We start from the raw sequence: 72089 nt of genomic DNA, 5'->3' as shown, positions 1-72089 counted from the left end.
CTCATACACAGCTGTCAGTGGTACACACACAAAACAGTGATCTGACTCATACGCAGTTGTCAGTGGTACACACAGAACAGTGATCTGACTCATACACAGCTGTCAGTGGTACACACAGAACAGTGATCTGACTCATACACAGCTGCTAGTGGTACACACAAAACAGTGAAATGACTCATACACAGCTGTCAGTAGTACACACAGAACAGTGATCTGACTCATACACAGCTGCTAGTGGTACACACAGAACAGTGATCTGACTCATACACAGCTTCCAGTGGTACACACAGAACAGTGATCTGACTCATATACAGCTGTCAGTGGTACACACAGAACAGTGATCTGACGCATACACAGCTGTCAGTAGTACACACAGAACAGTGATCTGACTCATACACAGCTGTCAGTAGTACACACAGAACAGTGATCTGACTCATACACAGCTTCCAGTGGTACACACAGAACAGTGATCTGACTCATATACAGCTGTCAGTGGTACACACAGAACAGTGATCTGACTCATACACAGCTGTCAGTAGTACACACAGAACAGTGATCTGACTCATACACAGCTTCCAGTGGTACACACAGAACAGTAATCTGACTCATACACAGCTGCTAGTGGTACACACAGAACAGTGATCTGACTCATACACAGCTGTCAGCTGTCAACTCTCACATCAGCGACTGCTTATCTGGCATTTTCTCCTGGATGGCCTCTCACCACCTAAAAATAAATATGTCCAAGAACAAACTACTTCTAATTACCCCCTCTAGCTCCACTCTAGTCTCTAATTTTTCTATCACTGTTGGCGGCACCACTATCTCCCCATCACCCCAAGTCCGCTGCCTCGGAGTCACGCTTGACTCAAATCTGTCCTTCATTCCCCACATCCAACTGCTCTCTTCATCCTGCCGCAACCACCTACGCAATATCTCCAAAATTCGCCCATTTCTGAGTGCTGAAACTACCAAACAGCTCATCCACTCCCTGGTAATTTCCCGACTTGACTACTGTAACAACGTACTAACTGGCCTCCCTCTCTCCCGCCTCTCTCCCCTCCAATCCGTCCTAAATGCATCTGCCAGACTAATCCACCTTTCTCGACGCTCTGTTTCTGCTGCGCCTCTCTGTGAGTCCCTTCACTGGCTCCCCATTCACAACAGAGTTAAATTCAAAATTCTCACCCTGACCTACAAAGCCCTCACCAATGCTGCCCCACCCTACCTGTCCTCACTCATCAACAAATATACTCCTGCCCGTCCCCTAAGATCCAACAACGACCTGCTTCTTGCATCCTCTACCATCACCTCCTCTTATTCTAGACTACAGGATTTCTCTCGTGTGGCACCAACCCTCTGGAACGCACTTCCTCGAGATGTCAGACTTGCCCCTAACCTCTCCTCCTTTAAACGTTCCCTAAAGACCTTTCTGTTTAGGGAAGCTTATCACCTGACTTATTAACAAACTAACCAATTAACTAACAGTTGCCCTCTATCTCCTCACTAATATAATTCTCAACTCTGCAGTCCCCACCTCCTGTTTCCAATCCTCCTACCCATCTAGAATGTAAGATCCCACAGGAACAGGGCCCTCAATTCCCCCTGTATTTGTCTGTAAAATGTTGTGTCTTATCGTATTGTTTCTCCACTGTACTGTTATCCTTGTACCCATGGGCAGCGCTGCGGAATCTGTTGGCGCTTTATAAATAAAGAATAATAATAATAACAGTGATCTGACTCATACACAGCTGTCAGTAGTGCACACAGAACAGTGATCTGACTCATACACAGCTGTCAGTAGTACACACAGAACAGTGATCAGACTCATACACAGCTGTCAGTAGTACACACAGAACAGTGATCTGACTCATACACAGCTGTCAGTGGTACACACAGAACAGTGATCAGACTCATACACAGCTGCCAGTAGTACACACAGAACAGTGATCTGACTCATACACAGCTGCCAGTAGTACACACAGAACAGTGATCAGACTCATACACAGCTGTCAGTAGTACACACAGAACAGTGATCTGACTCATACACAGCTGTCAGTGGTACACACAGAACAGTGATCAGACTCATACACAGCTGTCAGTAGTACACACAGAACAGTGATCAGACTCATACACAGCTGTCAGTAGTACACACAGAACAGTGATCTGACTCATACACAGCTGTCAGTGGTACACACAGAACAGTGATCAGACTCATACACAGCTGTCAGTAGTACACACAGAACAGGGATCTGACTCATACACAGCTGTCAGTAGTACACACAGAACAGTGATCTGACTCATACACAGCTGTCAGTGGTACACACACAAAACAGTGATCTGACTCATACGCAGTTGTCAGTGGTACACACAGAACAGTGATCTGACTCATACACAGCTGTCAGTGGTACACACAGAACAGTGATCTGACTCATACACAGTTGTCAGTGGTACACACAGAACAGTGATCTGACTCATACACAGTTGTCAGTGGTACACACAGAACAGTGATCTGACTCATACACAGTTGTCAGTGGTACACACAGAACAGTGATCTGACTCATACACAGTTGTCAGTGGTACACACAGAACAGTGATCTGACTCATACACAGTTGTCAGTGGTACACAAAGAACAGTGATCAGACTCATACACAGCTGCCAGTGGTACACACAGAACAGTGATCAGACTCATACACAGCTGTCAGTGGTACACACAGAACAGTGATCTGACTCATACACAGCTGCTAGTGGTACACACAAAACAGTGAAATGACTCATACACAGCTGTCAGTAGTACACACAGAACAGTGATCTGACTCATACACAGTTGTCAGTGGTACACACAGAACAGTGATCTGACTCATACACAGCTGTCAGTGGTACACACAGAACAGTGATCTGACTCATACACAGTTGTCAGTGGTACACACAGAACAGTGATCTGACTCATACACAGCTGTCAGTAGTACACACAGAACAGTGATCTGACTCATACACAGCTGTCAGTGGTACACACAGAACAGTGATCAGACTCATACACAGCTGTCAGTAGTACACACAGAACAGTGATCTGACTCATACACAGCTGTCAGTAGTACACACAGAACAGTGATTGGACTCATACACAGCTGTCAGTAGTACACACAGAACAGTGATCTGACTCATACACAGCTGTCAGTGGTACACACGGAACAGTGATCAGACTCATACACAGCTGTCAGTAGTACACACAGAACAGTGATCAGACTCATACACAGCTGTCAGTAGTACACACAGAACAGTGATCTGACTCATACACAGCTGTCAGTAGTACACACAGAACAGTGATCAGACTCATACACAGCTGTCAGTAGTACACACAGAACAGTGATCTGACTCATACACAGCTGTCAGTGGTACACACAGAACAGTGATCAGACTCATACACAGCTGTCAGTAGTACACACAGAACAGTGATCAGACTCATACACAACTGTCAGTAGTACACACAGAACAGTGATCTGACTCATACACAGCTGTCAGTGGTACACACAGAACAGTGATCAGACTCATACACAGCTGTCAGTAGTACACACAGAACAGGGATCTGACTCATACACAGCTGTCAGTGGTACACAAAGAACAGTGATCTAACTCATACACAGCTGTCAGTGGCACACACAGAACAGTGATCTGACTCATACACAGCTGTCAGTAGTACACACAGAACAGTGATCTGACTCATACACAGCTGTCAGTGGTACACACAAAACAGTGATCTGACTCATACGCAGTTGTCAGTGGTACACACAGAACAGTGATCTGACTCATACACAGCTGTCAGTGGTACACACAGAACAGTGATCTGACTCATACACAGTTGTCAGTGGTACACACAGAACAGTGATCTGACTCATACACAGTTGTCAGTGGTACACACAGAACAGTGATCTGACTCATACACAGTTGTCAGTGGTACACACAGAACAGTGATCTGACTCATACACAGTTGTCAGTGGTACACACAGAACAGTGATTTGACTCATACACAGTTGTCAGTGGTACACACAGAACAGTGATCAGACTCATACACAGCTGCCATTGGTACACACAGAACAGTGATCAGACTCATACACAGCTGTCAGTGGTACACACAGAACAGTGATCTGACTCATACACAGTTGTCAGTGGTACACACAGAACAGTGATCTGACTCATACACAGTTGTCAGTGGTACACACAGAACAGTGATCTGACTCATACACAGTTGTCAGTGGTACACACAGAACAGTGATCTGACTCATACACAGTTGTCAGTGGTACACACAGAACAGTGATCAGACTCATATACAGCTGCCAGTGGTACACACAGAACAGTGATCAGACTCATACACAGCTGTCAGTGGTGCACACAGAACAGTGATCTGACTCATACACAGTTGTCAGTGGTACACACAGAACAGTGATCTGACTCATACACAGTTGTCAGTGGTACACACAGAACAGTGATCAGACTCATACACAGCTGTCAGTGGTACACACAGGACAGTGATCTGACTCATACACAGCTGTGAGTGGTACACACAGAAGAGTGATCTGACTCACACACAGCTGTTAGTGGTACACACAGAACAGTGATCTGACTCATACACAGACAGCTGTCAGTGGTACACACAGAACAGTGATCTGACTCATACACAGCTGTCAGTAGTACACACAGAAAACTGATCTGACTCATACACAGCTGTCAGTAGTACACACAGAACAGTGATCCGACTCATACACAGTTGCTAGTGGTACACACAGAAGAGGGATCTGACTCACACACAGCTGCTAATGGTACACACAGAACAGTGATCTGACTCATACAAAGCTGTCAGTGGTACAGACAGAACAGTAATCTGACTCATACACAGCTGTCAGTGGTACACACCGAACAGTGATCTAACTCATACACAGCTGTCAGTGGTACACACAGAACAGTGATCTGACTCATACACAGTTGTCAGTGGTACACACAGAACAGTGATCAGACTCATACACAGCTGCTAGTGGTACACACAAAACAGTGAAATGACTCATACACAGCTGTCAGTAGTACACACAGAACAGTGATCTGACTCATACACAGCTGCTAGTGGTACACACAGAACAGTGATCTGACTCATACACAGTTGTCAGTGGTACACACAGAACAGTGATCTGACACATACACAGTTGTCAGTGGTACACACAGAACAGTGATCTGACACATACACAGCTGTCAGTGGTACACACAGAACAGTGATCTGACTCATACACAGCTGTCAGTAGTACACACAGAACAGTGATCTGACTCATACACAGCTGTCAGTAGTACACACAGAACAGTGATCGGACTCATACACAGCTGTCAGTGGTACACACAGAACAGTGATCTGACTCATACACAGTTGTCAGTGGTACACACAGAACAGTGATCTGACTCATACACAGTTGTCAGTGGTACACACAGAACAGTGATCAGACTCATACACAGCTGCCAGTGGTACACACAGAACAGTGATCAGACTCATACACAGCTGTCAGTGGTACACACAGAACAGTGATCTGACTCATACACAGCTGCTAGTGGTACACACAGAACAGTGATCTGACTCATACACAGTTGTCAGTGGTACACACAGAACAGTGATCTGACTCATACACAGTTGTCAGTGGTACACACAGAACAGTGATCTGACTCATACACAGCTGTCAGTGGTGCACACAGAACAGTGATCTGACTCATACACAGTTGTCAGTGGTACACACAGAACAGTGATCTGACTCATACACAGTTGTCAGTGGTACACACAGAACAGTGATCAGACTCATACACAGCTGTCAGTGGTACACACAGGACAGTGATCTGACTCATACACAGCTGTGAGTGGTACACACAGAAGAGTGATCTGACTCACACACAGCTGTTAGTGGTACACACAGAACAGTGATCTGACTCATACACAGACAGCTGTCAGTGGTACACACAGAACAGTGATCTGACTCATACACAGCTGTCAGTAGTACACACAGAAAACTGATCTGACTCATACACAGCTGTCAGTAGTACACACAGAACAGTGATCCGACTCATACACAGCTGCTAGTGGTACACACAGAAGAGTGATCTGACTCACACACAGCTGCTAATGGTACACAGAGAACAGTGATCTGACTCATACAAAGCTGTCAGTGGTACAGACAGAACAGTAATCTGACTCATACACAGCTGTCAGTGGTACACACCGAACAGTGATCTAACTCATACACAGCTGTCAGTGGTACACACAGAACAGTGATCTGACTCATACACAGTTGTCAGTGGTACACACAGAACAGTGATCAGACTCATACACAGCTGCTAGTGGTACACACAAAACAGTGAAATGACTCATACACAGCTGTCAGTAGTACACACAGAACAGTGATCTGACTCATACACAGCTGCTAGTGGTACACACAGAACAGTGATCTGACTCATACACAGTTGTCAGTGGTACACACAGAACAGTGATCTGACACATACACAGTTGTCAGTGGTACACACAGAACAGTGATATGACTCATACACAGCTGTCAGTGGTACACACAGAACAGTGATCTGACTCATACACAGTTGTCAGTGGTACACACAGAACAGTGATCTGACTCATACACAGTTGTCAGTGGTACACACAGAACAGTGATCAGACTCATACACAGCTGTCAGTGGTACACACAGGACAGTGATCTGACTCATACACAGCTGTGAGTGGTACACACAGAAGAGTGATCTGACTCACACACAGCTGTTAGTGGTACACACAGAACAGTGATCTGACTCATACACAGACAGCTGTCAGTGGCACACACAGAACAGTGATCTGACTCATACACAGCTGTCAGTGGTACACACAGAACAGTGATCAGACTCATACACAGCTGTCAGTAGTACACACAGAACAGGGATCTGACTCATACACAGCTGTCAGTGGTACACAAAGAACAGTGATCAAACTCATACACAGCTGTCAGTGGCACACACAGAACAGTGATCTGACTCATACACAGCTGTCAGTAGTACACACAGAACAGTGATCTGACTCATACACAGCTGTCAGTGGTACACAAAAAACAGTGATCTGACTCATACGCAGTTGTCAGTGGTACACACAGAACAGTGATCTGACTCATACACAGCTGTCAGTGGTACACACAGAACAGTGATCTGACTCATACACAGTTGTCAGTGGTACACACAGAACAGTGATCTGACTCATACACAGTTGTCAGTGGTACACACAGAACAGTGATCTGACTCATACACAGTTGTCAGTGGTACACACAGAACAGTGATCTGACTCATACACAGTTGTCAGTGGTACACACAGAACAGTGATCTGACTCATACACAGTTGTCAGTGGTACACACAGAACAGTGATCAGACTCATACACAGCTGTCAGTGGTACACACAGAACAGTGATCTGACTCATACACAGTTGTCAGTGGTACACACAGAACAGTGATCTGACTCATACACAGTTGTCAGTGGTACACACAGAACAGTGATCTGACTCATACACAGTTGTCAGTGGTACACACAGAACAGTGATCTGACTCATACACAGTTGTCAGTGGTACACACAGAACAGTGATCAGACTCATACACAGCTGCCAGTGGTACACACAGAACAGTGATCAGACTCATACACAGCTGTCAGTGGTACACACAGAACAGTGATCTGACTCATACACAGCTGCTAGTGGTACACACAGAACAGTTATCTGACTCATACACAGTTGTCAGTAGTACACACAGAACAGTGATCTGACTCATACACAGTTGTCAGTGGTACACACAGAACAGTGATCTGACTCATACACAGTTGTCAGTGGTACACACAGAACAGTGATCAGACTCATACACAGCTGTCAGTGGTACACACAGGACAGTGATCTGACTCATACACAGCTGTGAGTGGTACACACAGAAGAGTGATCTGACTCACACACAGCTGTTAGTGGTACACACAGAACAGTGATCTGACTCATACACAGACAGCTGTCAGTGGTACACACAGAACAGTGATCTGACTCATACACAGCTGTCAGTAGTACACACAGAAAACTGATCTGACTCATACACAGCTGTCAGTAGTACACACAGAACAGTGATCCGACTCATACACAGCTGCTAGTGGTACACACAGAAGAGTGATCTGACTCACACACAGCTGCTAATGGTACACACAGAACAGTGATCTGACTCATACAAAGCTGTCAGTGGTACAGACAGAACAGTAATCTGACTCATACACAGCTGTCAGTGGTACACACCGAACAGTGATCTAACTCATACACAGCTGTCAGTGGTACACACAGAACAGTGATCTGACTCATACACAGTTGTCAGTGGTACACACAGAACAGTGATCAGACTCATACACAGCTGCTAGTGGTACACACAAAACAGTGAAATGACTCATACACAGCTGTCAGTAGTACACACAGAACAGTGATCTGACTCATACACAGCTGCTAGTGGTACACACAGAACAGTGATCTGACTCATACACAGTTGTCAGTGGTACACACAGAACAGTGATCTGACACATACACAGTTGTCAGTGGTACACACAGAACAGTGATATGACTCATACACAGCTGTCAGTGGTACACACAGAACAGTGATCTGACTCATACACAGTTGTCAGTGGTACACACAGAACAGTGATCTGACTCATACACAGTTGTCAGTGGTACACACAGAACAGTGATTAGACTCATACACAGCTGTCAGTGGTACACACAGGACAGTGATCTGACTCATACACAGCTGTGAGTGGTACACACAGAAGAGTGATCTGACTCACACACAGCTGTTAGTGGTACACACAGAACAGTGATCTGACTCATACACAGACAGCTGTCAGTGGTACACACAGAACAGTGATCTGACTCATACACAGCTGTCAGTGGTACACACAGAACAGTGATCTGACTCATACACAGTTGTCAGTGGTACACACAGAACAGTGATCAGACTCATACACAGCTGTCAGTAGTACACACAGAACAGTGATCAGACTCATACACAGCTGTCAGTAGTACACACAGAACAGTGATCTGACTCATACACAGCTGTCAGTGGTACACACAGAACAATGATCAGACTCATACACAACTGTCAGTAGTACACACAGAACAGTGATCTGACTCATACACAGCTGTCAGTGGTACACACAGAACAGTGATCAGACTCATACACAGCTGTCAGTAGTACACACAGAACAGGGATCTGACTCATACACAGCTGTCAGTGATACACAAAGAACAGTGATCAAACTCATACACAGCTGTCAGTGGCACACACAGAACAGTGATCTGACTCATACACAGCTGTCAGTAGTACACACAGAACAGTGATCTGACTCATACACAGCTGTCAGTGGTACACAAAAAACAGTGATCTGACTCATACGCAGTTGTCAGTGGTACACACAGAACAGTGATCTGACTCATACACAGCTGTCAGTGGTACACACAGAACAGTGATCTGACTCATACACAGTTGTCAGTGGTACACACAGAACAGTGATCTGACTCATACACAGTTGTCAGTGGTACACACAGAACAGTGATCTGACTCATACACAGTTGTCAGTGGTACACACAGAACAGTGATCTGACTCATACACAGTTGTCAGTGGTACACACAGAACAGTGATCTGACTCATACACAGTTGTCAGTGGTACACACAGAACAGTGATCAGACTCATACACAGCTGCCAGTGGTACACACAGAACAGTGATCAGACTCATACACAGCTGTCAGTGGTACACACAGAACAGTGATCTGACTCATACACAGTTGTCAGTGGTACACACAGAACAGTGATCTGACTCATACACAGTTGTCAGTGGTACACACAGAACAGTGATCTGACTCATACACAGGTGTCAGTGGTACACACAGAACAGTGATCTGACTCATACACAGTTGTCAGTGGTACACACAGAACAGTGATCAGACTCATACACAGCTGCCAGTGGTACACACAGAACAGTGATCAGACTCATACACAGCTGTCAGTGGTACACACAGAACAGTGATCTGACTCATACACAGCTGCTAGTGGTACACACAGAACAGTGATCTGACTCATACACAGTTGTCAGTAGTACACACAGAACAGTGATATGACTCATACACAGCTGCTAGTGGTACACACAGAAGAGTGATCTGACTCACACACAGCTGCTAATGGTACACACAGAACAGTGATCTGACTCATACAAAGCTGTCAGTGGTACAGACAGAACAGTAATCTGACTCATACACAGCTGTCAGTGGTACACACCGAACAGTGATCTAACTCATGCACAGCTGTCAGTGGTACACACAGAACAGTGATCTGACTCATACACAGTTGTCAGTGGTACACACAGAACAGTGATCAGACTCATACACAGCTGCTAGTGGTACACACAAAACAGTGAAATGACTCATACACAGCTGTCAGTAGTACACACAGAACAGTGATCTGACTCATACACAGCTGTCAGTGGTACACACAGAACAGTGATCTGACTCATACACAGTTGTCAGTGGTACACACAGAACAGTGATCTGACTCATACACAGTTGTCAGTGGTACACACAGAACAGTGATCTGACTCATACACAGTTGTCAGTGGTACACACAGAACAGTGATCTGACTCATACACAGTTGTCAGTGGTACACACAGAACAGTGATCTGACTCATACACAGTTGTCAGTGGTACACACAGAACAGTGATCAGACTCATACACAGCTGCCAGTGGTACACACAGAACAGTGATCAGACTCATACACAGCTGTCAGTGGTACACACAGAACAGTGATCTGACTCATACACAGTTGTCAGTGGTACACACAGAACAGTGATCTGACTCATACACAGTTGTCAGTGGTACACACAGAACAGTGATCTGACTCATACACAGTTGTCAGTGGTACACACAGAACAGTGATCTGACTCATACACAGTTGTCAGTGGTACACACAGAACAGTGATCAGACTCATACACAGCTGCCAGTGGTACACACAGAACAGTGATCAGACTCATACACAGCTGTCAGTGGTACACACAGAACAGTGATCTGACTCATACACAGCTGCTAGTGGTACACACAGAACAGTGATCTGACTCATACACAGTTGTCAGTAGTACACACAGAACAGTGATATGACTCATACACAGCTGCTAGTGGTACACACAGAAGAGTGATCTGACTCACACACAGCTGCTAATGGTACACACAGAACAGTGATCTGACTCATACAAAGCTGTCAGTGGTACAGACAGAACAGTAATCTGACTCATACACAGCTGTCAGTGGTACACACCGAACAGTGATCTAACTCATACACAGCTGTCAGTGGTACACACAGAACAGTGATCTGACTCATACACAGTTGTCAGTGGTACACACAGAACAGTGATCAGACTCATACACAGCTGCTAGTGGTACACACAAAACAGTGAAATGACTCATACACAGCTGTCAGTAGTACACACAGAACAGTGATCTGACTCATACACAGCTGCTAGTGGTACACACAGAACAGTGATCTGACTCATACACAGTTGTCAGTGGTACACACAGAACAGTGATCTGACACATACACAGTTGTCAGTGGTACACACAGAACAGTGATATGACTCATACACAGCTGTCAGTGGTACACACAGAACAGTGATCTGACTCATACACAGTTGTCAGTGGTACACACAGAACAGTGATCTGACTCATACACAGTTGTCAGTGGTACACACAGAACAGTGATCAGACTCATACACAGCTGTCAGTGGTACACACAGGACAGTGATCTGACTCATACACAGCTGTGAGTGGTACACACAGAAGAGTGATCTGACTCACACACAGCTGTTAGTGGTACACACAGAACAGTGATCTGACTCATACACAGACAGCTGTCAGTGGTACACACAGAACAGTGATCTGACTCATACACAGCTGTCAGTAGTACACACAGAACAGTGATCAGACTCATACACAGCTGTCAGTAGTACACACAGAACAGTGATCTGACTCATACACAGCTGTCAGTAGTACACACAGAACAGTGATCAGACTCATACACAGCTGTCAGTAGTACACACAGAACAGTGATCTGACTCATACACAGCTGTCAGTGGTACACACAGAACAATGATCAGACTCATACACAACTGTCAGTAGTACACACAGAACAGTGATCTGACTCATACACAGCTGTCAGTGGTACACACAGAACAGTGATCAGACTCATACACAGCTGTCAGTAGTACACACAGAACAGGGATCTGACTCATACACAGCTGTCAGTGATACACAAAGAACAGTGATCAAACTCATACACAGCTGTCAGTGGCACACACAGAACAGTGATCTGACTCATACACAGCTGTCAGTAGTACACACAGAACAGTGATCTGACTCATACACAGCTGTCAGTGGTACACAAAAAACAGTGATCTGACTCATACGCAGTTGTCAGTGGTACACACAGAACAGTGATCTGACTCATACACAGCTGTCAGTGGTACACACAGAACAGTGATCTGACTCATACACAGTTGTCAGTGGTACACACAGAACAGTGATCTGACTCATACACAGTTGTCAGTGGTACACACAGAACAGTGATCTGACTCATACACAGTTGTCAGTGGTACACACAGAACAGTGATCTGACTCATACACAGTTGTCAGTGGTACACACAGAACAGTGATCTGACTCATACACAGTTGTCAGTGGTACACACAGAACAGTGATCAGACTCATACACAGCTGCCAGTGGTACACACAGAACAGTGATCAGACTCATACACAGCTGTCAGTGGTACACACAGAACAGTGATCTGACTCATACACAGGTGTCAGTGGTACACACAGAACAGTGATCTGACTCATACACAGTTGTCAGTGGTACACACAGAACAGTGATCTGACTCATACACAGTTGTCAGTGGTACACACAGAACAGTGATCTGACTCATACACAGTTGTCAGTGGTACACACAGAACAGTGATCAGACTCATACACAGCTGCCAGTGGTACACACAGAACAGTGATCAGACTCATACACAGCTGTCAGTGGTACACACAGAACAGTGATCTGACTCATACACAGCTGCTAGTGGTACACACAGAACAGTGATCTGACTCATACACAGTTGTCAGTAGTACACACAGAACAGTGATCTGACTCATACACAGTTGTCAGTGGTACACACAGAACAGTGATCTGACTCATACACAGCTGTCAGTGGTACACACAGAACAGTGATCTGACTCATACACAGTTGTCAGTGGTACACACAGAACAGTGATCTGACTCATACACAGTTGTCAGTGGTACACACAGAACAGTGATCAGACTCATACACAGCTGTCAGTGGTACACACAGAAGAGTGATCTGACTCATACACAGCTGTCAGTGGTACACACAGGACAGTGATCTGACTCATACACAGCTGTTAGTGGTACACAAAGAACAGTGATCTGACTCATACACAGCTGTCAGTGGTACACACAGAACAGTGATCTGACTCATACACAGTTGTCAGTGGTACACACAGAACAGTGATCTGACTCATACACAGTTGTCAGTGGTACACACAGAACAGTGATCAGACTCATACACAGCTGTCAGTGGTACACACAGAAGAGTGATCTGACTCATACACAGTTGTCAGTGGTACACACAGAAGAGTGATCTGACTCACACACAGCTGCTAATGGTACACACAGAACAGTGATCTGACTCATACAAAGCTGTCAGTGGTACAGACAGAACAGTGATCTGACTCATACACAGCTGTCAGTGGTACACACCGAACAGTGATCTAACTCATACACAGCTGTCAGTGGTACACACAGAACAGTGATCTGACTCATACACAGTTGTCAGTGGTACACACAGAACAGTGATCAGACTCATACACAGCTGCTAGTGGTACACACAAAACAGTGAAATGACTCATACACAGCTGTCAGTAGTACACACAGAACAGTGATCTGACTCATACACAGCTGCTAGTGGTACACACAGAACAGTGATCTGACTCATACACAGTTGTCAGTGGTACACACAGAACAGTGATCTGACACATACACAGTTGTCAGTGGTACACACAGAACAGTGATCTGACACATACACAGCTGTCAGTGGTACACACAGAACAGTGATCTGACTCATACACAGCTGTCAGTAGTACACACAGAACAGTGATCTGACTCATACACAGCTGTCAGTAGTACACACAGAACAGTGATCGGACTCATACACAGCTGTCAGTGGTACACACAGAACAGTGATCTGACTCATACACAGTTGTCAGTGGTACACACAGAACAGTGATCTGACTCATACACAGTTGTCAGTGGTACACACAGAACAGTGATCAGACTCATACACAGCTGCCAGTGGTACACACAGAACAGTGATCAGACTCATACACAGCTGTCAGTGGTACACACAGAACAGTGATCTGACTCATACACAGCTGCTAGTGGTACACACAGAACAGTGATCTGACTCATACACAGTTGTCAGTGGTACACACAGAACAGTGATCTGACTCATACACAGTTGTCAGTGGTACACACAGAACAGTGATCTGACTCATACACAGCTGTCAGGGGTACACACAGGACAGTGATCTGACTCATACACAGCTGTGAGTGGTACACACAGAAGAGTGATCTGACTCACACACAGCTGTTAGTGGTACACACAGAACAGTGATCTGACTCATACACAGACAGCTGTCAGTGGTACACACAGAACAGTGATCTGACTCATACACAGCTGTCAGTAGTACACACAGAAAACTGATCTGACTCATACACAGCTGTCAGTAGTACACACAGAACAGTGATCCGACTCATACACAGCTGCTAGTGGTACACACAGAAGAGTGATCTGACTCACACACAGCTGCTAATGGTACACACAGAACAGTGATCTGACTCATACAAAGCTGTCAGTGGTACAGACAGAACAGTAATCTGACTCATACACAGCTGTCAGTGGTACACACCGAACAGTGATCTAACTCATACACAGCTGTCAGTGGTACACACAGAACAGTGATCTGACTCATACACAGTTGTCAGTGGTACACACAGAACAGTGATCAGACTCATACACAGCTGCTAGTGGTACACACAAAACAGTGAAATGACTCATACACAGCTGTCAATAGTACACACAGAACAGTGATCTGACTCATACACAGCTGCTAGTGGTACACACAGAACAGTGATCTGACACATACACAGTTGTCAGTGGTACACACAGAACAGTGATCTGACTCATACACAGCTGTCAGTGGTACACACAGAACAGTGATCTGACTCATACACAGTTGTCAGTGGTACACACAGAACAGTGATCTGACTCATACACAGTTGTCAGTGGTACACACAGAACAGTGATCAGACTCATACACAGCTGTCAGTGGTACACACAGGACAGTGATCTGACTCATACACAGCTGTTAGTGGTACACACAGAAGAGTGATCTGACTCACACACAGCTGTTAGTGGTACACACAGAACAGTGATCTGACTCATACACAACTGTCAGTAGTACACACAGAACAGTGATCTGACTCATACACAGCTGTCAGTAGTACACACAGAACAGTGATCTGACTCATACACAGCTGTCAGTGGTACGCACAGAACAGTGATCAGACTCATACACAGCTGTCAGTAGTACACACAGAACAGGGATCTGACTCATACACAGCTGTCAGTGGTACACACAAAACAGTGATCTGACTCATACGCAGTTGTCAGTGGTACACACAGAACAGTGATCTGACTCATACACAGCTGTCAGTGGTACACACAGAACAGTGATCTGACTCATACACAGTTGTCAGTGATACACATAGAACAGTGATCTGACTCATACACAGTTGTCAGTGGTACACACAGAACAGTGATCTGACTCATACACATTTGTCAGTGGTACACACAGAACAGTGATCTGACTCATACACAGTTGTCAGTGGTACACACAGAACAGTGATCTGACTCATACACAGTTGTCAGTGGTACACACAGAACAGTGATCAGACTCATACACAGCTGCCAGTGGTACACACAGAACAGTGATCAGACTCATACACAGCTGTCAGTGGTACACACAGAACAGTGATCTGACTCATACACAGTTGTCAGTGGTACACACAGAACAGTGATCTGACTCATACACAGTTGTCAGTGGTACACACAGAACAGTGATCTGACTCATACACAGTTGTCAATGGTACACACAGAACAGTGATCAGACTCATACACAGCTGCCAGTGGTACACACAGAACAGTGATCAGACTCATACACAGCTGTCAGTGGTACACACAGAACAGTGATCTGACTCATACACAGCTGCTAGTGGTACACACAGAACAGTGATCTGACTCATACACAGTTGTCAGTAGTACACACAGAACAGTGATCTGACTCATACACAGTTGTCAGTGGTACACACAGAACAGTGATCTGACTCATACACAGCTGTCAGTGGTACACACAGAACAGTGATCTGACTCATACACAGTTGTCAGTGGTACACACAGAACAGTGATCTGACTCATACACAGTTGTCAGTGGTACACACAGAACAGTGATCAGACTCATACACAGCTGTCAGTGGTACACACAGGACAGTGATCTGACTCATAAACAGCTGTGAGTGGTACACACAGAAGAGTGATCTGACTCACACACAGCTGTTAGTGGTACACACAGAACAGTGATCTGACTCATACACAGACAGCTGTCAGTGGTACACACAGAACAGTGATCTGACTCATACACAGCTGTCAGTAGTACACACAGAAAACTGATCTGACTCATACACAGCTGTCAGTAGTACACACAGAACAGTGATCCGACTCATACACAGCTGCTAGTGGTACACACAGAAGAGTGATCTGACTCACACACAGCTGCTAATGGTACACACAGAACAGTGATCTGACTCATACAAAGCTGTCAGTGGTACAGACAGAACAGTAATCTGACTCATACACAGCTGTCAGTGGTACACACCGAACAGTGATCTAACTCATACACAGCTGTCAGTGGTACACACAGAACAGTGATCTGACTCATACACAGTTGTCAGTGGTACACACAAAACAGTGATCAGACTCATACACAGCTGCTAGTGGTACACACAAAACAGTGAAATGACTCATACACAGCTGTCAGTAGTACACACAGAACAGTGATCTGACTCATACACAGCTGCTTGTGGTACACACAGAACAGTGATCTGACTCATACACAGTTGTCAGTGGTACACACAGAACAGTGATCTGACTCATACACAGTTGTCAGTGGTACACACAGAACAGTGATCTGACTCATACACAGCTGTCAGTGGTACACACAGAACAGTGATCTGACTCATACACAGTTGTCAGTGGTACACACAGAACAGTGATCTGACTCATACTCAGTTGTCAGTGGTACACACAGAACAGTGATCAGACTCATACACAGCTGTCAGTGGTACACACAGGACAGTGATCTGACTCATACACAGCTGTGAGTGGTACACACAGAACAGTGATCAGACTCACACACAGCTGTTAGTGGTACACACAGAACAGTGATCTGACTCATACACAGACAGCTGTCAGTGGTACACACCGAACAGTGATCTGACTCACACACAGCTGCTAATGGTACACACAGAACAGTGATCTGACTCATACAAAGCTGTCAGTGATACAGACAGAACAGTAATCTGACTCATACACAGCTGTCAGTGGTACACACCGAACAGTGATCTAACTCATACACAGCTGTCAGTGGTACACACAGAACAGTGATCTGACTCATACAAAGTTGTCAGTGGTACACACAGAACAGTGATCAGACTCATACACAGCTGCTAGTGGTACACACAAAACAGTGAAATGACTCATACACAGCTGTCAGTAGTACACACAGAAAACTGATCTGACTCATACACAGCTGTCAGTAGTACACACAGAACAGTGATCCGACTCATACACAGCTGCTAGTGGTACACACAGAAGAGTGATCTGACTCACACACAGCTGCTAATGGTACACACAGAACAGTGATCTGACTCATACAAAGCTGTCAGTGGTACAGACAGAACAGTAATCTGACTCATACACAGCTGCTAGTGGTACACACCGAACAGTGATCTAACTCATACACAGCTGTCAGTAGTACACACAGAACAGTGATCTGACTCATACACAGCTGTCAGTGGTACACACAGAACAGTGTTCTGACTCATACACAGCTGCTAGTGGTACACACCGAACAGTGATCTAACTCATACACAGCTGTCAGTGGTACACACAGAACAGTGATCTGACTCATACACAGCTGTCAGTGGTACACACAGAACAGTGATCTAACTCATACACAGTTGTCAGTGGTACACACAGAACAGTGATCTGACTCATACACAGTTGTCAGTGGTACACACAGAACAGTGATCTGACTCATACACAGTTGTCAGTGGTACACACAGAACAGTGATCAGACTCATACACAGCTGCCAGTGGTACACACAGAACAGTGATCAGACTCATACACAGCTGTCAGTGGTACACACAGAACAGTGATCTGACTCATACACAGTTGTCAGTGGTACACACAGAACAGTGATCAGACTCATACACAGCTGCCAGTGGTACACACAGAACAGTGATCAGACTCATACACAGCTGTCAGTGGTACACACAGAACAGTGATCTGACTCATACACAGCTGCTAGTGGTACACACAAAACAGTGAAATGACTCATACACAGCTGTCAGTAGTACACACAGAACAGTGATCTGACTCATACACAGCTGCTAGTGGTACACACAGAACAGTGATCTGACTCATACACAGTTGTCAGTGGTACACACAGAACAGTGATCTGACTCATACACAGTTGTCAGTGGTACACACAGAACAGTATTCTGACTCATACACAGCTGTCAGTGGTACACACAGAACAGTGATCTGACTCATACACAGTTGTCAGTGGTACACACAGAACAGTGATCTGACTCATACACAGTTGTCAGTGGTACACACAGAACAGTGATCAGACTCATACACAGCTGTCAGTGGTACACACAGGACAGTGATCTGACTCATACACAGCTGTGAGTGGTACACACAGAAGAGTGATCTGACTCACACACAGCTGTTAGTGGTACACACAGAACAGTGATCTGACTCATACACAGACAGCTGTCAGTGGTACACACAGAACAGTGATCTGACTCATACACAGCTGTCAGTAGTACACACAGAAAACTGATCTGACTCATACACAGCTGTCAGTAGTACACACAGAACAGTGATCAGACTCATACACAGCTGCTAGTGGTACACACAGAAGAGTGATCTGACTCACACACAGCTGCTAATGGTACACACAGAACAGTGATCTGACTCATACAAAGCTGTCAGTGGTACAGACAGAACAGTAATCTGACTCATACACAGCTGTCAGTGGTACACACAGAACAGTGATCTGACTCATACACAGCTGTCAGTGGTACACACAGAACAGTGTTCTGACTCATACACAGCTGCTAGTGGTACACACCGAACAGTGATCTAACTCATACACAGCTGTCAGTGGTACACACAGAACAGTGATCTGACTCATACACAGCTGTCAGTGGTACACACAGAACAGTGATCTAACTCATACACAGCTGTCAGTGGTACACACAGAACAGTGATCTGACTCATACAAAGCTGTCAGTGGTACACAAAGAACAGTGATCTAACTCATACACAGCTGTCAGTGGTACACACAGAACAGTGATCTGACTCATACAAAGCTGTCAGTGGTACAGACAGAACAGTGATCTGACTCATACACAGCTGTCAGTGGTACACACCGAACAGTGATTTAACTCATACACAGCTGTCAGTGGTACACACAGAACAGTGATCTAACTCATACACAGCTGTCAGTGGTACACACAGAACAGTGATCTGACTCATACAAAGCTGTCAGTGGTACACACCGAACAGTGATCTAACACATACACAGCTGTCAGTGGTACACACAGAACAGTGATCTGACTCATACACAGCTGTCAGTGGTACAGACAGAACAGTGATCTGACTCATACACAGCTGTCAGTGGTACACACCGAACAGTGATCTAACTCATACACAGCTGTCAGTGGTACACACAGAACAGTGATCTGACTCATACACAGCTGTCAGTGGTACACACAGAACAGTGATCTGACTCATACACAGCTGTCAGTGGTACACACAGAACAGTGATCTGACTCATACACAGCTGCTAGTGGTACACACCAAACAGTGATCTAACTCATACACAGCTGTCAGTGGTACACACAGAACAGTGATCTGACTCATACACAGCTGTGAGTGGTACACACAGAACAGTGATCTGACTCATACACAGCTGTCAGTGGAACACACAGAATAGTGATCTGACTCATACACAGCTGCTAGTGGTACACACAGAACAGTGATCTGACTCATACACAGCTGTCAGTGGTACACACAGAACAGTGATCTGACTCATACACAGCTGCTAGTGGTACAGACAGAAGAGTGATCTGACTCACACACAGCTGCTAGTGGTACACACAGAACAGTGATCTGACTCATACACAGCTGTCAGTGGTACACACAGAACAGTGATCTGACTCATACACAGCTGTCAGTGGTTCACACAGAAAAGTGATCTGACTCATACAAAGCTGTCAGTGGTACAGACCGAACAGTGATCTGACTCATACACAGCTGTCAGTGGTACACACAGAACAGTGATCTGACTCATACACAGCTGCTAGTGGTACACACAGAACAGTGATCTGACTCATACACAGTTGTCAGTGGTACACACAGAACAGTGATCTGACTCATACACAGCTGTGAGTGGTACACACAGAACAGTGATCTGACTCATACACAGCTGTGAGTGGTACACACAGAACAGTGATCTGACTCATACACAGCTGTCAGTGGTACACACAGAACAGTGATCTGACTCATACAAAGCTGTCAGTGGTACAGACAGAACAGTGATCTGACTCATACACAGCTGTCAGTGGTACACACAGAACAGTGATCTGACTCATACACAGCTGTCAGTGGTACACACAGAACAGTGATCTGACTCATACACAGCTGCTAGTGGTACACACAGAACAGTGATCTGACTCATACACAGCTGTCAGTGACACACAGAACAGTGATCTGACTCACACACAGCTGCTAGTGGTACAGACAGAACAGTGATCTGACTCACACACAGCTGCTAGTGGTACAGACAGAACAGTGATCTGACTCATACACAGCTGCTAGTGGTACAGACAGAACAGTGATCTGACTCACACACAGCTGCTAGTGGTACAGACAGAACAGTGATCTGACTCACACACAGCTGCTAGTGGTACACACAAAACAGTGATCTGACTCATACACAGCTGCTAGTGGTACAGACAGAACAGTGATCTGACTCACACACAGCTGCTAGTGGTACACACAAAACAGTGATCTGACTCATACACAGCTGCTAGTGGTACAGACAGAACAGTGATTTACACCCCATGATTGGCAGTGCAAACGAAGAGCAGATTTTACCCAAGTGTCTACATATAACACACATAGAGCAGAATTTACCCCAGTGTCTACATATAACAGCATATAGCAGATTTTACCCCAGTGTCTACATATAACACACATAGAGCAGATTTTACCCCAGTGTCTACATATAACACACATAGAGCAGATTTTACCCCAGTGTCTACATATAACACACATAGAGCAGAATTTACCCCAGTGTCTACATATAACACACATAGAGCAGATTTTACCCCAGTGTCTACATATAACACACATAGAGCAGAATTTACCCCAGTGTCTACATATAACACACATAGAGCAGATTTTACCCCAGTGTCTACATATAACACACATAGAGCAGATTTTACCCCAGTGTCTACATATAACACACATAGAGCAGAATTTACCCCAGTGTCTACATATAACACACATAGAGCAGAATTTACCCCAGTGTCTACATATAACACACATAGAGCAGATTTTACCCCAGTGTCTAAATATAACACACATAGAGCAGAATTTACCCCAGTGTCTACATATAACAGCATAGAGCAGATTTTACCCCAGTGTCTACATATAACAGCATAGAGCAGATTTTACCCCAGTGTCTACATATAACACACATAGAGCAGATTTTACCCCAGTGTCTACATATAACAGCATAGAGCAGATTTTACCCCAGTGTCTACATATAACACACATAGAGCAGATTTTACCCCAGTATCTACATATAACACACATAGAGCAGATTTTACCCCAGTGTCTACATATAACACACATAGAGCAGATTTTACCCCAGTGTCTACATATAACACACATAGAGCAGATTTTACCCCAGTGTCTACATATAACAGCATAGAGCAGATTTTACCCCAGTGTCTACATATAACACACATAGAGCAGAATTTACCCCAGTGTCTACATATAACACACATAGAGCAGATTTTACCCCAGTGTCTACATATAACACACATAGAGCAGATTTTACCCCAGTGTCTACATATAACATACATAGAGCAGATTTTACCCCAGTGTCTACATATAACACACATAGAGCAGAATTTACCCCAGTGTCTACATATAACAGCATAGAGCAGATTTTACCCCAGTGTCTACATATAACACACATAGAGCAGAATTGACCCCAGTGTCTACATATAACACACATAGAGCAGATTTTACCCCAGTGTCTACATATAACACACATAGAGCAGATTTTACCCCAGTGTCTACATATAACAGCATAGAGCAGATTTTACCCCAGTGTCTACATATAACACACATAGAGCAGAATTTACCCCAGTGTCTACATATAACACACATAGAGCAGAATTTACCCCAGTGTCTACATATAACACACATAGAGCAGATTTTACCCCAGTGTCTACATATAACACACATAGAGCAGATTTTACCCCAGTGTCTACATATAACACACATAGAGCAGAATTTACCCCAGTGTCTACATATAACACACATACAGGGAGTGCAGAATTATTAGGCATGAGTATTTTGACTACATCATCCTCTTTATGCATGTTGTCTTACTCCAAGCTGTATAGGCTCGAAAGCCTACTACCAATTAAGCATATTAGGTGATGTGCATCTCTGTAATGAGAAGGGGTGTGGTCTAATGACATCAACACCCTATATCAGGTGTGCATAATTATTAGGCAACTTCCTTTCCTTTGGCAAAATGGGTCAAAAGAAGGACTTGACAGGCTCAGAAAAGTCAAAAATTGTGAGATATCTTGCAGAGGGATGCAGCACTCTTAAAATTGCAAAGCTTCTGAAGCGTGATCATCGAACAATCAAGCGTTTCATTCAAAATAGTCAACAGGGTCACAAGAAGCGTGTGGAAAAACCAAGGCGCAAAATAACTGCCCATGAACTGAGAAAAGTCAAGCATGCAGCTGCCAAGTTGCCACTTGCCACCAGTTTGGCCATATTTCAGAGCTGCAACATCACTGGAGTGCCCAAAAGCACAAAGTGTGCAATACTCAGAGACATGGCCAAGGTAAGAAAGGCTGAAAGACGACCACCACTGAACAAGACACACAAGCTGAAACGTCAAAACTGGGCCAAGAAATATCTCAAGATTGATTTTTCTAAGGTTTTATGGACTGATTAAATGAGAGTGAGTCTTGATGGGCCAGATGGATGGACCCGTGGCTGGATTGGTAAAGGGCAGAGAGCTCCAGTCCGGCTCAGACGCCAGCAAGGTGGAGGTGGAGTACTGGTTTGGGCTGGTATCATCAAAGATGAGCTTGTGGGGCCTTTTCGGGTTGAGGATGGAGTCAAGCTCAACTCCCAGTCCTACTGCCAGTTTCTGGAAGACACCTTCTTCAAGCAGTGGTACAGGAAGAAGTCTGCATCCTTCAAGAAAAACATGATTTTCATGCAGGACAATGCTCCATCACACGCGTCCAAGTACTCCACAGCGTGGCTGGCAAGAAAGGGTATAAAAGAAGAAAATCTAATGACATGGCCTCCTTGTTCATCTGATCTTAACCCCATTGAGAACCTGTGGTCCATCATCAAATGTGAGATTTACAAGGAGGGAAAACAGTACACCACTCTGAACAGTGTCTGGGAGGCTGTGGTTGCTGCTGCATGCAATGTTGATGGTGAACAGATCAAAACACTGACAGAATCCATGGATGGCAGGCTTTTGAGTGTCCTTGCAAAGCAAGGTGGCTATATTGGTCACTGATTTGTTTTTGTTTTGTTTTTGAATGTCAGAAATGTATATTTGTGAATGTTGAGATGTTATATTGGTTTCACTGGTAAAAATAAATAATTGAAATGGGTATATATTTGTTTTTTGTTAAGTTGCCTAATAATTATGCACAGTAATAGTCACCTGCACACACAGATATCCCCCTAAAATAGCTATAACTAAAAACAAACTAAAAACTACTTCCAAAACTATTCAGCTTTGATATTAATGAGTTTTTTGGGTTCATTGAGAACATGGTTGTTGTTCAATAATAAAATTAATCCTCAAAAATACAACTTGCCAAATAATTCTGCACTCCCTGTAGAGCAGATTTTACCCCAGTGTCTACATATAACACACATAGAGCAGATTTTACCCCAGTGTCTACATATAACACACATAGAGCAGATTTTACCCCAGTGTCTACATATAACAACATAGAGCAGATTTTATTACAAGACCAGAGACTCATATTTTGCATTCTCTCTCTTTACTACTCAAATGCAGTTTTTTAAAGTATACATAAACATACAATAAACTGTCAAAATTTTGAAAATGAGACAGTAAAACAAATAACATATCAGTGACCAATGAAATTAGAGAACTAATTAAACTAAAACCACATAGCCAATCAGGTTAGTAATGAATCCTATAAACTGTCCAATATACAGTAAGATATCCTCTTTCTTTTACTGCTCAGGAAAAGATAAGTATTAAGCTCTGTGTTAATAAACATTATTTGTTGTATCTTTTTATCATATTTTATTTCCTATTTTCATTAGTGTTTCTATATAATATATTTATTATTATTCGTTTTTTCGTTTTTATTTTACCTTTTTCGTTTATATTAAAATAAATATTTCGTTGGTTATTCTCTATATTTCTTTTTCGTTGGTTGTTTTAATTTACTTGCATTGTTTTTCTTTTCTATGCTCGTTTACCTTTTCCCTTCCTGTTTTAAGTACCGGCGTTTCCCTTTCTTCTGCGCTAGCTCCGACGTCCATATTGTGGTTGTCGGCTTTGTTGCGCATGCGCAATATCTCCCTTCTCCTACGTAGTTGTCAGCTGCGTATTTTCCCGCCCTCTTCTTTATAACAGCTGTTTGCCGTTACTGTGAGGGCTAAAAAATACTTTGTTGCGATCCGGATTGTTTACTCTTTAATTTTACCTTACTTTTTAAACTTTTACAAGGTTTTGTCTCCATCTACTGTTGATTTAATTACATTACATTTAAATACCCTCAATTTTTTTGTTTTACTTCATACTTTGGGGTCATTTCTATTTATTATTATTTTATTAGAAAGTCCAAATAGTTGAATTTATTATTTTAATACATTATAGATTTTATTATTCATAACATTATTATATAAAAAATTTATATATTTAAATTTTTATTTATATTTTATTCAACATGTCTCAATCCTCAGACATTAACCCTTCACTTAGTTGTGAGAGTGTACAAAAAATGATTGATACCTCCATGAACTCTATGCTGGAAAAAATTACATTTTTAATTGATAATTCTTCAAAAAAGGCTACTAAAAGAAAACGAACAATTTCAAGTGGTATCAAAACGAGTAAAAAATTGGTAAAGAAATCTCGCCAGCTTGTTTCTGGCTCTGCTGTTCCTTGCAGGAAAGGAAGAAAAACACCTGCTATTTCCTCTACTCCCAAGAGGTCACTAATGGGAGAGGCTTTGGCCAATGATGATAATTGTGAAATTTGTTCAGATACAGAAATTAATTCAGATTCATCTCTGAATTCAATTCAATCTGAGGATGATTTATCTCATTCCTCTTCTGAAAATTCTTTGGCCTCTCCAAAGATTAAAAAATTCAAAAAATCACTTAAAAAATCTAAACATTTGGAGTCTAAAAAAGTAGAATTTTTTGATTGTCTAGGTAATCCTAGGTTTAATGCGGATGATTTACATCATCCTAGATCTGCAGAATGGTGCCCCTCATCTGATATTGCAGACTTTATTGATTACCAGCTTCGCCAACCTTTAAAAAGAGATTCTAGAAATAAAATGAGGGCTGAATGTCCTAGACCAATTCTTCCCAATAATTCAAACATTACCCCTGAAGTAGATCCAAAGATTTTAAAATTTATAGGGTCCCCAGGTTTCAAATTAAAGAAAGGTATGGACAGGGCCTGGAAAATTTGTCAAGATAAAATGCTTGACACAATTGGTCCTTTAGCAAAACTTTTTGAATTATCTGAACAAGCTGTTTATGACAATACTCTTTTAGACCCAGTCATCGTTAGAGAATGGCTTCAGAGAATGCTCTCATTTTTAGGGAATGCCAATTCTGCGATATACACTGAACGCAGACGTAATATCCTTAGAAGAATTGACCCCAGGGTTTGCGATTTTGCAATTAACGAAATTCATTCTGATACAAATGGCCTTTTGTTTGGAGACACTTTTGTAAAAGAGTTAAATAGTTATGTAAATACGTTCTCCAATCTTAATAAAGTGAGAACATCAATGAAAAAGATCTTTCACCAGGATCGTTTTTCTGAGCAGGCTGGGAAAGGTAGAGGCCGCTTTCCCGGCCGTGCTTCATTCCCAAACAGGTCTCAATTTGCCTTTCAACAATTTCACAATCAGAGACAATTTCAGAATCCAGTCTCCTCAGGCTTCTTTCCATCTAGAGGAAGATTCTGGAACCCAAGAATTCAACGTTCGAGGCAAAGATCCCGCACACCTCAAGGTAAATCTTCTTTTTCTTCCTCCTCAGGTTTCTTCCCAAAACATAATAGGAGGCAGATTATCTCTTTTCACACACAATTGGAACATGATAACTTCAGATCAATGGGTTCTTCAAACTGTTTCAGGTCTTTTTATAGATTTTATTTCTCCTCCATTTCAAAATTCTATTCCCCTTCCAATAAAGTTTTCTGTTTCAGACAGAAATTTGGTTCAAAACGAAATTTCAAACCTTTTATTAAAACAAGCAATAGAACAAGTTTTAAATCCTCAAAATTGTTTTCTCAGCAATCTTTTTCTCGTAAAAAAGAAAAACGGCCTTTTTCGTCCAGTTATAAATCTAAGATCTCTAAACGCCTTTGTTGCTTATCAACATTTCAAAATGGAAGGTATTCATCTTCTCAGAGATTGCCTTTTAGACAACGATTTTCTAGTCAGATTAGATCTGACAGATGCTTATCTGACAGTTCCTGTAGCTCAAGAACACAGGAAATTTCTAACTTTTGTTTGGGAAGAAAAGTATTGGAGTTTCACTTGCATGCCTTTCGGTCTATCTTCAGCCCCTTGGATTTTTACCAAAATAATGAAACCTATAATTACTTGGCTTCGTCTTCGAGGTGTTCGACTCATCATCTATTTAGACGATATCTTGATTATGAATCAGAACTCTGCCACGTTAAAGTCTCAACTCCAACTTACTACTTTCATTTTAGAAAATTTAGGTTTCTTGATCAACAAAGAGAAATCTGTTCTTCTTCCAACCAAATCTCTAACCTTTTTAGGTTTCAAAATAGACACTTCGAAAGCTACATTAAGTCTTCCCAGAGAAAAAATTGTGAATATCAAGAAAGAGATTTCAAGAACCCTTTCTTTACCATTGGTTCCCATCAGGACTATAGCCAGAATAGTTGGGTTACTTTCATCCTCTATTCAGGCTATTTTCCCTGCTCCTCTTCATTACAGGGAACTTCAACGTTTAAAAATTTTTCATCTCCAAAAAGGTCTTTCATATTCCCATCAAATCCCTCTTTCTTCAGAAGCCAAAGAGGAACTTTTATGGTGGCTATCCCATATAGAAGCTTGGAACGGGAGAGCCATTTTCGGAAAATCTCCAGATCTTATCATAGAATCCGATGCCAGTCGCTCGGGTTGGGGCGCTCGTTGTGGTCCCTCAATCACAGGAGGAAAATGGTCTTCAGAAGAAAAGCGTTTTCACATCAATTGCTTAGAACTTTTGGCAGGCTCTTTTGCAGTCAAGAGTTTTGTCAAAAGTTCTTCTCCTGTGTCCATTTTACTCAGAATGGACAATATTTCTGCAGTTCGCTATTTGAATCGCCTCGGTGGTACAAAATCGAGGGATTTGTCAATTATTACGAAAGAATTCATTCATCTTTGCTTGGACAGAAATATTTCTGTAAAAGCGGAATACATTCCAGGTTTATCCAATATAGCGGCGGATTGGGGATCTCGATATCTGACAGATTCAAGCGATTGGAAACTTCATCACCAAGTTTTTCTTTCGCTTCAATCTCTCAGAGGTCCTTTTTCAATGGATCTGTTTGCTTCGAGACTGAATCATCAGATTTGTCCTTATTTCAGTTGGCGTCCAGATCCAGAGGCATTGGCGATCGATGCATTTCTCCACCCCTGGCCTCTCCAGACAGCTTATGCGTTTCCACCATTCTCCATGATTCAGAGAACCATATCAGTAGTCCGTCGGGATCTTCTTTCAATTCTCCTAATCACTCCCCTTTGGCCATCTCAACCCTGGTACCCATCTCTTCTAGAATTATCTGTCAACCATCCTCTTCTTCTTCCGGTTTTTCCGCTTCTCTTGTCAGATCCAGAAGGTCTTCCTCACGAACTTATTCTTCAAGGATCTCTTCGTCTCATAGCATGGTCAATTTCGGGCAATCTTCATTTCCCCAAGGTTTATCACAACAAGCTCAAGAACTCCTCGCAGACTCATTGGCCCCCGGGACCAAAAAATGCTATTTTTCCGCATGGACCAGATGGTCTGGCTGGTGCGTGGAAAGAAGTTTGGATCCCCTTTCAACAGATATAATCTACATCATTAATTTCCTAACTTCACTTTTTGATTCAGGTTTAGCTTACAGAACCATCAACGTTTCTAGATCTGCCATTTCGGCTAAACATTCTTTTATAAATAATTTTCCTGTAGGTCAACATCCTTTAATTTGTAAATTAATGAAAGCAATCAAACTCAAAAGACCTCCGACTCCTAAATATTCTTCTTTTTGGGATGTTGATCTTATTTTTTCTCTTTTTAAATCTTGGCCTTCTAATGAATTTTTATCATTGAAACAACTTACCTCTAAATTGGCTACCCTTTTATGTTTAATTTCTTTTCGTAGAGTTTCTGATGTTAGAGCTTTAGATTTTAATTCTAAACGTTTTACCCCTGAAGGTGTTACTTTCTTCATATCTAAAAGAACTAAATCTTTTTCAACCTCAATATTCTATCCTTACTTACCTTCTGAACCTCTTCTCTGTGTGGTTGTATGTCTCAAAGAGTATGAACGCAGAACTTCTTCTTTTCGTATTCCTACTTCCAATCAACTTTTGTTATCTTTTATTCCTCCTCATTATCCTGTATCCTCTACTTCTATAGCCAGGTGGGTTAAATGGGTTATGAGTGAAGCAGGTATTGATGTTTCTTTTTCCGCTCACTCTGTTAGAGGATCAGCCGCTTCTAAAGCATTTTTGAAAGCTGCCACCCTTCAACAAATCTTGGATGCAGCTGACTGGTCTTCTGATTCTATTTTTAAACAATTTTACTTTAAACCCATTGAACACGCCTCGCTTAATTTATTTTGTTAGTTGCTTTAAACTAGCAAAATATGAGTCTCTGGTCTTGTAATAAAATTCGGATTATCCTAAGTTATGAAGGTATAATCTAGATTTTATTAAAGACACAGAGACGAGTATTTTCCCTCCTCTGATTATATTATTATATGGTTTTGTTCCCACCCTTATTTGTTTTATCTTATTACTAACATATCTTGTATATTTATTTCAGTTACCAATCAACTATAAAGATATTATCCTAAGTGGTTTTGCTCCATCTCATCTCTGTGAAGAGACGAAACTTCAAGAAAGTTTTCCTCATTCTATACAGTCTTCAAGAGGATTTTCATTCTTTCCTGATAAGATGGAGTTTTCTTCATGGATGATTCTTCAATTCAAAGTTCTTCTCTTCATGGTTGTCTGCTGTCTTCTCGTCTGGAACTACTTCCTCATTATGGACTTCTTGTTTCCTTCTACAGTTACAAAGAAAGAGGATATCTTACTGTATATTGGACAGTTTATAGGATTCATTACTAACCTGATTGGCTATGTGGTTTTAGTTTAATCAGTTCTCTAATTTCATTGGTCACTGATATGTTATTTGTTTTACTGTCTCATTTTCAAAATTTTGACAGTTTATTGTATGTTTATGTATACTTTAAAAAACTGCATTTGAGTAGTAAAGAGAGAGAATGCAAAATACTCGTCTCTGTGTCTTTAATAAAATCTAGATTATACCTTCATAACTTAGGATAATCCGAATTTTACCCCAGTGTCTACATATAACACACATAGAGCAGATTTTACCCCAGTGTCTACATATAACACACATAGAGCAGATTTTACCCCAGTGTCTACATATAACAGCATAGAGCAGATTTTATTACAAGGACAGAGACTTCATATTTTGCTTATAACTTTTCTTTACTGCTTAACAGCTTTTCAAAGTATAACATATAAACTGCCATCATTTAAAAGAAAAAACATAAATAACATCCAATGAGAATAGGATAACATAGGACAGTATTTGAATGTCCAGTAAACAGTAATAGGTATAAATAGTCCAAGTAGACAGTTAAACATCCTCTTTTCTTTTGCTGCTTGACAAAGATAAGTATTATTATTTTTGCTCTCATATATGGTTAATAAAACTTTGTTCCTTTCGTTTTTTTATTTGCATACTGTATACTTTTATACTTATGTATAGGTGTTTTGAGGTCTATTTCATGTTATTATCTTTATGTTACTGCCGTTTGTTATTTTATTTTGTTTAACATTGATTTTAATTGCTCCGTTTTTTACTTTCTTTTTAAAGCGCTTTTTTCATTCGCTTTTATTTTATTTAGCATTTTCGCTAGATCCGTTTTCTGCTATTCCCCCTTTACAGTTGTTTCCTTGCTTACTCTGCTCGTTTGTTCCCTGTAACTGTCTTAGGCTCCGCCCGCCATTTCCTTTGCTTCTTTCTCTCTTACGTCACGGGACTCATTTTCTTGCCTCCTTTTAGGTTTCCCTTCACTCACAATCTCCCGCCTCCTCATTACCTCATTCAGCTACGCCCTGACAAGACTCTGACAGTTTTTCTGCTCAACTAGTTTACTGTGATTAGCAACAATTGTTTCTTTATTTGTTCTTTGAACTGTTGTGCATTTAATTCTATAGTTAAGTGGTTTAAGGATCTTTTTTGACTAATTTTATTTGGTTTAAAATTTTATATTTAGTTTTGTTCCTTATATAATTTTAAATTATATCTTTTGAGATTATTTTTTACAGTTTATTATCCTATATTTAATTGAAATGTTTCAAGATACATCTCCATCTTTAAATGAAACAAATTTAAGTAATATTATTTTATCCATGGAGAAATTTAAACAGCAAATGTCTGAACAGATGCAAAGTGTTATTGCTACAGTTAATAGTTCTCAGTCTGCTGTTCACAAAAAGACTTCTAAGAAAACAAAACATATTATACATAAACCTTTACCTAAAAAATCTAAAAAGACAATTAAAGTCTGTTTTACGTCTGCCTGGTTCAGACAATAAAGATTCTACATTACAAAAACGTGATGATATTTCTAACTCAGAATCTGATTCTGAATCTGCTTCTCAATTTCAGAAAATAATTGATTACAGAAAACATGTAGACTTAGTTTCTACAACTGAGTCAAATGACTCCTATGATTTTTCTGATGAAGAATTTAAGAATGATGATAAGGATGATAATAATGATGATAATAACGATGATAATAATTTTACAGATATTATTGATTCTTCTTCTGAAGAAGAATCTAAAAAGAAAAAGAGAAAAATTTCTAATTCTCCTAAACCTAAACTCATTGATAATAAAGGAGATTTATTTACTGATCCTGATGAACTCCAACATCCTAGATCCTCCCAATGGAGACCATCTAAACGTGTTGCGAAGTTTCTAGATTATTATATCAGGAAACCATTATCTAAGAAAACAAAATCTACTCTGAAGGCAGAATGCCCTAGGCCTGACCTTCCTCATAATACTCATTTAACACCTGAAATTGATGTAAATTTATTAAAATTTATTGGTTCTAAAGATTTTAATTTGAGAAAAGGTCCTGACCGTTATTTAAAAGCATGCCAAGATAAACTACTTGATGTTTTAGGACCTGTAACAAAATTGTTTGAAATCTCTGAAGAGGCTATTTCTGTAGACTTACATGTTGATCCTTACATTTTAAGAGAATGGATTCAGAGAGTTGTTTATTTAGTAGGTGACGCTAACACGTCTTTAGCCTCACAACGTAGACGCATTGTTCTAAGACGTATTGATCCTAAAATCTCTGACTTCGCTTTAACTGAGATGGGCCCTAAAACTAATGGGTTACTTTTTGGTGACGCCGGACTGAAAGAACTGGGTCATTATGTTAATAGTTTTAATTCTCTTAACAAAATTAAAATGAGTACTAGAAAAATATTTTATCCTCAGCAAAATAGACTTTTTGACAGGGCTGGGAAAGGCAGGGGCCGCTTTCCCAGCCGTACCCCAGCAATCTCCCGGTCCTATTTTCAAAACATGCCCTCTCCAGCAACTTCCCTTTCATATTTCTTACCATCAAGGAACAGACAATGGGCAAATCGGAACTTCAGAAACAGATCATCCCGCAGACCTTTCTCAGGTAAGTTCTCACATCTCTCTACTCACTCCTTTTTCCCAAAAAAGAATAGGAGGAAGATTAGCCCTTTTTATTCAAAATTGGCACCTTATTACTTCAGACCCTTGGGTTCTACAGACAATTTCAGGTCTTCATTTAATTTTCACTTCCCCTCCGATTCAAACATTTCTTCCAAATCCAATAAAATTTTCCCAATTAGATTTGTCCCTTTTGAATCTAGAATTACAAGACCTCTTAGAAAAAGAAGCAATAGAAAAAGTACCTTTCCCTTCAAACTCCTTCATCAGCAATATGTTTCTGGTGAAGAAGAAAGAAGGATCTTTTCGACCTGTAATAAATTTAAGAGATTTAAATTGTTTTCTAGAATACAATCACTTCAAAATGGAGGGTATTCATCTTCTCAGAGATTGTCTTCTAGATTTCGACTGGTTGGTTCGCCTGGATTTAAAAGATGCTTATCTAACCATTCCTATTCATCCAGACTTCAGAAATTATCTTCGCTTCCTTTGGAAAGATTGTGTTTGGCAATTTTCTTGTCTCCCTTTTGGTCTTTCTTCAGCTCCTTGGGCTTTTACGAAAGTTTTAAAACCTGTTGTAGCTTGGTTGAGAACAAGAGGTGTTCGTCTAATTATTTATTTAGACGATATTCTTTTACTCCACCAAGATTATTCTCAACTTCTGGATCATTTACACCTCACTATTTCTCTCCTTCAGAACTTAGGTTTTATCATAAATTTAAAAAAATCTGTTCTTATTCCTTCCCAGAATCTTATCTTCTTAGGTTTTCATATCAATACTCAATCTGCTACATTGAGTCTTCCATTAGAGAAAATAAAGAAAATAAAGAAAGAAATTATGTATCTTCTCAAAAGAGATCTTTTTCCCATTCGCTTTCTTGCTCGAATTATAGAACTTTTGTCGGCTTCAATTCAAGCTATTTTCCCAGCTCCTCTTCATTACAGAGCCCTTCAAAGATTGAAGATTCAATATCTTCGTCAAGGTTTCTCCTATTTCCACAAAATCTCTTTGTCAGAGGAAGCCAGAATAGAATTACAATGGTGGCTTGCAAACATAGAAGCATGGAATGGCAAAGCAATTTTCGGGAAATCTCCAGACATTATTCTGGAATCGGATGCAAGCAAATCAGGTTGGGGTGCAAGATGCAGCCCTCATATTACAGGAGGAAAATGGTCTTGGCCAGAGAAGAATCTTCATATCAATTGTCTAGAACTTTTAGCAGGCTCTTTTGCAGTTCAAAGTTTTGTAAAAAACAATCAACCAATTTCAATTCTCCTTCGGATGGACAATATTTCAGCAGTCAAATATGTCAATCGTTTAGGAGGTACGACTTCAAAGATTTTATCCAATCTTACCAAGGATTTTATTCATCTATGTCTTTCTCAAAATATTTTTCTGCAAGCAGAATATTTACCAGGTCTCAACAATCAAGCTGCAGATTGGGGTTCTCGATATTTATTGGATGCCAGCGACTGGAAATTGAACAGAAATATTTTTCTTATTTTACAATCTCTGAGAGGTCCTTTTTCTATAGATCTTTCTGCCTCTCGTCTGAATTTTCAAATTCTTCCCTTTTTCAGTTGGAGACCAGATCCCAAAGCATTAGCGACAGACGCATTCCTACAACACTGGCCAGTCAAAGGAGCTTATGCATTTCCACCTTTTTCGATGATTCCTCGAACAATCTCATTTGTGAAAAGGAATCTATTATCTCTCCTTCTAATAACTCCTTGGTGGCCAACTCAATCTTGGTTCCCTTCTCTTCTGGAGATGTCTTTCCTTCCTCCAATATTAATTCCTCTTCAACAAGACCTCCTCACAAATCCCATAGGAGAGTTTCACGAACTAATTCTTCTAGGTTCCCTTCAACTTATTGCTTGGAACATTTCAGGGGATCCTGGTCCTCCGATGGTCTTTCGTCAGGAGCTAAACTCCTCCTTCAAGAGTCTTGGGCACCAGGAACCAAAAAATGTTATCTTTCCTCCTGGTCTAAATGGTCTAGCTGGTGCAGTATCAGGAGTCTGGATCCCTTTTCAGCCCCTTTAAATGAAGTCATTAATTATCTCACTTCTTTATTTGAGGCTGGTTTGGCTTACAGATCAATTAATGTTGCACGTTCTGCTATTTCAGCTGGACATGAACTTCTTCATAATACTCCTATAGGTCAACATGTTACTATATGTAAACTTCTGAAGGCTATTAGAGTTAAAAAACCTCCAGTACCAAGATACAAATATTTTTGGGATGTAGACTTAGTTATAAACATTTTTAAATCTTGGCCTGATAACTCTGATTTATCATTAAAACAACTTACATGTAAATTAGCTACATTATTATGTCTTTTATCATGTAAAAGAATTTCAGATGTTAGAGCTATAGATTATGATGCAAAGATGTTTTCTCCTCATGGTGTCATTTTCTCCTTGTCTAGACGTACAAAAACTTTATCCTCTTCTATATTTTACCCTTATTTCTATGAACAGCCTAAACTTTGTGTTGTATCTTGTTTAAAAATCTATGAATCTAAAACTATTTCTCTTCGAAATTCTTCTTCTAGTCAACTTTTGATTTCCTTTTCTCTTCCTCACTCTCCTGTTTCTTCTACTACTATTAGTAGGTGGGTTAAATGGATTATGATGCAAGCTGGTGTGGATACATTTTTTACTTCTCATTCAGTTAGAGGATCCTCAGCTTCTAAAGCTTTCTCAAAATCTGCTTCTTTACAAGATATTTTGAATGCAGCAGATTGGTCCTCTGATTCTGTTTTTCGTCAATTTTATTTTAAACCTATTTCTTCTATTCCACACCACCTGGTATCTTAATGTTTTGTTTGCTTTAAACTAGCAAAATATGAAGTCTCTGTCCTTGTAATAAAATTCCGATTATCCTAATATTATGACGGAATAATCTAGATTTTATTAAAGAGACAGAGACGAATATTTTCCCACCTCTTTCATTGTTTATTATTATTCCCTCCCTATATATTTTATATTTATTATTTAATCATTTTTATATATATTTTCAGCCCCACCTTCTTCAACTCCAGGAATTTAAGAGAGAAGACTCTATAAATTTTTCTTCGGATTTTCTGAATTCACCAATTCCAAAGTTGTCTTCTAGATCAAGTTTGACTAACCCGTTCATTCCACGAGGGATTCGTTTGGCCTTGTCATTGTTGCATTTTTTCTGAATTTTGTTTCTTCCTTCTTCCAATAATTTTCTTCTTCATCACATCAAACAGAAAAGAGGATGTTTAACTGTCTACTTGGACTATTTATACCTATTACTGTTTACTGGACATTCAAATACTGTCCTATGTTATCCTATTCTCATTGGATGTTATTTATGTTTTTTCTTTTAAATGATGGCAGTTTATATGTTATACTTTGAAAAGCTGTTAAGCAGTAAAGAAAAGTTATAAGCAAAATATTCGTCTCTGTCTCTTTAATAAAATCTAGATTATTCCGTCATAATATTAGGATAATCGGAATTTTACCCCAGTGTCTACATATAACACACATAGAGCAGAATTTACCCCAGTGTCTACATATAACACACAGAGCAGATTTTACCCCAGTGTCTACATATAACAACATAGAGCAGAATTTACCCCAGTGTCTACTTATAACAGCATAGAGCAGAATTTACCCCAGTGTCTACATATAACACACATAGAGCAGATTTTACCCCAGTGTCTACATATAACACAAATAGAGCAGAATTTACCCCAGTGTCTACATATAACACACATAGAGCAGATTTTACCCCAGTGTCTACATTTAACACACATAGAGCAGAATTTACCCCAGTGTCTACATATAACAGCACAGAGCAGAATTTACCCCAGTGTCTACATATAACACACATAGAGCAGATTTTACCCCAGTGTCTACATATAACACACATAGAGCAGAATTTACCCCAGTGTCTACATATAACACACATAGAGCAGATTTTACCCCAGTGTCTACATATAACACACATAGCGCAGATTTTACCCCAGTGTCTACATATAACAGCATAGAGCAGAATTTACCACAGTGTCTACATATAACACACATAGAGCAGATTTTACCCCAGTGTCTACATATAACACACATAGAGCAGATTTACCCCAGTGTCTACATATAACACACATAGAGCAGATTTTACCCCAATGTCTACATATAACACACATAGAGCAGATTTTACCCCAGTGTCTAACATCCATAGAGCAGATTTTACCCCAGTGTCTACATATAACACCCATAGAGCAGATTTTACCCCCGTGTCTACATATAACACACATAGAGCAGATTTTACCCCAGTGTCTACATATAACAGCACATAGAGCAGATTTTACCCCAGTGTCTACATATAACACACATAGAGCAGATTTTACCCCAGTGTCTACATATAACACACATAGAGCAGATTTTACCCCAGTGTCTACATATAACACACATAGAGCAGAATTTACCCCAGTGTCTACATATAACACACATAGAGCAGATTTTACCCCAGTGTCTACATATAACACACATAGAGCAGATTTTACCCCAGTGTCTACATATAACACACATAGAGCAGATTTTACCCCAGTGTCTACATATAACACACATAGAGCAGAATTTACCCCAGTGTCTACATATAACAGCATAGAGCAGATTTTACCCCAGTGTCTACATATAACACACATAGAGCAGATTTTACCCCAGTGTCTACATATAACACACATAGAGCAGATTTTACCCCAGTGTCTACATATAACACACATAGAGCAGATTTTACCCCAGTGTCTACATATAACACACATAGAGCAGATTTTACCCCCAGTGTCTACATATAACACACATAGAGCAGAATTTACCCCAGTGTCTACATATAACAGCATAGAGCAGATTTTACCCCAGTGTCTACATATAACACACATAGAGCAGAATTTACCCCAGTGTCTACATATAACACACATAGTGTCTACATATAACACACATAGAGCAGATTTTACCCCAGTGTCTACATATAACACACATAGAGCAGATTTTACCCCAGTGTCTACATATAACACACATAGAGCAGATTTTACCCCAGTGTCTACATATAACAGCATAGAGCAGATTTTACCCCAGTGTCTACATATAACACACATAGAGCAGAATTTACCCCAGTGTCTACATATAACACACATAGAGCAGATTTTACCCCAGTGTCTACATATAACACACATAGAGCAGATTTTACCCCAGTGTCTACATATAACACACATAGAGCAGATTTTACCCCAGTGTCTACATATAACACACATAGAGCAGATTTTACCCCAGTGTCTACATATAACAGCATAGAGCAGATTTTACCCCAGTGTCTACATATAACACACATAGAGCAGATTTTACCCCAGTGTCTACATATAACACACATAGAGCAGATTTTACCCCAGTGTCTACATATAACACACATAGAGCAGATTTTACCCCAGTGTCTACATATAACACACATAGAGCAGATTTTACCCCAGTGTCTACATATAACACACATAGAGCAGATTTTACCCCAGTGTCTACATATAACACACATAGAGCAGATTTTACCCCAGTGTCTACATATAACAGCATAGAGCAGAATTTACCCCAGTGTCTACATATAACACACATAGAGCAGATTTTACCCAAGTGTCTACATATAACACAAATAGAGCAGAATTTACCCCAGTGTCTACATATAACACACATAGAGCAGATTTTACCCCAGTGCCTACATATAACACACATAGAGCAGATTTTACCCCAGTGTCTACATATAACACACATAGAGCAGATTTTACCCCAGTGTTTACATATAACAGCATAGAGCAGATTTTACCCCAGTGTCTACATATAACACACATAGAGCAGATTTTACGCCAGTGCCTACATATAACACATATAGAGCAGATTTTACCCCAGTGTCTACATATAACACACATAGAGCAGATTTTACCCCAGTGTTTACATATAACAGCATAGAGCAGATTTTACCCCAGTGCCTACATATAACACACATAGAGCAGATTTTACCCCAGTGTCTACATATAACACACATAGAGCAGATTTTACCCCAGTGTCTACATATAACACACATAGAGCAGATTTTACCCCAGTGTCTACATATAACAGCATAGAGCAGATTTTACCCCAGTGTCTACATATAACAGCATAGAGCAGATTTTACCCCAGTGTTTACATATAACAGCATAGAGCAGATTTTACCCCAGTGTCTACATATAACACACATAGAGCAGATTTTACCCCAGTGTCTACATATAACAGCATAGAGCAGATTTTACCCCAGTGTCTACATATAACAGCATAGAGCAGATTTTACCCCAGTGTTTACATATAACAGCATAGAGCACTCTCATGACTCTCATGACTGTGTAACAAGTAACAGTTGTTTTGTTACTTTCCTTGGCTGGCAGTAACACACATCAGTACATGTGCATTATCTTTCTGTACCATATGTTTAATGTATTAAGATATCTGAAAGCTGTGAGATGCAGCTGCCAGTCAGTAGATTTTACTGCACATGAAATACAGGACTGTGCTATGATTAACCCCTTTGCAAGGATTAAACAAATAGCTTTTAATAAACTGACACTAAAACGATATGATCTAAAAATAAGAACAAATATTTGCAAGTTTTGATTGGAGGCAGTACCTTATGGCGGACAGTAGAGGGCAGCAGAACACCTCGGCACAGCCGCACTAACCAATAGTGACAGGGGCCAGCCGAGGGTAATGAGAGTCGTGGGCAGTGTTGTGCCAGCCCCCTGATCCCACCCTCGCCCGGGCACCTGAGCTGTAAGTAGTGCCGTGAGGAGAGGCAGAAGTAACACACGGGCACTGCCGGGCACCTGAGCTGGCTGTGCCGTGAGGAGAGGCAGAAGTAATATAGGGGCACTGCTGGGCACAGTGTAACTATTTACTAACCCGAGCACTGATGGGCACAACTACCCTACGGAACTGTCAGCAGCTGGGAGATACTGACCCTGCCACTAACACACGTGGCACCTGGCAATTCATGCAACGGGACTGGCACTGAGGATTTACTGGGCACCACAACCTCCTTAACTGCTGTACAAAGTACTGGCTGTCTGGCACCCGCTGCATAGGAGGCACTGCTGGCATTACCTGACATCACTGGGGACCACAAGCTGATACCTGAGTTGTACCACCAGGGTCACATTGTACAGAGAAGGCACAGACATCACTGGGGACCACAAGCTGATACCTGAGTTGTGCCACCAGGGTCACATTGTACAGAGAAGGCACAGACATCACTGGAGACCACAAGCTGATACCTGAGTTGTGCCACCAGGGTCACATTGTACAGACAAGGCACAGACATCACTGGAGACCACAAGCTGATACCTGAGTTGTGCCACCAGGGTCACATTGTACAGAGAAGGCACAGACATCACTGGGGACCACAAGCTGATACCTGAGTTGTGCCACCCCGGTCACATTGTACAGAGAAGTCACAGACATCACTGGGGACCACAAGCTGATACCTGAGTTGTGCCACCCCGGTCACATTGTACAGAGAAGTCACAGACATCACTGGGGACCACAAGCTGATACCTGAGTTGTGCCACCAGGGTCACATTGTACAGAGAAGGCACAGACATCACTGGGGACCACAAGCTGATACCTGAGTTGTGCCACCCCGGTCACATTGTACAGAGAAGTCACAGACATCACTGGAGACCACAAGCTGATACCTGAGTTGTGCCACCAGGGTCACATTGTACAGAGAAGGCACAGACATCACTGGGGAACACAAGCTGATACCTGAGTTGTGCCACCAGGGTCACATTGTACAGAGAAGGCACAGACATCACTGGAGACCACAAGCTAATACCTGAGTTGTGCCACCCCGGTCACATTGTACAAAGAAGGCACAGACATCACTGGGGACCACAAGCTGATACCTGAGTTGTGCCACCAGGGTCACATTGTACAGAGAAGGCACAGACATCACTGGAGACCACAAGCTAATACCTGAGTTGTGCCACCCCGGTCACATTGTACAAAGAAGGCACAGACATCACTGGGGACCACAAGCTGATACCTGAGTTGTGTCACCAGGGTTACATTGTACAGAGAAGGCACAGACATCACTGGGGACCACTTGGGCTATACTATGATTTATCAAAGCAGGTACAGCCTGGCACTAAACATGCCACTTCCATACCCTACCTGAGAGACCACCATAGGTGCACTGTAAGTAGGACACTACCTGGGCTCTTCTTCCTGCCTGGCAATGTAGGATACCCTGAGCTAAGCACTGAGCACCCTGAGAGGGCCACATGCTGTTCTCTACTCCTGCCTACCCTGGACCATGAGCAGGGTGCTATCTTGGTCCTAAACACTGCATGTGTCCCCCAGGATAAGGGGTACCACTGGGCACAGACTGCTTATCACTCCCTGGTCAAGAGGTGCTGCATGAATAGGGGGCAGTCTGGGACTATGCACATTGCTTGCTACCCACTGGTCCAGGGATATCTACAGTGTTATTTGGGGGAGTGATCAGTGTAATACATAGGTCTGTCAGCCCCAGAACCTGCTGGTATTCACTGTACAACTAAGAGGTCCTGTCCCAGAGCACTGTGTGTGTGTTGGTACCCTGGGGATACCAGCCCTATGTTTTGCACTCTGTTGGGACCCATCGGACAGACTCCTAGGATTGGCAAACATCAGCCTACCCTTGCACACTGTTCTCCAATATGTTTAGTTCTGATATAGCTGCGCTTGGGGTACAGTGAGTTTCCTGGATCCCTGGGAGTATATGGAGCCTGGGCAAGGTAACGCGGGTGCATGGGGCACTGTATACACTTAATTAGCCCCCTATTGCCACACACCCTAAACACAGGAAATTGGTCATCAGTGGGGCACAGCTGGGTTACAAGCATAGAGTACTGCAGTATGCACCTGGTAACACATACACTTTGGTTACATGTATGTAAATTTATTTGTAACTTTCTGAGAGTCTATAGAGTTATTGTTCATATTAATGTAATTTCTTATGGTAAATTCCAAACTCCACATTGTATGCAGAGTGATATAGCGATCTGCTGCTGAGCTTACACTCTATATGGCGGAGCGCAGGAATGCAAAATGATTGATCTCTGCGAGCCAAGAGATGTCAGTACCTGGGCACTCTCATTGCTGATTACATTTCCCCACCTTAGGAGCTCACTGTTAGTCATTTAGGTGTAAAACTATTGCAGTAATACAATATGTGACAGTAAGTCTCAGGATGACTACAGTGCCAGGCTTATTTATTATAATACAGGTTTAAAGGTGTGCCCCTCCGGTGGTAACTTCTTCTCTAACAACAGTTCAAAGAGTTTGGGCCAAAGGTGCTCAGTGTTTACAGCCACACAGAGCCAGAACCCCTTGTGCACAATGTCACACACAGCCAGCACCACTCAATACAAAATGTTACACACACAGCCAGCACCCCTCAATACATAATGTCACACACAGCCAGCACCACTCAATACATAATGTCACACACACAGCCAGCACCCCTCAATACATAATGTCACACACAGCCAGCACCCCTCAATACATAATGTCACACACAGCCAGCACCCCTCTATACATAGTGTCACACACAGCCAGCACCCCTCTATACATAGTGTCACACACAGCCAGCACCCCTCTATACATAGTGTCACACACAGCCAGCACCACTCAATACATAATGTCACCACATAGCCAGCACCCCTCATGTATAATGTCACACACACAGCCAGCACCCCTCTATACATAATGTCACACACATAGCCAGCACCCCTCATGTATAATGTCACACACATAGCCAGCACCCCTCAATACATAATGTCACACACATAGCCAGCACCCATCATGTATAATGTCACACACATAGCCAGCGCCCCTCATGTATAATGTCACACACAGCCAGAACCCCTTGTGCACAATGTCACACACACAGCCAGCACCCCTCAATACATAATGTCAGACACACAGCCAGCACCATTCAATACATAATGTCACACACATAGCTAGCACCCCTCATGTATAATGTCACACACAGCCAGCACCACTCAATATATAATGTCACACACATAGCCAGCACCCCTCATGTATAATGTCACACACATAGCCAGCACCCCTCATGTATAATGTCACACACAGCCAGCACCACTCAATACATAATGTCACACACATAGCTAGCACCCCTCATGTATAATGTCACACACACAGCCAGCACCCCTCATGTATAATGTCACACACACAGCCAGCACCCCTCATGTATAATGTCACACACACAGCCAGCACCCCATATGTATAATGTCACACAGCCAGCCAGCACTCCTCATGTATAATGTCACACACACAGCCAGCACCCCATATGTATAATGTCACACACACAGCCAGCACTCCTCATGTATAATGTCACACACACAGCCAGCACCCCATATGTATAATGTCACACACACAGCCAGCACTCCTCATGTATAATGTCACACACATAGCCAGCACCCCTCTATACATAATGTCACACACAGCCAGCACCTCCCTGTGTATAATGTCACACACACAGTCAGCACCCCTCTATACATAATGTCACACACACAGTCAGCACCTCTCATAGATAATGTCACACACACAGCCAGCACCTCTCATACATAATGTCACACACACAGTCAGCACCCCTCTATACATAATGTCACACACACAGTCAGCACCTCTCATAGATAATGTCACACACACAGCCAGCACCCCTCTATACATAATGTCACACACACAGTCAGCACCTCTCATAGATAATGTCACACACACAGCCAGCACCCCTCTATACATAATGTCACACACACAGTCAGCACCCCTCTATACATAATGTCACACACACAGCCAGCACCTCTCATACATAATGTCACACAAACAGCCAGCACCCCTCTATACATAATGTCACACACACAGCCAGCACCTCTCATAGATAATGTCACACACACAGCCAGCACCCCATATGTATAATGTCACACACACAGCCAGCACCTCCCTGTGTATAATGCCATACCCATTGCTAAATAATTTGTTCACTTGTGCGCAAACAACGCTAAAATTAAATACGGATAGTTTAGAAATTGTATTGCAAATGGAAAGTAAATTTCGCATGAGTGAAACCAGATGCGTGCTAACTTCATGACTTCGGATATGGTGACCGATATCAGCCCATAAACTTCTATGGAGCATGCTATTAATAAACTAACACTTATTGCTCTCGCAGTAACCCGACACCATGTTAAACCTACAGCGCTAAACCTGAAGTGAGTTATTAATATTTTACACTACAATGTTGTTCACTTAGAAGAAAATATTCTTTTTTTTAAATTTGATAATTCTATATATATATGATTATTTTTTGTAAAATATCTATACCTATGTATCTATATGACTATATGCAGGTATATATATATATTTAAAAATACTAAGAACATATTCTTCTATGGAAAGAACACCGGCATGTATTTATATTAAATAAACATTTAAAAAAATTAAAAATGTTTAAAAATTATAAAAAATGTTTTATTGTATTTGAGTGGAAAGTGTTCCAAAGTGTATGTGTATATATATATATATATATATATATATATATGTGTGTGTGTTTATATGTATATACATGTGTATATATGTTTTTATATGTATATACATGTGTATACATGTGTTTATATGTATATAAATATCTATATATGTGTTTATATGTATATATGTGTTTATATGTATATAAATGAGTATATATGTGTTTATATGTGTATACATGTGTATATATGTGTTTATATGTATATATGTGTTTATATGTATATAAATGAGTATATATGTGTTTATATGTGTATACATGTGTATATATGTGTTTATATGTATATATGTGTTTATATGTATATACATGTGTGTGTATATATATATATATATATATATATATATATATATGTATATGTTTATGTGTATATATGTGTTTATATGTATATACATGTGTATATATGTGTTTATATGTATATACACACAACCAACCCTACTCTAAAACCCACACAATCCCCCCTTAAAAAACCTAACACTAACGCCTTGAAGATCACCCTACCGGGAGACGTCTTCATCCACCCCTGCAGAAGTGGTCCTCCAGACGGGCAGAAGTCTTCATCCAAGCCGGGCAGAAGTGGTCCTCCAGACCGGCAGAATTCTTCATCCAGACGGCATCTTCTATCCTCATCCATCCGGCGTGGAGCGGGTCCATCTTCAAGACATCCGACGCGGAGCATCCTCTTCTTCCGACGGCTACGAATGAATGAAGGTTCCTTTAAATGATGTCATCCAAGATGGCGTCCCTTCAATTCCGATTGGATGATAGAATTCTATCAGCCAATCGTAATTAAGGTAGAACAAATCCTATTGGCTGCATCAGAACAGCCAATAGAATGCCAGCTCAATCATATTCAATCCTATTGGCTGATTGCACGACGTCACTTAAAGGTACCTTCATTCAGTCGTAGCCGTCGGAAGAAGAGGATGTTCCGCGTCGGATGTCTTGAAGATGGACTCGTTCCACGCCGGATGGATAAAGATAGAAGATGCCGTCTGGATGAAGACTTCTGCCCGTCTGGAGGACCACTTCTGCCCAGTTGGCTGAAGACGTCTCCCGGTAGGGTGATCTTCAAGGGGTTAGTGTTAGGTTTTTTTAAGAGGGGATTGGGTGGGTTTTAGAGTAGGGTTGGTTGTGTGGGTGGTGGGTTTTAATATTGGGGGGGGATTTGTAATTTTTTTTACAGGTAAAAGAGCTAATTACTTTGGGGCAATGCCCAGCAAAAGGCCCTTTTAAGGGCTATTTGTAATTTAGTGTAGGGTAGGGCTTTTATTATTTTGGTTTTTTTTTTAATTTGTTAGGGGGATTAGATTATGTGTAATTAGTTTAAAAATCTTGTAATTTGTTTATTATTTTCTGTAATTTAGTGGGGGGTTTTTGTACTTTAGATAATTTTATTTAATTTAGGGAATTAATTTAATTATAGTGTAGTGTTAGGTATAATTGTAACTTAGGTTAGGTTTTATTTTACAGGTACGTTTGTCTTTATTTTAGCTAGGCAGTTATTAAATAGTTAATAACTATTTAGTAACTATTCTACCTAGTTAAAATAAATACAAACTTGCCTGTAAAATAAAAATAAAACCTAAGCTAGATACAATGTAACTATTAGTTATATTGTAGCTATCTTAGGGTTTATTTTATAGGTAAGTATTTAGTTTTAAATAGGAATAATTTAGGTAATAATATTAATATTTATTTAGATTTATTGTAATTATATTTAAGTTATGGGGTGTTATGGTTAGACTTAGGTTTAGGGGTTAATAACTTTAATATAGTGGGCGACATTGGGGGCGGCAGATTAGGGGTTAATAATATAATGTAGGTGTCGGCGATGTTGGGGGCAGCAGATTAGGGGTTAATAAGTATAATGTAGGTGGGGGCGATGTCGGGGCGGCAGATTAGGGGTTAATAAGTGTTAGATTAGGGGTGTTTAGACTCGGGGTTCATGTTAGGGTGTTTGGTGTAGACATAAATGTATTTTCCTCATAGGAATCAATGGGGCTGCACCTTTCATTACTGAGATTTAAATGTTTTATTTTTTCAATACTTCAGATGGCCACCATTATTTTTGATGACTCCTGGGCATGGAGGATACCGGTGTTGCACAAATATCTGGAGAGATCTTCTGCCATTCTTCAGAGACAGTTTTTTTCAGATGCTCTTTGCTTTGTGTTGCTTTACTTTTATCTTTAAAATACGGCAAAGGTGATGTACTGGATTCAAGTCAGGGGACATACTTGTTCAGGTCATAGTTTTTTCAATTTAAGAAACTCTTTTGTGATATTGTTAGCTTTGGATCGTAATCATGCGGGGACATTCCCCTTCTGACAAACTTCTGGAGACTGGGAGTCATCTTGTCAGCCAGTATTTTGGTAAATCCCAGGCATTCATGGTGCCATATATAAATGTCATCTCCCCAACACCTTTTGCCCTCATGCAGCCCCATATCATAACACTCCCACCTCAGTGCTTCAGTGTTGGGACAATGGGGCATATTTATCAAGCTCTGAATGGAGCTTGATGCCCCGTGTAAACAGCAGTTATGAAGCAGCGGTCACAAAGACCGCTGCTCCATAACCTGTCCGCCTGCTCTGAGCAGGCGGACAGACATCGCCGGAAATCAACCCGATCGAGTATGATCGGGTTGATTGACACCCCCCTACTGGCGGCCAATTGGCCACGAGTCTGCAGGGGGCGGCGTTGCACCAGCAGCTCACAAGAGCTGCTGGTGCAATGCTGAATACGGCAAGCGTATTGCTCTCCGCATTCAGCGAGGTCTGGCAGACCTGATCCGCAGTGTCGGATCAGGTCCGCCAGACCTTGATAAATATGGGCCTTTGCATTCACTGTAATAATCCTAGCCAGGTTCATGCCAAACATGCTGAACCCCATCTGAGCCGAACAAATTTATCTTTGTCTCAGCTGACTAAAGAATGTGCTCCCAATATTCATCAGACTTCTTTTCATGCTGTTTAGCAAAATTTAATCTTACAGTTTTGTGCCAAAGAGCAAGTAGGTTTTTTTTGGACACTATCCATATATGTTGACATTATGCAATGTCTGAGCTGTCACAGAAAATCCAATTTCCATTGATAGCCCCGGAGTCAGTTCTGAAGCACTTGCCCACCGGCTTTTCAGAGCTAGATTGTGCAAGTTGCACAATGTCCGTGGCATCATTTTAGGACAAGAGCAACTGTAGTACTGATTAGTGGTACTATGGCTCATTCTATATCTCCTGATTACTGCTGCAACTGTGTTTAGACTGATTTTTAGTTGGTCATCGATCTTCCTCTATCCTTTTTCCATCTTTGTGAAGTCTCACAATCAGATTTTTCAATTCCTCTGGCAATTCTTTTCCATGTGGAGCTCTGATGCAGATATGCAGATAGACACAGCCAATAGGTCCAAAATTGAGAAAGTTCTGGTGTTCACAGGTCATTTTATAGCCATATTCATACAATTAGGCTAATTGGAAATCACATGTGTACTTAATTTTGTTTAAATGATCTAACTTGTGTGTCAGAGGTCACAGGTGTAGTCACTTTTGTTGCCGCCCCCCCCCCCCCCAGTTATATAATGATATTGGACACCTTGAAACCCTAAATAAGATAGAGACTTATTATTAAAGTAGCTTCCCACTAAACTCACATAAAAAAAGTAGCTTTATTGCACAACCACATACAACAAACCTATTTTCCAGTGATCGTACGCTTGTTCAATGCGTAAATATTTTAGAATAGGAAGTTTAATTGCGTGCAGTAAATAAGGTAGCATTTGTATTTTATTAACATCAGTGGGGGCTTTTTGGTTACTGATGCTTTGAGGGTTCTATAACGTCCCAGTAACTAAAGGCATTCCTTAAAGAAACACTTTTCCGGATTTGGGCCACATTGGATCATGGTACTTGTAGTTTCAGGGAGATTGCATTCCATTTGCTGGCATCAGGGAGCCGCTATTACAATCAGGGAGACTCCCTGAACTTCAGGGAGAGTTGGAAAGTCTGATATTATCTTTCTAAAGTATTTTTAATTGATTGTTCATAAGAAGAAATACTATACATAGAACTAATGCAGCTAAAATCAAATGTGTAAAAAGACCCTAATATATTAGCTAAAAGCTACCTCTGTGAAGGTGTTACCCAAAAAAAAACACCTACAAAATATGAAAAATAAAACCAAGCAAATTAGAGGAGCGCTAAATCAAAGCAGCTAATGAGGTTAAAAACTGTAATATTTATTATAGAACAATGCAAAACAATAAAAATACCTAATACCACCGGTGGTCAAAATACGTATAAAAATGATTGTACATAAAATATTATGCCAAAATACAAATGAACATCCTAAAATCACAATGCCAGGTTGAAAATAAAAGCTGTGCTATCGTTAAAAGCTAGCGGATGCAGCTGCTACTTTGTATCCAATGGAAAAAAAAGTTGCTAATAATGTCCAATATAAGTGTCCCGCTTTTTTGAAACAATCCTGAATATATGCGTGTGGATGGACAAAATGAGAGCACAATAAGCTGTGTTAAAAAAGTGTTCAATGTGGAAAATAGCAATAATATATCCTCGGATCTTTTAATTCCCAGAATACGAAACTTCACAAGGTTTCTCCGCTATCTACAAGTTTTACGTAGCTTACCAGGGGTCTCCGGCTTTTCAGATTTATATACCTCCATGGGTTTTATCGCCCTTCAAACTTGGCGTTCTCTGGATCCGATATCCTCCAGGCTGTGGCCGCTCTCCCCTCTAGGAAGCTTGTTCCGGGTTCAGACGCCGGGGTCACAGGATCAGACCTGTGATAGTAGCAGATTACCGGGAAGAAATAAATTGCTTGAAAAATCAAGTTCTTTGATCCGAATAGTTACAATATCCTTTTCTGTAACTATTTCCTTGTTTCCACCAGACACTTTTGGGTGACCTCAGTTTAAGGATCAGAGCGCTCTGAATTTTCTTTACTTAGACACAGCTTAGCATCTTTCATAACATCTACGCGTTTCAGCTTTAACAAGCCTTTTTCAAGATCTTTTCAAGAACTAATGCAGCTATTCAGAAGTGATACAATTTTGCATTATTTGAGATTTAAGTGATAATGCACAGGGAAAGTGTTCTCACTTCTGTTGTATACTGTACATATATATATATATATATATATATATATATATATATATATATATACAGGGAGTGCAGAATTATTAGGCAAGTTGTATTTTTGAGGATTAATTTTATTATTGAACAGCAGCCATGTTCTCAATGAACCCAAAAAACTCATTAATATCAAAGCTGAATTTTTTTGGAAGTAGTTTTTAGTTTGTTTTTAGTTTTAGCTATTTTAGGGGGATATCTGTGTGTGCAGGTGACTATTACTGTGCATAATTATTAGGCAACTTAACAAAAAACAAATATATACCCATTTCAATTATTTATTTTTACCAGTGAAACCAATATAACATCTCAACATTCACAAATATACATTTCTGACATTCAAAAACAAAACAAAAACAAATCAGTGACCAATATAGCCACCTTTCTTTGCAAGGACACTCAAAAGCCTGCCATCCATGGATTCTGTCAGTGTTTTGATCTGTTCACCATCAACATTGCATGCAGCAGCAACCACAGCCTCCCAGACACTGTTCAGAGAGGTGTACTGTTTTCCCTCCTTGTAAATCTCACATTTGATGATGGACCACAGGTTCTCAATGGGGTTCAGATCAGGTGAACAAGGAGGCCATGTCATTAGATTTTCTTCTTTTATACCCTTTCTTGCCAGCCACGCTGTAGAGTACTTGGACGCGTGTGATGGAGCATTGTCCTGCATGAAAATCATGTTTTTCTTGAAGGATGCAGACTTCTTCCTGTACCACTGCTTGAAGAAGGTGTCTTCCAGAAACTGGCAGTAGGACTGGGAGTTGAGCTTGACTCCATCCTCAACCCGAAAAGGCCCCACAAGCTCATCTTTGATGATACCAGCCCAAACCAGTACTCCACCTCCACCTTGCTGGCGTCTGAGTCGGACTGGAGCTCTCTGCCCTTTACCAATCCAGCCACGGGCCCATCCATTTGTCCCATCAAGACTCACTCTCATTTCATCAGTCCATAAAACCTTAGAAAAATCAGTCTTGAGATATTTCTTGGCCCAGTCTTGACGTTTCAGCTTGTGTGTCTTGTTCAGTGGTGGTCATCTTTCAGCCTTTCTTACCTTGGCCATGTCTCTGAGTATTGCACACCTTGTGCTTTTGGGCACTCCAGTGATGTTGCAGCTCTGAAATATGGCCAAACTGGTGGCAAGTGGCATCTTGGCAGCTGCACGCTTGACTTTTCTCAGTTCATGGGCAGTTATTTTGCGCCTTGGTTTTTCCACACGCTTCTTGCGACCCTGTTGACTATTTTTAATGAAACGCTTGATTGTTCTGTTCGATGATCACGCTTCAGAAGCTTTGCAATTTTAAGAGTGCTGCATCCCTCTGCAAGATATCTCACTATTTTTTACTTTTCTGAGCCTGTCAAGTCCTTCTTTTGACCCATTTTGCCAAAGGAAAGGAAGTTGCCTAATAATTATGCACACCTGATATAGGGTGTTGATGACATTAGACCACACCCCTTCTCATTACAGAGATGCACATCACCTAATATGCTTAATTGGTAGTAGGCTTTCGAGCCTATACAGCTTGGAGTAAGACAACATGCATAAAGAGGATGATGTGGTCAAAATACTCATTTGCCTAATAATTCTGCGCTCCCTGTATATATATATATACCCATACACATATTTAGACACACATTACAAATATATACCCATACACATATTTAGACACACATTACACATATATACCCATACACATATTTAGACACACATTACACACACACATTATAGCCCTTTCCAGTCGAACACCTTGTGATATATAATATTCATATGAATAATTTGATCAGATAGTTTATATATAAGTGTAACAGTTTATTTTAATGTATTCATGTTGTGTTTTCTGCACACATTTTTAACCCTTCTATCTGTATACAGGAAGCTTGGGGGTTGGTTATTGTATCCTGTGTAAAGTAGAGATGATAAAAACCAGTGACATAACCACATAAGATGACATCTCCATTTAAAGGGACATAAAAGAAAATACTCTTAGGTGTTGGACAGTTTATTATTGCACTGTTACTTGCTTTTAGCTATGTGTTTAACCCCTGCTGTAGTGCAATTACAGGGAGCTAGCTGAGCATATGTAGTGAGAAAATGACAAGAGGCATATGTGTGTGGCCACCAATCAGCAACTAGCTCCCAGTTGTGCATTGCTGCTCCTGTGCCTACCTAGGTATGCTTTTCAACAAAAGATACAAAGAGTACAAAGCACATTTAACTAAAAAGTCATTTACAATTGTCTATCTGAGCCATGACGTTTTTATTTTAACTGTCAACTCCTTTAACCCATTGGTTACTTAAGGGACACATTTATGTTGCTGCCGGTAGAGGAAGTGGGAGTCGCACAGCTTCACACAGGTCTAGTGTAATTAGTGACCTGATTGGTTGTCTGGAAGAGGCGTGTCCCTGACACCTGTCTCAGATCGGCCCTGTGATTGGTCTAACACCTTGCTTTGGTATGTGCAGTGCATCCCTCTGCCAAGCACCTTTCAGGCGCTTTTTACTTCTTCCAATCCGTCAGAAAAGCTGCAATATTACTGGACAAAGGCTTAAATAACATTAACCCTTCACTGACTGAGAAGCAAGAGATAATCAGACAAAGTAAAATATGGTGTCTTATTCATTCAGTAATGAGAATAATGACACCTACTGTGTATTTCTTTCCTGATTCAGATAGAGCTTGTGCTTTTAAACAACTTTCCTAATTTGTTTTGTGCTCTTGATATCCTTTGTTGTAAAAGATACCTAGGTAGACTCAGGAGCTGCTGATTGGTGACCGCACATATATGACTCATCTTATTGGCTCACACAGTGCATTGAGCTAACTCCCAGTAGTGCATTGCTACTTCTTCAACAAAGGATACCAAGAGAATTAAGCAAATTATATATTAGAAGTAAATTGAAAAGTTGTTAAAATTGTATTCTCTATCTGAATTATCAAAGAAACATTTTGGGTTTCATGTCCCTTTAAGATAACATCGTCCTTTAACAATACTACACGAGTATATTGCTTTTTTTTTACTCAATGCAATGTATAGGCTACGCTAATGCGGTCTCACAGAAAAATAGTTTTTAAGTTCATATGACTCATAGTATTGCAAATACAGTAGCTATTACAGGCTAGATTACAAGTGGAGCGCAATATTAACGTGTGCCTGTAAATTCGCAAATTTGCCACAAATGCATTTTGCTTGGCAATTCTGATTGGTTGAAATGGGGCAAATGATATATGAAGGACATTCTCCTACACTTTGTATTTTATGTAAAGCAGCCCTGACCCACTAATACTGTTACCGCTAATAATGCGGAGACCAGGGCACAAATGCATGACATTACTAACATAACGTATGAGGGTCTGTGTTATTTGTATAGCTATATAATATACACACAATGCATGACATTACTAACATAACGTATGAGGGTCTGTGTTATTTATATAGCTATAATATACACACAATGCATGACATTACTAACATAACGTATGAGGGTCTGTGTTATTTGTATAGCTATATAATATACACACAATGCATGACATTACTAACATAACGTATGAGGGTCTGTGTTATTTGTATAGCTATAATATACACACAATGCATGACATTACTAACATAACGTATGAGTGTCTGTGTTATTTTTATAGCTATAATATACACACACAATGCATGACATTACTAACATAACGTATGAGGGTCTGTGTTATTTGTATAGCTATAATATACACACACAATGCATGACATTACTAACATAACGTATGAGGGTCTGTGTTATTTGTATAGCTATAATATACACACAATGCATGACATTACTAACATAACGTATGAGGGTCTGTGTTATTTGTATAGCTATAATATACACACAATGCATGACATTACTAACATAACGTATGAGGTGTCTGTGTTATTTATATAGCTATAATATACACACACAATGCATGACATTACTAACATAACGTATGAGGGTCTGTGTTATTTGTATAGCTATAATATACACACACAATGCATGACATTACTAACATAACGTATGAGGGTCTGTGTTATTTGTATAGCTATAATATACACACAATGCATGACATTACTAACATAACGTATGAGTGTCTGTGTTATTTGTATAAGCTATAATATACACACACAATGCATTGACATTACTTAACATAACGTATGAGGGTCTGTGTTATTTGTATAGCTATAATATACACACACAATGCATGACATTACTAACATAACGTATGAGGGTCTGTGTTATTTGTATAGCTATAATATACACACAATGAATGACATTACTAACATAACGTATGAGGGTCTGTGTTAGTTTTATAGCTATAATATACACACACAATGCATGACATTACTAACATAACGTATGAGGGTCTGTGTTATTTGTATAGCTATAATACACACACAATGCATGACATTACTAACATAACGTATGAGGGTCTGTGTTATTTGTATAGCTATAATATACACACAATGCATGACATTACTAACATAACGTATGAGGGTCTGTGTTATTTGTATAGCTATAATATACACACAATGTATGACATTACTAACATAACGTATGAGGGTCTGTGTTATTTGTATAGCTATAATATACACACACAATGCATGACATTACTAACATAACGTATGAGGGTCTGTGTTATTTGTATAGCTATAATATACACACACAATGCATGACATTACTAACATAACGTATGAGGTCTGTGTTATTTGTATAGCTATAATACACACACAATGCATGACATTACTAACATAACGTATGAGGGTCTGTGTTATTTGTATAGCTATAATACACACACAAATGCATGACATTACTAACATAACGTATGAGGGTCTGTGTTATTTGTATAGCTATAATACACACACAATGCATGACATTACTAACATAACGTATGAGGGTCTGTGTTATTTGTATAGCTATACAAATACACACAATGCATGACATTACTAACATAACGTATGAGGGTCTGTGTTATTTGTATAGCTATAATATACACACACATGCATGACATTACTAACATAACGTTATGAGGGTCTGTGTTATTTGTATAGCTATAATATACACACACATGTATGACATTACTAACATAACGTATGAGGGTCTGTGTTATTTGTATAGCTATATAATACACACACAATGCATGACATTACTAACATAACGTATGAGGTCTGTGTTATTTGTATAGCTATAATATACACACACATGCATGACATTACTAACATAACGTATGAGGTCTGTGTTATTTGTATAGCTATAATACACACACAATGCATGACATTACTAACATAACGTATGAGGTCTGTGTTATTTGTATAGCTATAATATACACACACATGCATGACATTACTAACATAACGTATGAGGGTCTGTGTTATTTGTATAGCTATAATACACACACAATGTATGACATTACTAACATAACGTATGAGGGTCTGTGTTATTTGTATAGCTATAATATACACACATAATGCATGACATTACTAACATAACGTATGAGGGTCTGTGTTATTTGTATAGCTATAATATACACACAATGCATGACATTACTAACATAACGTATGAGGGTCTGTGTTATTTGTATAGCTATAATACACACACATGCATGACATTACTAACATAACGTATGAGGGTCTGTGTTATTTGTATAGCTATAATACACACACAATGCATGACATTACAAACATAACGTATGAGGGTCTGTGTTATTTGTATAGCTATAATACACACACCAATGCATGAACATTACTCACATAACGTATGAGGGTCTGTGTTATGTTGTATAGCTATAATACACACACAATGTATGGGGACATTACTAAACATAACGTATGAGGGTCTGTGTTATTTATATAGCTATATAATACACCACACAATGCATGACATTACTAACATAACGTATGAGGGTCTGTGTTATTTGTAACGCTATAATATACACACAATGCATGACATTACTAACATAACGTATGAGGGTCTGTGTTATTTATATAGCTATATAAAACACACACAATGCATGACAATTACTAACATAACGTTATGAGGGTCTGTGTTTTATTATATAGCTATAATATCACACACAATGCATGGACATTACTAACCATAAAGTATGAGGGTCTGTGTTATTTGTATAAGCTATTAATCGACACACAATGCAATGACATTACTCTAAACATAACGTATGAGAGGTCTGTGTTATTTGTATAGCTATAATATACACACACAATGCATGACATTACTAACATAACGTATGAGTGTCTGTGTTATTTGTATAGCTATAATATACACACACAATGCATGACATTACTAACATAACGTATGAGGGTCTGTGTTATTTGTATAGCTATAATATACACACACAATGCATGACATTACTAACATAACGTATGAGGGTCTGTGTTATTTGTATAGCTATAATATACACACAATGCATGACATTACTAACATAACGTATGAGGGTCTGTGTTATTTATATAGCTATAATATACACACACAATGCATGACATTACTAACATAACGTATGAGGGTCTGTGTTATTTGTATAGCTATAATATACACACACAATGCATGACATTACTAACATAACGTATGAGGGTCTGTGTTATTTGTATAGCTATAATATACACACAATGCATGACATTACTAACATAACGTATGAGTGTCTGTGTTATTTGTATAGCTATAATATACACACACAATGCATGACATTACTAACATAAACGTATGAGGGTCTGTGTTATTTGTATAGCTATAATACACACACAATGCATGACATTACAAACAAACGTATGAGGGTCCTGTGTTATTTGTATAGCTATAATACACACACAATGCATGACATTACCTAACATAACGTATAGGGTCTGTGTTTATTTGTATAGCTATAATACACACAGCAATGCATGACATTACTAACATAACGTATGAGGGTCTGTGTTATTTGTATAGCTATAATACACCACACAATGCGATGACATTACTAACATATCGTATGAGGGTCTGTGTTATTTTGTATAGCTATAATACTACACACAATGCATGACATTACTAACAATAACGTATGAGGGTCTGTGTTATTTGTTATAGCTACTATATATACACACAATGCTTGACATATACTAACATAACGTATGAGGGTCTTTGTTATTTGTATAGCCTATAATATACACACACCAATGCATGACATTACTAACATAACGTATGAGGAGGTCCCTGTGTTATTTGTATAGCTATAATATACACACAATGCATGACATTACTAACATAAACGTATGAGGTCAGTGTTATTTGTATAGCTATAATACACACACAATACATGACATTACTAACATAACGTATGAGGGTCTGTGTTATTTGTATAGGCTATAATACCACACACAATGCATGACATTACCTAACATATCGTTATGAGGGTCTGTGTTATTTGTATAGCATATAATACCGACACAAGTGCATGACCTTACTAACATAACGTATGAGGTCTGTGTTATTTGTTAGCTATAATATACACACAATGCATGACATTACTAACATAAAGTATGAGGGTCTGTGTAATTTGTATAGCTTATAATATACCACACAATGCATGACATTACTAACATAACGTTATGAGGGTCTGTGTTATTTGTTATAGCTATTAATATACACACACAAGAATGACATTACTAACATAACGTATGAGGGTCTGTGTTATTTGTATTGCTATATATACACACACAATGCATGACATTTACTAACATAACGTATGAGGTCTGTGTTATTTGTATAGCTATAATAACACACACAATGCATGGACATTACTAACATAACGTATGAGGGTCTGTGTTATTTGTATAGCTATAATATACACACACAATGCATGACATTACTAACATAACGTATGAGGGTCTGTGTTATTTGTTATAGCTATAATACACACACAATGTCATGACATTACTAACATAAGCGTATGAGTGTCTGTGTTATTTGTATAGCTATTAATATACACACATAATGCATTGACATTACTCAACATAACGTATGAGGGTCTGTGTTATTTGTATAGCTATAATATACACACAATGCATGACATTACTAACCATAACGTATGAGGGTCTGTGTTTATTTGTATAGCTATAATACACACACAATGCATGACATTACTAACATAACGTATGAGGGTCTGTGTTTATTTGATATAGCTATATATACACACACAAGGCATGACATTACAAACATAACGTATGAGGGTCTGTGTTATTTGTATAGCTATAATACACACACAATGCATGACATTACTAACATAACGTATGGGGTCTGTGTTATTGTATAGCTATAATACACACACATGTATGACATTACTAACATAACGTATGAGGGTCTGTGTTATTTGTATAGCTATAATATACAACACAATGCATGACATTACTAACATAACGTATGAGGGTCTGTGTTTATTTGTATTAGCTATAATATACACACAATGCATGACATTACTAACATAACGTATGAGGGTCTGTGTTATTTTATAGCCTATATAATACACACAGCAATGCATGACATTACTAACATAACGTATGAGGGTCTGTGTTATTTGTATAGTCTAAAATATACACACAATGCATGACATTACTAACATAACGTATGAGGGTCTGTGTTATTTTGGTATAGCTATATTAGACACACAATGCATGACATTACTAACATAACGTATGAGTGTCTGTTATTTGTATAGCTATAATATACACACACATGCATGACATTACTAACATAACGTATGAGGGTCTGTGTTATTTGTATAGCTATAATACACACACACAATGCATGACATTACTAACATAACGTATGAGGGTCTGTGTTATTTGTATAGCTATATTATACACACAATGTATGACATTACTAACATAACGTATGAGGGTCTGTGTTATTTGTATAGCTATAATACACACACACAATGCATGACATTACTAACATAACGTATGAGGGTCTGTGTTATTTGTATAGCTATAATACACACACACAATGCATGACATTACTAACATAACGTATGAGGGTCTGTGTTATTTGTATAGCTATAATATACACACAATGTATGACATTACTAACATAACGTATGAGCGTCTGTGTTATTTGTATAGCTATAATACACATACAATGCATGACATTACTAACATAACGTATGAGGGTCTGTTATTTGTATAGTTATAATACACACACAATGCATGACATTACTAACATAACGTATGAGGGTCTGTGTTATTTGTATAGCTATATAATACACACACATGCATGACATTACTAACATAACGTATGAGGGTCTGTGTTATTTGTATAGCTATAATATACACACAATGCATGACATTACTAACATAACGTATGAGGTCTGTGTTATTTGTATAGCTATAATATACACACACATGCATGACATTACTAACATAACGTATGAGGGTCTGTGTTATTTGTATAGCTATAATACACACACAATGCAATGCATGGACATTACTAAACATAACGTATGAGGGTCTGTAGTTATTTGTATAGCTATAATACACACACAATACATGACATTACTAACATAACCGTATGAGGGTCTGTGTTATTTATATAGCCTATAATACACACAACTGCATGACATTACTAATACATAACGTATGAGGGTTCTGTGTTAGTTGTATAGCTATAATATACACACAATGCATGACATTACTAACATAAACAGTATGAGGGTTCTGTGTTTATTTGTATAGCTATAATATACACACAATGTATGACATTACTAACATAACGTATGAGGGTCTGTGTTATTTGTATAGCTATAATACTACACACAATGCATGACATTACTAACATAACGTATGAGGGTCTGTGTTATTTGTATAGCTATAATATACACACACAATGCATGACATTACTAACATAACGTATGAGGGTCTGTGTTATTGTATAGCTATAATATACACACACAATGCATGACATTACTAACATAACGTATGAGGGTCTGTGTTATTTGTATAGCCTATAATATACACACAATGCATGACATTACTAACATAACGTATGAGGGTCTGTGTTATTTGTATAGCTATATATACACACACAATGTATGACATTACTAACATAACGTATGAGCGTCTGTGTTATTTGTATAGCTATAAATACACACACAATGCATGACATTACTACATAACGTATGAGGGTCTGTGTTATTTGTATAGCTATAATATACACACAATGCATGACATTACTAACATAACGTATGAGGGTCTGTGTTATTTGTATAGCTATAATTATACACACACATGTCATGACATTACTAACATAACGTAATGAGGGTCTGTGTTATTTGTATAGCTATAATATACACACAAATAGCATGACATTACTAACATAACGTATGAGTGTCTGTGTTATTTGTATAGCTATAATATACACACAATGCATGACATTACTAACATAACGTATGAGGGGTCTGTGTTATTTGTATAGCTATAAATATACACACAAATGCATGACATTACTAACATAACGTATGAGGGTCTGAGTTATTTGTATAGCTATAATATACACACACAATGCATGGACATTACTAACAATAACGTATGAGGGTCTTGTGTTATTTGTATAGCTATAATATACACACACAATGCATGACATTACTAACATAACGTATGAGGGTCTGTGTTATTTGTATAGCTATAATATACACACACATGCATGACATTACTAACATAACGTATGAGGGTCTGTGTTATTTGTATAGCTATAATAAACACACAATGCAAGACAATACTAACAAAAAGTATGAGTGTCTGTGTTATTTGTATAGCTATAATATACACACACAATGTATGACATTACTAACATAACTGTATGAGGGTCTGTGTTATTTGTATAGCTATATATACACACACAATGCATGACATTACTAACATAACGTATGAGTGTCTGTGTTATTTGTATAGCTATAATACACACACAATGTATGACATTACTAACATAACGTATAAGGGTCTTTGTTATTTGTATAGCTATAATTACACCACAATGTATGACATTACTAACATAACGTATGAGGGTCTGTGTTATTTGTATAGCTATAATACAACACAATGTATGACATTACTAACATAAACATATGAGGGTCTGTGTTATTTGTATAGCTATAATATACACACACAATGCTTGACATTACTAACATAACGTATGAGGGTCTGTGTTATTTGTATAGCTATAATATACACACCAATGCATGACATTACTAACATAACGTTATGAGGGTCTGTGATATTTGTATAGCTATATAATATACACACAATGCATGACATTACTAACATAACGTATGAGGGTCTGTGTTATTTGTATAGCTATAATATACACACACAATGCATGACATTACTAACATAACGTATGAGGGTCTGTGTTATTTGTATAGCTATAATACACACACAATGCATGACATTACTAACATAACGTATGAGGGTCTGTGTTATTTGTATAGCTATAATATAACCACACAATGCATGACATTACTAACATAACGTATGAGTGTCTGTGTTATTTGTATAGCTATAATACACACACAATGCATGACATTACTAACATAACGTATGAGGGTCTGTGGTATTTGTTATCGCTATAATATACACACAATGCATGACATTACTAACATAACGTATGAGGGTCTGTGTTATTTGTATAGCTATAATACACACACAATGCATGACATTACTAACATAACGTATGAGTGTCTGTGTTATTTGTATAGCTATAATACACACACAATGCATGACATTACTAACATAACGTATGAGGGTCTGTGTTATTTGTATAGCTATAATATACACACAATACATGACATTACTAACATAACGTATGAGGGTCTGTGTTATTTATATAGCTATAATATACACACAATGCATGACATTACTAACATAACGTATAAGGGTCTTTGTTATTTGTATAGCTATAATACACACAATGCATGACATTACTAACATAACGTATGAGGGTCTGTGTTATTTGTATAGCTATAATACACACACAATGCTATGACATTACTAACATAACGTATGAGGGTCTGTGTTATTTGTATAGCTATAATACACACACAATGCATGACATTACTAACATAACGTATGAGGGTCTGTGTTATTTGTATAGCTATAATACACACAATGCTATGACATTACTAACATAACGTATGAGGGTCTGTGTTATTTGTATAGCTATAATACACACACAATGCATGACATTACTAACATAACGTATGAGGGTCTGTGTTATTTGTATAGCTATAATACACACACAATGCATGACATTACTAACATAACGTATGAGGGTCTGTGTTATTTGTATAGCTATAATATACACACACAATGCATGACATTACTAACATAACGTATGAGGGTCTGTGTTATTTGTATAGCTATAATACACACACAATGCATGACATTACTAACATAACGTATGAGGGTCTGTGTTATTTGTATAGCTATAATATACACACATATGCATGACATTACTAACATAACGTATGAGGGTCTGTGTTATTTGTATAGCTATAATATACACACACAATGCATGACATTACTAACATAACGTATGAGGGTCTGTGTTATTTGTATAGCTATAATATACACACAATGCATGACATTACTAACATAACGTATGAGGGTCTGTGTTATTTATATAGCTATAATATACACACAATGCATGACATTACTAACATAACGTATGAGGGTCTGTGTTATTTGTATAGCTATAATATACACACAATGTATGACATTACTAACATAACGTATGAGGGTCCTGTGTTATTTGTATAGCTATAATATTACACACACAATGCCATGACATTACTAACATAACGTATGAGGTCTGTGTTATTTGTATAGCTATAATATTACACACACAATGCTATGACATTACTAACATAACGTATGAGGGTCTGTGTTATTTGTATAGCTATAATATACACACAGAATGCTATGACATTACTAACATAACGTATGAGGGTCTGTGTTATTTGTATAGCTATAATACTACACACAATGCATGACATTACTAACATAAGTATGAGGGTCTGTGTTATTTGTATAGCTATAATATACACACAATGCATGACATTACTAACATAACGTATGAGGGTCTGTGTTATTTGTATAGCTATAATACACACACAATGCATGACATTACTAACATAACGTATGAGGGTCTGTGTTATTTGTATAGCTATAATATACACACAATGCATGACATTACTAACATAACGTATGAGGGTCTGTGTTATTTGTATAGCTATAATACACACACAATGTATGACATTACTAACATAACGTATGAGGTCTGTGTTATTTGTATAGCTATAATATACACACAATGTATGACATTACTAACATAACGTATGAGGGTCTGTGTTATTTGTATAGCTATAATATACACACACAATGCATGACATTACTAACATAACGTATGAGGTCTGTGTTATTTGTATAGCTATAATATACACACACAATGTATGACATTACTAACATAACGTATGAGGGTCTGTGTTATTTGTATAGCTATAATACACAATGCATGACATTACTAACATAACGTATGAGGGTCTGTGTTATTTGTATAGCTATAATATACACACAATGCATGACATTACTAACATAACGTATGAGGGTCTGTGTTATTTGTATAGCTATAATATACACACACAATGCATGACATTACTAACATAACGTATGAGGGTCTGTGTTATTTGTATAGCTATAATATACACACACAATGTATGACATTACTAACATAACGTATGAGGGTCTGTGTTATTTGTATAGCTATAATACACACACAATGCATGACATTACTACATAACGTATGAGGGTCTGTGTTATTTATATAGCTATAATACACACAATGTATGACATTACTAACATAACGTATGAGGGTCTGTGTTATTTGTATAGCTATAATATACACACAATGCATGACATTACTAACATAACGTATGAGGGTCTGTGTTATTTATATAGCTATAATACACACAATGCATGACATTACTAACATAACGTATGAGGGTCTGTGTTATTTGTATAGCTATAATACACACACAATGCATGACATTACTAACATAACGTATGAGGGTCTGTGTTATTTGTATAGCTATAATATACACACAATGCATGACATTACTAACATAACGTATGAGGGTCTGTGTTATTTGTATAGCTATAATATACACACAATGCATGACATTACTAACATAACGTATGAGGGTCTGTGTTATTTGTATAGCTATAATATACACACAATGCATGACATTACTAACATAACGTATGAGGGTCTGTGTTATTTGTATAGCTATAATACACACACAATGCAATGCATGACATTACTAACAGAAACGTATGAGGGTCTGTGTTATTTGTATAGCTATAATACACACACAATGCATGACATTACTAACATAACGTATGAGGGTCTGTGTTATTTGTATAGCTATAATATACACAAACAATGCATGACATTACTAACATAACGTATGAGGGTCTGTGTTTTTTGTATAGCTATAATATACACACAATGCATGACATTACTAACATAATGTATGAGGGTCTGTGTTATTTGTATAGCTATAATATACACACACAATGCATGACATTACTAACATAACATATGAGGGTCTGTGGTATTTGTATAGCTATAATATAACACAATGCATGACATTACTAACATAACGTATGAGGGTCTGTGTTATTTGTATAGCTATAATACACACCACAATGCATGACATTACTAACATAACGTATGAGGGGTCTGTGTTATTTGTATAGCTATAACACACACACAATGCATGACATTACTAACATAACGTATGAGGGTCTGTGTTATTTGTATAGCTATAATACACACAATGCATGACATTACTAACATAACGTATGAGGGTCTGTGTTATTTGTATAGCTATAATATACACACAATGCATGACATTACTAACATAACGTATGAGGGTCTGTGTTATTTGTATAGCTATAATATACACACACAATGCATGATATTACTAACATAACGTATGAGGGTCTGTGTTATTTGTATAGCTATAATATACACACAATGCATGACATTACTAACATAACGTATGAGGGTCTGTGTTATTTATATAGCTATAATATACACACAATGCATGACATTACTAACATAACGTATAAGGGTCTTTGTTATTTGTATAGCTATAATACACACAATGCATGACATTACTAACATAACGTATGAGGGTCTGTGTTATTTGTATAGCTATAATATACACACAATGCATGACATTACTAACATAACGTATGAGGGTCTGTGTTATTTGTATAGCTATAATACACACACAATGCATGACATTACTAACATAACGTATGAGGGTCTGTGTTATTTGTATAGCTATAATACACACACAATGCATGACATTACTAACATAACGTATGAGGGTCTGTGTTATTTGTATAGCTATAATACACACACAATGTATGACATTACTAACATAACGTATGAGGGTCTGTGTTATTTGTATAGCTATATAATACACACACAATGTATGACATTACTAACATAACGTATGAGGGTCTGTGTTATTTGTATAGCTATATAATACACACACAATGCATGACATTACTAACATAACGTATGAGGGTCTGTGTTATTTGTATAGCTATAATACACACACAATGTATGACATTACTAACATAACGTATGAGGGTCTGTGTTATTTGTATAGCTATAATATACACACAATGCATGACATTACTAACATAACGTATGAGGGTCTGTGTTATTTGTATAGCTATAATACACACACAATGTATGACATTACTAACATAACGTATGAGGGTCTGTGTTATTTGTATAGCTATAATACACACACAATGCATGACATTACTAACATAACGTATGAGGGTCTGTGTTATTTGTATAGCTATAATACACACACAATGCATGACATTACTAACATAACGTATGAGGGTCTGTGTTATTTATATAGCAATAATACACACAATGTATGACATTACTAACATAACGTATGAGGGTCTGTGTTATTTGTATAGCTATAATACACACACAATGCATGACATTACTAACATAACGTATGAGGGTCTGTGTTATTTGTATAGCTATAATATACACACAATGCATGACATTACTAACATAACGTATGAGGGTCTGTGTTATTTGTATAGCTATAATACACACACAATGCATGACATTACTAACATAACGTATGAGGGTCTGTGTTATTTGTATAGCTATAATATACACACACAATGTATGACATTACTAACATAACGTATGAGGGTCTGTGTTATTTGTATAGCTATAATATACACACAATGCATGACATTACTAACATAACGTATGAGGGTCTGTGTTATTTGTATAGCTATAATACACACACAATACATGACATTACTAACATAACGTATGAGTGTCTGTGTTATTTGTATAGCTATAATATACACACACAATGTATGACATTACTAACATAACGTATGAGCGTCTGTGTTATTTGTATAGCTATAATATACACACACAATGCATGACATTACTAACATAACGTATGAGGGTCTGTGTTATTTGTATAGCTATAATATACACACAATGCATGACATTACTAACATAACGTATGAGGGTCTGTGTTATTTGTATAGCTATAATATACACACACATGCATGACATTACTAACATAACGTATGAGGGTCTGTGTTATTTGTATAGCTATAATATACACACAATGCATGACATTACTAACATAACGTATGAGTGTCTGTGTTATTTGTATAGCTATAATATACACACAATGCATGACATTACTAACATAACGTATGAGGGTCTGTGTTATTTGTATAGCTATAATATACACACATATGCATGACATTACTAACATAACGTATGAGGGTCTGTGTTATTTGTATAGCTATAATATACACACACAATACATGACATTACTAACATAACGTATGAGGGTCTGTGTTATTTGTATAGCTATAATATACACACACAATACATGACATTACTAACATAACGTATGAGGGTCTGTGTTATTTGTATAGCTATAATATACACACACATGCATGACATTACTAACATAACGTATGAGGGTCTGTGTTATTTGTATAGCTATAATACACACACAATGCATGACATTACTAACATAATGTATGAGGGTCTGTGTTATTTGTATAGCTATAATATACACACACAATGCATGACATTACTAACATAACGTATGAGGGTCTGTGTTATTTGTATAGCTATAATATACACACAATGCATGACATTACTAACATAACATATGAGGGTCTGTGTTATTTGTATAGCTATAATACACACACAATGCATGACATTACTAACATAACGTATGAGTGTCTGTGTTATTTGTATAGCTATAATACACACACAATGTATGACATTACTAACATAATGTATGAGGGTCTGTGTTATTTGTATAGCTATAATATACACACACAATGCATGACATTACTAACATAACGTATGAGTGTCTGTGTTATTTGTATAGCTATAATACACACACAATGTATGACATTACTAACATAACGTATAAGGGTCTTTGTTATTTGTATAGCTATAATACACACACAATGTATGACATTACTAACATAACGTATGAGGGTCTGTGTTATTTGTATAGCTATAATACACACACAATGTATGACATTACTAACATAACATATGAGGTCTGTGTTATTTGTATAGCTATAATATACACACAATGTATGACATTACTAACATAACGTATGAGGGTCTGTGTTATTTGTATAGCTATAATATACACACAATGCATGACATTACTAACATAACGTATGAGGGTCTGTGTTATTTGTATAGCTATATAATACACACACAATGCATGACATTACTAACATAACGTATGAGGGTCTGTGTTATTTGTATAGCTATAATATACACACACAATGCATGACATTACTAACATAACGTATGAGGGTCTGTGTTATTTGTATAGCTATAATACACACACAATGCATGACATTACTAACATAACGTATGAGGGTCTGTGTTATTTGTATAGCTATAATATACACACACAATGCATGACATTACTAACATAACGTATGAGTGTCTGTGTTATTTGTATAGCTATAATACACACACAATGCATGACATTACTAACATAACGTATGAGGGTCTGTGGTATTTGTATAGCTATAATATACACAATGCATGACATTACTAACATAACGTATGAGGGTCTGTGTTATTTGTATAGCTATAATACACACACAATGCATGACATTACTAACATAACGTATGAGTGTCTGTGTTATTTGTATAGCTATAATACACACACAATGCATGACATTACTAACATAACGTATGAGGGTCTGTGTTATTTGTATAGCTATAATATACACACAATACATGACATTACTAACATAACGTATGAGGGTCTGTGTTATTTATATAGCTATAATATACACACAATGCATGACATTACTAACATAACGTATAAGGGTCTTTGTTATTTGTATAGCTATAATACACACAATGCATGACATTACTAACATAACGTATGAGGGTCTGTGTTATTTGTATAGCTATAATACACACACAATGTATGACATTACTAACATAACGTATGAGGGTCTGTGTTATTTGTATAGCTATAATATACACACAATGCATGACATTACTAACATAACGTATGAGGGTCTGTGTTATTTGTATAGCTATAATACACACACAATGTATGACATTACTAACATAACGTATGAGGGTCTGTGTTATTTGTATAGCTATAATACACACACAATGCATGACATTACTAACATAACGTATGAGGGTCTGTGTTATTTGTATAGCTATAATACACACACAATGCATGACATTACTAACATAACGTATGAGGGTCTGTGTTATTTGTATAGCTATAATATACACACACAATGCATGACATTACTAACATAACATATGAGGGTCTGTGTTATTTGTATAGCTATAATACACACACAATGCATGACATTACTAACATAACGTATGAGGGTCTGTGTTATTTGTATAGCTATAATATACACACATATGCATGACATTACTAACATAACGTATGAGGGTCTGTGTTATTTGTATAGCTATAATATACACACACAATGCATGACATTACTAACATAACGTATGAGGGTCTGTGTTATTTGTATAGCTATAATATACACACAATGCATGACATTACTAACATAACGTATGAGGGTCTGTGTTTTTTTTATATAGCTATAATATACACACAATGCATGACATTACTAACATAACGTATGAGGGTCTGTGTTATTTGTATAGCTATAATACACACACAATGTATGACATTACTAACATAACGTATGAGGGTCTGTGTTATTTGTATAGCTATAATATACACACACAATGCATGACATTACTAACATAACGTATGAGGTCTGTGTTATTTGTATAGCTATAATATACACACACAATGTATGACATTACTAACATAACGTATGAGGGTCTGTGTTATTTGTATAGCTATAATATACACACAGAATGTATGACATTACTAACATAACGTATGAGGGTCTGTGTTATTTGTATAGCTATAATACACACACAATGCATGACATTACTAACATAACGTATGAGGGTCTGTGTTATTTGTATAGCTATAATATACACACAATGCATGACATTACTAACATAACGTATGAGGGTCTGTGTTATTTGTATAGCTATAATACACACACAATGCATGACATTACTACCTAACGTATGAGGGTCTGTGTTATTTGTATAGCTATAATATACACACAATGCATGACATTACTAACATAACGTATGAGGGTCTGTGTTATTTGTATAGCTATAATACACACACAATGTATGACATTACTAACATAACGTATGAGGTCTGTGTTATTTGTATAGCTATAATATACACACAATGTATGACATTACTAACATAACGTATGAGGGTCTGTGTTATTTGTATAGCTATAATATACACACACAATGCATGACATTACTAACATAACGTATGAGGTCTGTGTTATTTGTATAGCTATAATATACACACACAATGTATGACATTACTAACATAACGTATGAGGGTCTGTGTTATTTGTATAGCTATAATACACAATGCATGACATTACTAACATAACGTATGAGGGTCTGTGTTATTTGTATAGCTATAATATACACACAATGCATGACATTACTAACATAACGTATGAGGTCTGTGTTATTTGTATAGCTATAATATACACACACAATGCATGACATTACTAACATAACGTATGAGGTCTGTGTTATTTGTATAGCTATAATATACACACACAATGTATGACATTACTAACATAACGTATGAGGGTCTGTGTTATTTGTATAGCTATAATACACACACAATGCATGACATTACTAACATAACGTATGAGGGTCTGTGTTATTTATATAGCTATAATACACACAATGTATGACATTACTAACATAACGTATGAGGGTCTGTGTTATTTGTATAGCTATAATATACACACAATGCATGACATTACTAACATAACGTATGAGGGTCTGTGTTATTTATATAGCTATAATACACACAATGTATGACATTACTAACATAACGTATGAGGGTCTGTGTTATTTGTATAGCTATAATACACACACAATGCATGACATTACTAACATAACGTATGAGGGTCTGTGTTATTTGTATAGCTATAATATACACACACAATGCATGACATTACTAACATAACGTATGAGGGTCTGTGTTATTTGTATAGCTATAATATACACACAATGCATGACATTACTAACATAACGTATGAGGGTCTGTGTTATTTGTATAGCTATATTATACACACAATGCATGACATTACTAACATAACGTATGAGGGTCTGTGTTATTTGTATAGCTATAATATACACACAATGCATGACATTACTAACATAACGTATGAGGGTCTGTGTTATTTGTATAGCTATAATACACACACAATGCAATGCATGACATTACTAACATAACGTATGAGGGTCTGTGTTATTTGTATAGCTATAATACACACACAATGCATGACATTACTAACATAACGTATGAGGGTCTGTGTTATTTGTATAGCTATAATATACACACACAATGCATGACATTACTAACATAACGTATGAGGGTCTGTGTTATTTGTATAGCTATAATATACACACAATGCATGACATTACTAACATAATGTATGAGGGTCTGTGTTATTTGTATAGCTATAATATACACACACAATGCATGACATTACTAACATAACATATGAGGGTCTGTGGTATTTGTATAGCTATAATATACACAATGCATGACATTACTAACATAACGTATGAGGGTCTGTGTTATTTGTATAGCTATAATACACACACAATGCATGACATTACTAACATAACGTATGAGGGTCTGTGTTATTTGTATAGCTATAACACACACACAATGCATGACATTACTAACATAACGTATGAGGGTCTGTGTTATTTGTATAGCTATAATACACACAATGCATGACATTACTAACATAACGTATGAGGGTCTGTGTTATTTGTATAGCTATAATATACACACAATGCATGACATTACTAACATAACGTATGAGGGTCTGTGTTATTTGTATAGCTATAATATACACACACAATGCATGATATTACTAACATAACGTATGAGGGTCTGTGTTATTTGTATAGCTATAATATACACACAATGCATGACATTACTAACATAACGTATGAGGGTCTGTGTTATTTATATAGCTATAATATACACACAATGCATGACATTACTAACATAACGTATAAGGGTCTTTGTTATTTGTATAGCTATAATACACACAATGCATGACATTACTAACATAACGTATGAGGGTCTGTGTTATTTGTATAGCTATAATATACACACAATGCATGACATTACTAACATAACGTATGAGGGTCTGTGTTATTTGTATAGCTATAATACACACACAATGCATGACATTACTAACATAACGTATGAGGGTCTGTGTTATTTGTATAGCTATAATACACACACAATGCATGACATTACTAACATAACGTATGAGGGTCTGTGTTATTTGTATAGCTATAATACACACACAATGTATGACATTACTAACATAACGTATGAGGGTCTGTGTTATTTGTATAGCTATATAATACACACACAATGTATGACATTACTAACATAACGTATGAGGGTCTGTGTTATTTGTATAGCTATATAATACACACACAATGC

Source organism: Bombina bombina, chromosome 2 (genome assembly GCF_027579735.1).
Source record: "Bombina bombina isolate aBomBom1 chromosome 2, aBomBom1.pri, whole genome shotgun sequence".
Taxonomy (NCBI): Eukaryota; Metazoa; Chordata; class Amphibia; order Anura; family Bombinatoridae; genus Bombina; species Bombina bombina.
Note: the sequence above shows the minus strand (reverse complement) of the source record.